Source organism: Triturus cristatus, chromosome 8 (assembly GCF_964204655.1).
Source record: "Triturus cristatus chromosome 8, aTriCri1.1, whole genome shotgun sequence".
In the NCBI taxonomy this organism is placed as follows: Eukaryota; Metazoa; Chordata; class Amphibia; order Caudata; family Salamandridae; genus Triturus; species Triturus cristatus.
In genome coordinates, this window is record NC_140591.1 from 1,644,735,407 (window position 1) to 1,644,807,495 (window position 72,089).

The 72,089-nt window shown below is 46.7% G+C and overlaps 1 long non-coding RNA gene across 1 annotated transcript; it reads left to right on the forward strand.

Moving 5' to 3' along the window:
* The first annotated feature begins 12,315 nt into the window (after nt 1-12,315).
* On the forward strand, nt 12,316-38,129 carry LOC146808483 (uncharacterized). The gene is made up of 3 exons (XR_014967584.1): nt 12,316-12,391; nt 13,371-13,396; nt 38,031-38,129. It is a non-coding gene; the product is annotated as an uncharacterized LOC146808483 (long non-coding RNA).
* The last annotated feature ends 33,960 nt before the right edge of the window (nt 38,130-72,089 follow it).

Genomic DNA, 72,089 nt, shown 5'->3' on the forward strand with positions numbered 1-72,089 from the left:
CCACCAGCCCCACCAAAAGTACTGGGTACTATGTGGAACTTGCCTCTGGCGTGGAATCTGGGGCATCTATCACACTTCTTGGGTCGCTGGAGTCGCAGCTGGCAGAGCAGAGTGGCTCTCCTCCGAAGTCCTTTGATTTGGTCTCTTTGGTACACTCCTGCACCCCCTTTGTTGTGGTCCCGATGTCGACAGAAAATCTCACAGTGCCTTCTGTGAATACCAAAATGGTAGTAAGTTTAGGATTTTGTCTTAAGTTAGTTCTGTGAATCGGGCCCTATATTTCTAGGGGCATTGAACCATTCAGTGGTGAAAAGGTAGAAGGAGGGCAACAGTCGGTGTATACACTCGTCTGAGTACATGGGTTATCCATAAAATTGGCATATACCCTAATTTTACGGAAAAACATGAATATGTCAGTCTGCAAGTCCAAGAAATCAGGGCGTACAGTGGGTATAAAAGATAAGCCTCGACTTAACAGTGATGTCTCTGTCTGTGATAGGTTATGTGTTGAGTGATTGAAAATAGGAATAGTCTGTGCAGCATTCCCATAGTTTGTTAGAGGTCTAGATTCTGTGTCATTAGAGTTGGCCATGTTTACTGTTGTCACCACTGGAAGTGTTTCTGGCATTTTGTCTCTTGCTTGGTGTGTTGAACCACCGTTGGCCTTGTCCTCTTCCTTGCCTTCGTCTGGGAAGCCTGAGTTGGCCTCCTTCTAAAACAAATAGGTTTTGGAGTCACAGTGGAGGAGCTCTTGTCTTCTCCTGGGAAGGAATTATCAGAAGATTCTTCTGAGAAATCAGTAAATGTTACGAGGTTCTTCTGTTTTTTTAATCTACCCCATGGGTGTTAAAAGCTAGGGTTCCTAATGTTCTTATTAATATAGATATCATCGTTATGGTATGGGTAAGTTCTCTTGACAATATTTACGTATATCTTTTTTTACCTTGTTAGATTTTTCTCTCTTGTTCTAATCTAGTGACTTCGGCAATAGATTTTTCAATCTTTTCAAGCAGGTTTTTGCATCAGTTATCAGGCCTGATTCCGTAATGTGCTTTTCCAAGTCTGAGATTTGCTCTAGTAAGTGCTTTATGGCTGTATCAATGCCAAGCACCATCCAGTGCCGTGAGCAGGTGGTGCTGATATGACTTAAACCTTACTCCTACCTCTTATCATCCGTGAATATCCCAGGAATATTCGTCACCTCTAAGCCTCGACGGATGGTATCAGCTTATAGTCATGAGTTGTAGTTTGGTATATTTTGTTTTACATTTCTCTAGCTGTTCTGTCAGGCTGGAACTAGCAGGTTGCGCTGCTTCAATTTCCTCAGAAAAAGGGAAGGACCTGCCAGTATTGTTTCAAAATATTCTTCAGTGTAAACTGGATTGTGTTCTGACATGCTAATGAAAAAGGGAAACTGTTAATTTGCAAAGGATCAAATCTAAAAAAAGAAGGGAGAAGGAGAACAAAGAACAACAGGTAAGGGGAAGGAAACCCACTATCAAATAGTGGGAGGATTTTTTAAATCTCTTGCAATCATTCGATTAGGCATGTAATATTTAAGAAAAACAAGGGAGAACCACGGATATCTAGGGGCCATGGGTAGTTTAAGCCTGAGGTCTTTAAACCTTTTGATGCCAAGATGCCCCTGTCAAACATTTTTAGGTGTAAGGACACCCTTGTGACAAAAATTCAAGAATCTGGTACTCCTCATCGACAACTATCAACAACCATAAACGCCCCAAATTCCCACAGCAAATTATTTTTATTTTAGGGAAATAATATTAAATAGTGTTTAGTAGACAAAAGGTCAGTGAGCGTGGGGCTGTGGTCAAAGGTGTGGCCAAAAACAAAGGGCCTCATTTATGAGTAATTGGCGTAGGGCAATGCTGCAAGTTTTCTTGCTGCTTTGCCGTATGTCAAAGTGAAAGGGCAGGAATGCACTGCATTTATGAAATACGGTGCATTCCTGTCCTTTCCCCCTGCGTTGGCGCACAAATTGCTGCCTTGCGCCAATGTAGGCAGGATTGTTTTTGTGCAGGAAGGGGCACCTTCCTGAACAAAAACAATCCAGAGAGGTGTTTTCCACTTTCTATGTGTACTATGTGGGGTGCCGGAGTGAGCTAAAGAATGATGATGGATTAAACCTGGATCAGTTGACTGGGTGTGAGTGCTTGCAATGTTCAACACTCCGTCCATCATCCCCTTTGGTTTTGCTTTGTTCGCTCTAAGTTGGCAGGGTATGCCCAGACGTGGGTCCCTTGCTCACTCTGCCACTGGATTCAAGCTAGCCTGGCTGATGACAGCTGATTAGCCAGAAACTGGTCCCAGGGTGCTTGTTTCTGGTCCAGAGAAGACATGGCTTGGCAGTTCGGGCTGGACTGTTCCCATGAGGCACAGGGTCAGACTGATTTGCATATGGCCATGTCTGAACTGGGGTGGCAGAGTGAGCTAAAGAATGATGATGGATTAAACCTAGATCAGTTGACTAGGGGTGAGTGCTTGCAATGTTCAACACTCCGTCCATTATCCCCTTTGGTTTTGCTTTGTTCGCCCTAAGTTGGCAGGGTATGCTCAGACATGAGTCCCTTGCTCACTTTGCCACTGGATTCAAGCTAGCCTGGCTGATGACGGCTGATTAGCCAGAAAACGGTTGAAGGATGCTTGTTTCCGGTCCAGGGAAGACATGGCTTGGCAGTTCAGGCTGGACTGTTCCCATGAAGCAGAGGTTCAGACTGATTTGCATATGGCCATGTCTGAACTTGGGTGGCAGAGTGAACTAAAGAATGATGATGTATTACACCCAGAACAGTTGACTGAGGGTGATTGCTTGCAATGTTCAACACTCTGTCCATCATCCTCTTTGGTTTTGCTTTGTTCGCCATAAGTTGGCAGGGTATGCTCAGACGTGGGTCCCTTGCTCACTTTGCCACTGAATTAAAGAAAGAATGGCTGATGACGGCTGATTAGCCAGAAACTGGTCCCAGGATTCTTGTTTCCGGTCCAGAGAAGACATGGTTTGGCAGTTCGGGCTGGACTGTTCCCATGAGGCGCAGGGTCAGACTGATTTGCATATGGCCATGTCTGAAATGGGGTGGCAGAGTGAACTAAAGAATGATGATGGATTAAACCTAGATCAGTTGACTGGGGGTGAGTTGCAATCAACACTCTGTCCATCATCCCCTTTGGTTTTGCTTAATTCTTAAATTATATCAACAGTTGAAGGGTGCATAGCATGTGCCAGTCACCATTCTGCATGGCACTCTACTTCATCAGCGGGATACCTCAGTTTTGGAGAGTACTACATTGTACTCCATGGTTGTGCAGCAGGTTTTATTTTTAATTTATAAATCCCACAGCTGAAATCTGCTTACCACCGCTCCGTTCAGACCACATCGCCTGCAGACTGTTGTATTGTTTGATAGTATTGCATGGAACTCCTGTTACATGCACTATCACTAAGCTTCCCACACAAATTCTTCACTATTTTCCATAAATTTCACAAAAAACTCTTTGATTTATATTATATATTAAATGATCAATGATTTCCCTTCTTTCTTTCTTTCTTTTTTTTTTATCTACTTGTTTCTTTATTGGTTTATGTTTCCAGGCGAACATTGTATTGTCCTGATGATGATCCCACATATATAGCGGATCGAAATATTATCAACTTGATCACTCTGACCCATATGATTATGCATAATTGAGTCTTGGGTGCAGTAGTGTTGTTTTTGATAAAAGTGTGATTTTGATCTTATGTAATTCCTGTTGTCACAAAATTCTCTTTGGCTGTATGTTCTTGCGATATGTGTCTAGGTGTTCCTCATAGGGGTCCCTATCCCTGCTAATTTAGTTCACTCTTATACAATAATTAACTATTATTATTTTTTTTCTGTTCGCGCCCTTGTGTTTTATTTTGCCACTCACTCATGAGTACTAAAAAATTCTTGTGCCACTTGCGACTTCTAGCATTGTTAGCAAGCTCCAGGGAGACTTCACTCTCATTCACATGGCTTCTGACCGCATCTGCACCAGTCTAGTGCCAATCGCAAATGGAGCGATTGAACAGCTGTTGTGCTTGAGATGCAGCGAAGAGGCTTTTGGAGTGGACTTTCTTTTCCAACTGGCTGTCGAAGTTGTTTTCTTTGTGCGAGAAGGCTTTTTGTTTTTACTTTTTTTTAAAAAAGGAAGTGCCACAGAGATTCCAACTTCCTGTTCCTGTCCAGAAGTCTTCTCCCAGTGCTTTGTCCTTCCCATGGTCACATTTAATTGGGATTTGGAGCTGGAAGGATCACTATCCTTGTCTGCTGCATATATACCATTGGGTGTAAGGTCTATTTGAGATTTCACAAGTTGAAAAACTGGTGGATAAGAGTGTTATTTGGTTGATTGAGGGCATGTACCTGGATTTGTTTGAGGTGGGTGGCCTGCAGTTTTAGTAGGTATCAAGTTTTTTTTGGATGTAACTTATCTTCTTTGTAAAGGAAAAATGTTGCACAGTTCAGTACATTTTCTTCTCCATGTTTTTTTATAAGTATGCAATGTTGAATTAATTCATTATGTGGACTAGTCTGCAATGAGCCTCCCAGACAGTAAGCCCAGTACTAGTCATTGGTGCACGAAACAACTGTTTCTGTAGAGTCTGTTGAATTGAAACATCATTTAGGCCATGGGTGTCATTGGATTAAACAGCAAAATTTGTTTTTTGGGGGTATTTCAAGTTTTTTCTGCAAACAGTGTATAGGTGGGGAATTTACATTTGATGCCTTTGGAGGATGTGTGCTGTTGTAAAATGTCTTAGCTCAGTTAATTTTCGTTTTTGTCATTTCTGAATTAATGCTCATTTTTCTGTGTTACCAATCCATGCCTCCTTTTTCTGGCCAGTGTGTGAGTGTATTTGCCATAGGCTACCATTTGTCTTTGTTCTCCATGCCATGTGGCCAGGGGTCATTTTGTATAGTCAGTGCCCATAGGCCTGCATATGTTCTTTGCTTGTGGCCATGCCTCCTTACTTGCTGTTTGACCATGTGGTCGGTGGCCATTTTGTGTAGGCAGCCAGTGTGCTTTTGCCATGGATCTGCATGGCTTCTTTGTTGTGGCCATGCCTCCTTGCTTGTTGTTTCACCATGTGGCTGGTGGATGATTTGTGTAGGCAGCCAGTGTACCTTTGCCATAGACCTGCATGTGTTCTTTGTTCCCCATGCCTTCTTGCTTGTTGATGTGACCATGTGGCTGGCTGCCATTTTGTGTAGGCAGCCAGTGTGCTTTTGCCATAGGCCTGCATGTGCTCTTTCTTTGTGGCCATGCCTCCTTGCTTGCTGTTTGACCATGTGATTGGTGACTATTTTGTGTAGGCAACCAGTGTGGTTTTGCCATAGACCTGCATGTGTTCTTTGTTCCCCATGCCTTCTTGCTTGCTGTTGTGACCATGTGGCTGGCGATCATTTTGTGTAGGCAGTCAGTGTGCTTTTGCCATAGGCATGCATGTTTTCTTTGTTTGTGGCCTTGCCTCTCCTTGCTTGCTGATTGACCATGTGGTCAGTGGCCATTTTGTGTAGGCAGCCAGTTTGCTTTTGCCATGGGCCTGCATGTCTTCTTTGTTGTGGCCATGCCTCCTGAAAAGGTAGAAGGAGGGCAACAGTCGGTGTATGCACTCGTCTGAGTACATGGGTTATCCATAAAATTGGCATATACCCTAATTTTACGGAAAAACATGAATATGTCAGTCTGCAAGTCCAAGAAATCAGGGCGTACAGTGGGTATAAAAGATAAGCCTCGACTTAACAGTGATGTCTCTGTCTGTGATAGGTTATGTGTTGAGTGATTGAAAATAGGAATAGTCTGTGCAGCATTCCCATAGTTTGTTAGAGGTCTAGATTCTGTGTCATTAGAGTTGGCCATGTTTACTGTTGTCACCACTGGAAGTGTTTCTGGCATTTTGTCTCTTGCTTGGTGTGTTGAACCACCGTTGGCCTTGTCCTCTTCCTCGCCTGGGAAGCCTGAGTTGGCCTCCTTCTAAAACAAATAGGTTTTGGAGTCACAGTGGAGGAGCTCTTGTCTTCTCCTGGGAAGGAATTATCAGAAGATTCTTCTGAGAAATCAGTAAATGTTACGAGGTTCTTTTGTTTTTTTAATCTACCCCATGGGTGTTAAAAGCTAGGGTTCCTAATGTTCTTATTAATATAGATATCATCGTTATGGTATGGGTAAGTTCTCTTGACAATATTTACGTATATCTTTTTTTACCTTGTTAGATTTTTCTCTCTTGTTCTAATCTAGTGACTTCGGCAATAGATTTTTCAATCTTTTCAAGCAGGTTTTTGCATCAGTTATCAGGCCTGATTCCGTAATGTGCTTTTCCAAGTCTGAGATTTGCTCTAGTAAGTGCTTTATGGCTGTATCAATGCCAAGCACCATCCAGTGCCGTGAGCAGGTGGTGCTGATATGACTTAAACCTTACTCCTACCTCTTATCATCCGTGAATATCCCAGGAATATTCGTCACCTCTAATCCTCGACGGATGGTATCAGCTTATAGTCATGAGTTGTAGTTTGGTATATTTTGTTTTACATTTCTCTAGCTGTTCTGTCAGGCTGGAACTAGCAGGTTGCGCTGCTTCAATTTCCTCAGAAAAAGGGAAGGACCTGCCAGTATTGTTTCAAAATATTCTTCAGTGTAAACTGGATTGTGTTCTGACATGCTAATGAAAAAGGGAAACTGTTAATTTGCAAAGGATCAAATCTAAAAAAAGAAGGGAGAAGGAGAACAAAGAACAACAGGTAAGGGGAAGGAAACCCACTATCAAATAGTGGGAGGATTTTTTAAATCTCTTGCAATCATTCGATTAGGCATGTAATATTTAAGAAAAACAAGGGAGAACCACGGATATCTAGGGGCCATGGGTAGTTTAAGCCTGAGGTCTTTAAACCTTTTGATGCCAAGATGCCCCTGTCAAACATTTTTAGGTGTAAGGACACCCTTGTGACAAAAATTCAAGAATCTGGTACTCCTCATCGACAACTATCAACAACCATAAACGCCCCAAATTCCCACAGCAAATTATTTTTATTTTAGGGAAATAATATTAAATAGTGTTTAGCAGACAAAAGGTCAGTGAGCGTGGGGCTGTGGTCAAAGGTGTGGCCAAAAACAAAGGGCCTCATTTATGAGTAATTGGCGTAGGGCAATGCTGCAAGTTTTCTTGCTGCTTTGCCATATGTCAAAGTGAAAGGGCAGGAATGCACTGCATTTATGAAATACGGTGCATTCCTGTCCTTTCCCCCTGCGTTGGCGCACAAATTGCTGCCTTGCGCCAATGTAGGCAGGATTGTTTTTGTGCAGGAAGGGGCACCTTCCTGAACAAAAACAATCCAGAGAGGTGTTTTCCACTTTCTATGTGTACTATGTGGGGTGCCGGAGTGAGCTAAAGAATGATGATGGATTAAACCTGGATCAGTTGACTGGGTGTGAGTGCTTGCAATGTTCAACACTCCGTCCATCATCCCCTTTGGTTTTGCTTTGTTCGCTCTAAGTTGGCAGGGTATGCCCAGACGTGGGTCCCTTGCTCACTCTGCCACTGGATTCAAGCTAGCCTGGCTGATGACAGCTGATTAGCCAGAAACTGGTCCCAGGGTGCTTGTTTCTGGTCCAGAGAAGACATGGCTTGGCAGTTCGGGCTGGACTGTTCCCATGAGGCACAGGGTCAGACTGATTTGCATATGGCCATGTCTGAACTGGGGTGGCAGAGTGAGCTAAAGAATGATGATGGATTAAACCTAGATCAGTTGACTAGGGGTGAGTGCTTGCAATGTTCAACACTCCGTCCATTATCCCCTTTGGTTTTGCTTTGTTCGCCCTAAGTTGGCAGGGTATGCTCAGACATGAGTCCCTTGCTCACTTTGCCACTGGATTCAAGCTAGCCTGGCTGATGACGGCTGATTAGCCAGAAAACGGTTGAAGGATGCTTGTTTCCGGTCCAGGGAAGACATGGCTTGGCAGTTCAGGCTGGACTGTTCCCATGAAGCAGAGGTTCAGACTGATTTGCATATGGCCATGTCTGAACTTGGGTGGCAGAGTGAACTAAAGAATGATGATGTATTACACCCAGAACAGTTGACTGAGGGTGATTGCTTGCAATGTTCAACACTCTGTCCATCATCCTCTTTGGTTTTGCTTTGTTCGCCATAAGTTGGCAGGGTATGCTCAGACGTGGGTCCCTTGCTCACTTTGCCACTGAATTAAAGAAAGAATGGCTGATGACGGCTGATTAGCCAGAAACTGGTCCCAGGATTCTTGTTTCCGGTCCAGAGAAGACATGGTTTGGCAGTTCGGGCTGGACTGTTCCCATGAGGCGCAGGGTCAGACTGATTTGCATATGGCCATGTCTGAAATGGGGTGGCAGAGTGAACTAAAGAATGATGATGGATTAAACCTAGATCAGTTGACTGGGGGTGAGTTGCAATCAACACTCTGTCCATCATCCCCTTTGGTTTTGCTTAATTCTTAAATTATATCAACAGTTGAAGGGTGCATAGCATGTGCCAGTCACCATTCTGCATGGCACTCTACTTCATCAGCGGGATACCTCAGTTTTGGAGAGTACTACATTGTACTCCATGGTTGTGCAGCAGGTTTTATTTTTAATTTATAAATCCCACAGCTGAAATCTGCTTACCACCGCTCCGTTCAGACCACATCGCCTGCAGACTGTTGTATTGTTTGATAGTGCATGTAACAGGAGTTCCATGCAATACTATCACTAAGCTTCCCACACAAATTCTTCACTATTTTCCATAAATTTCACAAAAAACTCTTTGATTTATATTATATATTAAATGATCAATGATTTCCCTTCTTTCTTTCTTTCTTTTTTTTTTATCTACTTGTTTCTTTATTGGTTTATGTTTCCAGGCGAACATTGTATTGTCCTGATGATGATCCCACATATATGGCGGATCGAAATATTATCAACTTGATCACTCTGACCCATATGATTATGCATAATTGAGTCTTGGGTGCAGTAGTGTTGTTTTTGATAAAAGTGTGATTTTGATCTTATGTAATTCCTGTTGTCACAAAATTCTCTTTGGCTGTATGTTCTTGCGATATGTGTCTAGGTGTTCCTCATAGGGGTCCCTATCCCTACTAATTTAGTTCACTCTTATACAATAATTAACTATTATTATTTTTTTTCTGTTCGCGCCCTTGTGTTTTATTTTGCCACTCACTCATGAGTACTAAAATATTCTTGTGCCACTTGCGACTTCTAGCATTGTTAGCAAGCTCCAGGGAGACTTCACTCTCATTCACATGGCTTCTGACCGCATCTGCACCAGTCTAGTGCCAATCGCAAATGGAGCGCTTGAACAGCTGTTGTGCTTGAGATGCAGCGAAGAGGCTTTTGGAGTGGACTTTCTTCTCAAACTGGCTGTCGAAGTTGTTTTCTTTGTGCGAGAAGGCTTTTTGTTTTTACTTTTTTTTTAAAAAGGAAGTGCCACAGAGATTCCAACTTCCTGTTCCTGTCCAGAAGTCTCCTCCCAGTGCTTTGTCCTTCCCATGGTCACATTTAATTGGGATTTAGAGCTGGAAGGATCACTATCCTTGTCTGCTGCATATATACCATTGGGTGTAAGGTCTATTTGAGATTTCACAAGTTGAAAAACTGGTGGATAAGAGTGTTATTTGGTTGATTGAGGGCATGTACCTGGATTTGTTTGAGGTGGGTGGCCTGCAGTTTTAGTAGGTATCAAGTTTTTTTTGGATGTAACTTATCTTCTTTGTAAAGGAAAAATGTTGCACAGTTTAGTACATTTTCTTCTCCATGTTTTTTTATAAGTATGCAATGTTGAATTAATTCATTATGTGGACTAGTCTGCAATGAGCCTCCCAGACAGTAAGCCCAGTACTAGTCATTGGTGCACGAAACAACTGTTTCTGTAGAGTCTGTTGAATTGAAACATCATTTAGGCCATGGGTGTCATTGGATTAAATAGAAAAATTTGTTTTTTGGGGGTATTTCAAGTTTTTTCTGCAAACAGTGTATAGGTGGGGAATTTACATTTGATGCCATTGGAGGATGTGTGCTGTTGTAAAATGTCTTAGCTCAGTTAATTTTCGTTTTTGTCATTTCTGAATTAATGCTCATTTTTCTGTGTTACCAATCCATGCCTCCTTTTTCTGGCCAGTGTGTGAGTGTATTTGCCATAGGCTACCATTTGTCTTTGTTCTCCATGCCATGTGGCCAGGGGTCATTTTGTATAGTCAGTGCCCATAGGCCTGCATATGTTCTTTGCTTGTGGCCATGCCTCCTTACTTGCTGTTTGACCATGTGGTCGGTGGCCATTTTGTGTAGGCAGCCAGTGTGCTTTTGCCATGGGTCTGCATGGCTTCTTTGTTGTGGCCATGCCTCCTTGCTTGTTGTTTCACCATGTGGCTGGTGGATGATTTGTGTAGGCAGCCAGTGTACCTTTGCCATAGACCTGCATGTGTTCTTTGTTCCCCATGCCTTCTTGCTTGTTGATGTGACCATGTGGCTGGCTGCCATTTTGTGTAGGCAGCCAGTGTGCTTTTGCCATAGGCCTGCATGTGCTCTTTCTTTGTGGCCATGCCTCCTTGCTTGCTGTTTGACCATGTGATTGGTGACTATTTTGTGTAGGCAGCCAGTGTGGTTTTGCCATAGACCTGCATGTGTTCTTTGTTCCCCATGCCTTCTTACTTGCTGTTGTGACCATGTGGCTGGCGATCATTTTGTGTAGGCAGTCAGTGTGCTTTTGCCATAGGCATGCATGTTTATTTGTTTGTGGCCTTGCCTCTCCTTGCTTGCTGATTGACCATGTGGTCAGTGGCCATTTTGTGTAGGCAGACAGTTTGCTTTTGCCATGGGCCTGCATGTGTTCTTTGTTCCCCATGCTTTCTTGCTTGTTGTTGTGACCATGTGGCTGGCAGCCATATTGTGTAGGCAGCCAGTGTGCTTTTGCCCTAGGCCTGCATGTCTTCTTTGTTGTGGCCATGCCTCCTTGCTTGCTGTTTCACCATGTGGTTGGTGTCCATTTTGTGTAGGCAGCCAGTGTGCTTTTGTCATAAGCCTACATGTCTTCGCTTTGTTCCTTATGCCTTCTTGCTCAGTGTTGTTGTTGTTGATCATGTGGCACTGGCTGGCAGACATTTTGTGCATCTAGCCAGTGTGCCCTTTAACAGAGGCTTGAATGGATGGTTGAGATAGCAGTTTAATAAATGATATGCTTGAGGATAATTTCACTTATTTGTAAAAATATTAGGTTTATTTTTTATTGTTTTTTTTTATAAAAATGATTACTTTTTTTATTTTATTATTTATTAAATGTTTTTTTTATTTTTTTGTTTACATTTTTTTATTTTAATTTTTCTAAATTATAGCTAAAGGTGCACAACAGCATTGATTGCCTAAGGATTATTCCATTGTCACCTGCACCTCCCTGAGTGCCATATCCCAACTTGATGCACATAAAGCAAACAGTTACGTCTGTATGTTGTTGTTGTTGCTCTTTCTTATCCTTCTTGAGTGTAAACTAGGCCTGGGACGAAAATTCCACTCCGCTCGCGGAAATTGCGATAATTTGACATTTTCGCGTTCCGCGGAGAGCGCGAAAATGTCAAAATTTCCGCAATCCGCATCTTACCGGAATTTTTTGCTTGCTCGCGCTGTAAAAAATACATTCTCGCGTGCGCGCGATCGCCTTACCTGAATCCCCACTTTCGGCGACAAGTTTTCCCGATCCGGTCGCGTTCGCCACGAGTTGTTGGATTGTTGGTAGCCATTTGCTCGCGACAGTTCGCGCCCGCAGTAACGTCATTCATCGCGCAATCACGTCATTCGTTGCGCCATCACGTCTTTCTTCTCACGATCATGCACCGCGAGACAAGTGAAAACAAGATGGGCACGCCCGTGAGCAACCGCATGGGTAAGTTGGTGAGCCGCTACCACGCAGAAAATACCGCGAACGGGCGGGAAAAAAATGTCTGCGTCTTTGCGATATTTCCGCGTGTTTGCAGAGATTTTTAACAAAAAAGTGAATTTCGCAAATTACGCCCACCCCTAGTGCAAACCATGAAAGTTTATACTGTTGTGGTTTTACAAATGGATAGTTACACAGTATTGCTAATTATTTATAATAACTTAAATAACCACACTAAATGATATTGTTTGTTTGTACTACAAATTGAACTGCAACAATGCCAAGTTTCACTTAAGTTCTTCTTGATTGTTTGCTTTTAGGTGCACAAGAGAAGAGACGTCACCCACAGTACTGCCAGACAGAAGGCCTGTGCACGACGTGACCTGTAACTGACTACGCAATTCGGACATCTCTTCAGCTTGTGAAGCTCAGTGCCGCTGCCAACTGACAGCTTCAAGATGGTACTGTCAGGATTCCTACCTCAGAGCTTGCACAGTAGGCCTGGGCGAAAATTTCGTTCCGTTCGCGGAAATTGCGATAATTTGACATTTTTGCGTTCCGCGGAGAGCGCGAAAATGTCAAAAATTCCGGTTTCCGCAGCTTGGCGATAATTTGTTTCTTGCTCGCGCTGTAAAATAATACATTCTCGCGCGCGCGCGATCGCCTTACCTGAATCCCTGCGTTCGCCGACAAGTTTTCTTGATCCGGTCGCGTTCTCCATGAGATGTTGTATTGTTTTTAGCCATTTGCGCTGTCTCGCGACAGTTCGCGCCCGCAGTGACGTCATGCGTCGCGCGATCACGTCTTTCTTCTCGCGATCATGCACCGCGAGAACAACTCAAAACAAGATGGCCGCGCCCGCAAGCAACCACATGGGTAAGTTGGCGACCCGCAACCATGCAGAAAATCTCGCGAACATGCCGGAAAAAAACTTCCGCATCTTCGCGATATTTCTGCTTGTTTGCGATAATTTTAAACATTTTCGCGATAATTTGCGAAGGTTAATTCCGCAAATTCCGCCCACCCCTATTGCACAGGAACAGAACGATGAACTTTCCCAATGCCCCTCTCAAAATTACCCTGCAACCAATATGTGCTGGTTACTGAGAAAATTCGAAGGGGGGGGAGGAGATTTGGATAAAATAATAAAGAACAAGAAGAGACTGCCACGGGTTCTCTGGTTCTTCCTTCCTCTGGTCTAGTTTTTTCTATGCTGCCGTGTGACTGGAAGATTCTAGGTACTAAACAGATAAGACTATTCGTTTTCTTTTACTATTATTATATTGACGTTATTCTTCTATAATCTCAACTTGTTTTTAACACACCCTATTCTACCCAGGCTCGTGCCCCTCTTCTGAATTAGTCTAGCTGTCTTTTCATTTATTTGTAGACTTGTGCTTGCAATTAATTTTATCTCTCTTTCTTGTTTTATGCTTGCAGGTACCTTTTGAAACTCCAAGCACTCAGTGAGTATTACTTCTTTCTTGTCTTTAAATTGCCTAGTGGAAATTAGTGATTTCTTTGTCTTTGGTTGAACAGACAGATTAACTCTATAATTTGTTTCAACTCTCAATAACAGTAAGCTTTGATATCAGAAATAACTTTAAAGTACTTAGCTCAGTGACTTCTGCGTGAATTGAACTACGAAGTGAAAAAATGCTGCAGTCTTTGTCAGAAAACTGACACGAGTAGAGTTTTCTTTTGTCTCGGAGGATCGCTGTATTCTTCAATGGGTTTTTCAGATAATCCCCTTTTGCACACACGGACGGTGGAACACACCCCACTGATGATGTGCGAAAGGCATGCTTAAAGGGAGGAACAGCTCTGCATACTCTAAGTAGGAACAACTCCTTCTGATGACGTACAGAAGGAGATTCTGAGGGGAAAAACAAATGTGGAAACTCGGAAAGGAATTATTGGACTAGGAGCAAGGAGGAAGTGTTGCCTTGTGAACGTAGAGAAGCTAATACGGCAATATCAGCACTCACCACCCTAACTTACTAATTCTGATGGAACCGCCATTAGATAGGTGCGCCTTCAGGGTTTACTTCAGGTGAAGTGCGTGGGTTCTAGAAGCTGTGCACTTCAAATAGAACTTAAGTTGGCAGATCAGAAATAGTCTAGACTGCTCAGCATTCAGAAATGTCAGCCATCTTGGAGATATTTTCTCTCCATAATTTACTCCAAGAGCAACCTTTTCACTTTTTAAACAAGGCACGGGGGCTTCCATGAATAATTGTGCAGATCGAGCATGTTGGACTTGGCCCTTTTTCCTGAATTTTTTCGTTTTTTTATTTCTCCCAAGATGGCTGCTACAGACCCCTGCTACTGCAGAGTGGTCTCTTATTAGTAGCACTCTAGCTGCCAGGAGCTGGCTGGAACCCCACAACAATGTTGCGACACCAGCCCGCCTTTTTTGTCCCATAGGTAGAATGGGGAAGCTCCTGGAATGTGCTGGAACCTTCTAGAAGGGAGGTGTGGTTTTTACTTTTGCCGCCTTGGCTAGAGGTCACCTGACCTACAGCTACTTAAGTGAGGGAGGGAACTTTTTGTAGTTAGTTGGCCAGTGGGGAAAAGCAGAGTTGGAGAATCGACGCAGGAGTGTAGGCGGTAGGGCCTAGCCAGGGACTTATGCCTCTGAGAGTGACAGGATTTAGGTGCTGCCTCTTAAGTGAGTGAGGGACCCTGTGAAACCCACTGATCTTGCCCAGCAGTAGGAGGACCCAGGACACCTCTGCCCAGCCTGACTAGGAAGGACCTAGTCGCCAACTCACTCCCTACCCCCCTGTAACAGAACCCCTTAAGGGCGCCAGATACATCTGCACCATCAAGACTTTCTAGAGCAACTGATTGCAGGAACTGAATGCAGAGACTGCGTGTCCAGACTGAACATTGACCCTAAGTGCCAAGCTGATTGTGGAATCGCTGAGAATCAACCAGGTCTTAGCGCTGTGACCCCTGCGCTCCCTGACCTGGCCTGGGATCCCCGGCAGCGTGCTCCGTTGAGCGCGGAGCTCCCCTGCTTAATTTGAGCCCCCCCTGCGTTGTGGAGGCTGAAGCGCGCTCACCGCTGCGGCCCGGAGGCCGGAAGAGTGCCCCCCGTCATCGCGAGGCCCGAGGAGAAGCCCGGGGCCCCGCCGCTGTCGTCGCAGCTGTGGTGAAGGCGTGCGAGGCTGTGACCAGCCCCTCCGTCGCAACAGGATCGCCTGCGGACTGCGGAGCCAGTGAGGACGCCTTCCCGACGTCGAGGAAGGTAAGCCCAGAGGCTTGGGACTGATCCCGGTGCGCCCCCTGTTGGCTGGGACCCACATCGCGCACTGAGCCCGGGTTCCCTCTCCGTGGGAGTCCCCCGGTCACCGCGACTGAGAGACCTCGCCGAGGGATCCGCCCCCTTGTTCCCCTGTGACTGTTAAGGAGCGTGGTGCCCCACGAACTGCACCGGAGTACGAGAGACTCGCTCCGTAAGACCCGATGTGCTCTGTGAAATGCTCCATTGTGAAGTGTTCAGTGCTATTGATTACAAGTAGCGCTTTATTCCAAATGCTCCGTTGTGAAGTGTTCAGTGCTATTGATTACGAGTAGCGCTTTATTCTAGATGTTCCGTTCTGAGGTATTCACCGCTTAGCGCGTATAACGCGGTAATCGCCACTGAGGCACTACAGGTAAAGCGGCAGGCCCGCGAGGTCTGCCCTGGGTCCCTGCACGCCCCCAGGAGTGGCGCTACGTTCCCCCGAGCCCTACTAAGGGGAGTCAGACACACGAGGGTGGCCTAGAGCCTTCAGGAAACATCCTGGTAAATAACGTGTTGGTGAATAGGGCGCTGGCTAATCCAACGCCAGAATAAGTGAAGCGTGCATGTACCTATCATTGATTTGCAGTTATATCTCCTGTAGTGCATTGACATCTCATGAATTGCATTTATAGTCCATGAATTGCATGTATATCTCTTGACGTGCAGGTACATCTCAATGAATTGCATTTATAGCTCATGAATTGCACCTATGTTTCATGAACTGCATCTATCTTGAACTGCTTGGATAAACTTGAATTATTTGCATAAAATATACAGTGTGGCGTCCCTTATTGCAAATGTAAATGTCCTTATAGAGCGCACTGTCACCAGACAGCCACCTTGCGGTGATGCCTTTGCGGTTTCCTGGCGCTGATACTCATACCGCTGTGGAACCCCTCCTGGCTTTCCCTCTGAAGTATCCACTCCTGGGCACCCCCAGGGTGAAGCCAGGCATCCTTAGCGCTGTTGGGGCCAGTGTGGAGGCTAAGCAAGCTATTGCCCAGAGTTGCAGCGTGGGTCCCGTGATTAGAATAGGCACCGAGGCGAGAATAGACAGGTCCGAGGAAATTGAGCCCGAGCCCCACAGAGGCGGGAATCGAACCCTGGTCCCTGGCCAGAACTCTGCTTCAGGGTCTGCCGCTCTAACCATTGAGCCACACTCCTCCACTTATTGTGTGTGTACCCCGTTCCATGAGAGGTGCGTGTTGTATGGTTGCTTTACACACAGGCCTTTGGGTGCCCAGCCGCTCGTGTCACGTTACCGCCATAGGGACTGGTGACCCCGGTTTCCTACATTGGTGGCAGCGGTGGGATTTTAGGACCTGTGACCATACAGCACCCTTCCGTGAAGCGGAGGGAGCCACAATTAAACGCCTATTTGTTCCAAATCTCTGAAACCAGTAATTGCTGCATTTATTAATTCCACTGTCCAGGCTGAGAGTGCAAGAATCCTGGCTAGCTGGTACCTGTCACCCATATCCTAGGAATTTTCTCCTTAGTAGCTAGGTCCCCACCTGTCAAGATGGAATTCCGGTTAGCTGACCTCGAGGGGTACTTGGTGAAGCAACTGAGAGAGTTCGGGCAGGGGATGGGGGTGCCTGGGGTGCGGAAGGCCAAAGGACCGGAACTCCGCACCGCCATTAGGGCATGGGCAGAGGCCCACCCAGAAGGGAGAGAGGATGAGGGACAGGAGGCGCCAGATGCACCTCAGGAGGAGAGCGCCCAGGAAGTGCTAGACATCTGAAATGTAGATGGGTCTGAAAATGTGCCCCCAGGGATACGTTCTGGGGCCAGTAGTAGGAAAGGGTCTAGGAGGAGCGCGTCTCCAGAAGAGTACGAGGACAGGAGGGAAGAGAGGCAATTAAAATGGGAGCTAGCGAAATTGGAACAGGAAAGAGAAAATAAGAGATGGGCAATGGAGGAAAAGAAGCTGGCGCACAAGCTTCAGCTAAAAGAGTTGGAGCTACGCGCCCTCCAATTGAATGCGTCCAATAAGGACAATGGTGGCAGCATACCGAGAGATCCCCAAGACCCAACATTCTATTTACCCAGGGTGTTTGAGGAGGCATTGGGGTGTGACCCTGAAGGGGGTGGTGCAGGGATCTTCCAACCCAGCGAGGTGGGAGAGCTTGCAGATAGCCCAGCTAGGTCCCAGGAAAGTGAGAGGGTTGTAGGGCCTCACGACCTATCCATAGGAAGGAGTGAGACGGGGAGGTGTCCCGAGGTGCACCAACCGCAGTCTCAGGGCCTGGAGAGTTCCGCAAGGGAGCCCCAGGTTGGGAGCCTAGGCTGTCCCGATGTGCCGCCCGGGGAAGGGGAGCCCCTAGTGTCAGGAGGACCCGGAGCATCTGTCATCAGATCTCCCGTGGTTCTGGGGACGGCCCAGTCGCAGGGTTCAGATCCTGGGCTGGGGTGCCAGGCTCAGGGGTTGCCTGACCTGGCGGGTGGGACGTCTGTTAACAGTGTCCCCCCAGGATTGACTTCCAGGGGTACTTTTCCCGTTGGGAGGGTGCGGAACTCTGGAAGGGGGTGCAGAGGGAGGAAGGTCTCACCTCGGGCACCGACTCAGCCTAAGGGTTTAGACCATAGGTTGGGGAACCAGTTGAAGGGTCAAGGCCCTGGACTGGGGAGAGAGTGGTGGTCTGAGGGTGCCTCGCATGGTAGGGTGAGGAACCCCAGAAGGAGAGGTAGGGGGAGGAGAGCCTCGCCCCTGAAGGCTGGTCAGCCTGAGGGTGCGGACCCCAGGTGGAAGGACCAGTGGCAGTTTGGAACTGCAAGGAGGAGGACAGGAGTGGTCAACGGGCACTACAAGCCTGGGGCTACTGCCCCCCACTCTGCGAGACCACGAGGGCCAGAGACATGTGGATGGCCCAGGGGCCAGTCCTGGCCACAACTAGCTAGGGAGCCCCAGTAGGGTGGTTTCGTTGGTCCAGGGAGGTTTGAAAGGGAACCATCGGGTTCCAGAGCGGAGGAGAACCTGCGGGTGCTCCTGCCGTTGCGGGCCTGCGTCCACCTTTTCTCGCCCCAAGCAGGGAAGCCCATCAAGGCATTGATCGGTCTACCCTGGCTTTTGGCTGGAAGGGGGTTATGTTGGACTTGGCCCTTTTTCCTGAATTTTTTCGTTTTTTTATTTCTCCCAAGATGGCTGCTACAGACCCCTGCTACTGCAGAGTGGTCTTTTATTAGTAGCACCCTAGCTGCCAGGAGCTGGCTAGAACCCCACAACAATGTTGCGACACCAGCCCGCCTTTTTTGTCCCATAGGTAGAATGGGGAAGCTCCTGGAATGTGCTGGAACCTTATAGAAGGGAGGTGTGGTTTTTACTTTTGCCGCCTTGGCTAGAGGTCACCTGACCTAGGGCTACTTAAGTGTAATGAATACCAGTAGGTTCTGCAGGAGCGCCAGGAATCCGGAGAAAATACCACAGTCCTCCCCGGCGACCCTCCGACCCTATCAGACTCTAGAGAAACGGAGGGCACACCCGGGGAAAACAGGGAAACAAAACAAGGGAAGGCGGGAATACTTCAGGAAGACCAAGGGCTCCACGTCTGGTACAGGTGAGGCTGAATATTGCTGCAGAGAAGGAAGGGTTAATGCAGTTTTGCAATCATGAGACTTCTCCACTGTTTAATTCCAACCCCGTGTCTCACATACCCTTCTACTGCTAAGTCGGTAAGAACACTACAGTATCCTACTGCCGATTCCAGATGAGCAGTACATCCGTAGAACAACTTCAAAGAGGATCCTGTACAAAAGAAAGACTTGTATTCAGACTGACGTTACTGTTCTTCACTATAACCCCTGTATGTGTAAGATTCACCACTTACCCCCACTATGATATGGTGAAACTGGAATCGTATAAGGTTTACATCAGCTGCAGGTGAAGATATTACACCTAATTTAGAGGTAAGTCACATAGGTCAGTGAACCACAATTACTCTCACACTGTTCTTTGACTACACACATAGATAAGGGTTTTAGTAAAGTAGAAACAAAAAGCAGCGCAAAAGCGCTGTTACCGTGGTTCAGTAGCTGTAATCTGCTATCACCAAGTGGTTCACGCAAGTCTTCCCACGTACTTCTCACTAAATAACTACAAAGGAGGAAACCCCCACAAGTATCAGCGGGGCTGAGGAAAGACCAACAAAAGAGGAATGAGTACTATAAGGGAACGAAACAATAAAGGGGAATGGATGTGAGGCTAAGAATGTAATGCCTCTTGCATTTGTTGAATCAGAGCGTGGACACGAAGCTCTGTTCGGCGAGGTGGTGGCGCCGAGAGTCCGGGTGAAACACCCGGTGGGCGGAGTTGCTAAAGCGACTCCGCGTTCGGTGTACCTGTAATCTTCCCTTTGGAAAGGGAGCAAAGCTGGAGGGATTATCCGCTACAAGTCCTAACGAAGGCACCAGCAATCAAAGGCTCTAAGGAAACTGACTCATTCTCTGGGGAAAGGAACGCCAGCAAAGCGCACACACTGCGGAAACAGGAAGCAACGAAAACCGGAAGTCAGGCATGTGTATGCGGACGGAAATGGGGCCCAGAACTAGAACGTTAAGCGCGTTCGGGAGCGTTTATGCTCCTTTTATACACTCTCATGCACTCGACGGGCAGGACTCTGGGGCGTGACAGTATACTCCCCCCACAACGGTCCCCCACACGTTTGGGTTTTTCAGGGTGTCGCAAGTGAAATTGACGAACCAGACGAGGAGCGTGCAAATTACAAGCTGGTTCCCACATGCGGTCTTCCACCCCATACCCTTTCCAGTGAATGAGGTACTGAAGGGATTTCCCTACCATGCGGGAATCCATTATGGCCTCCACCTCGTATTCCTCCGTATCCTGAACGGTAATGGAAGCAGGTTTGGGGGGTAAACGAGTACCCGGTACAACAGGTTTGATCAAAGACACATGGAACACGGGGTGAATCTTGAAGGTGGCAGGAAGTTCCAATTTGAGAGCCACCGGATTGATCACCTTCAGCACCTTGTAGGGACCAACGTATTTAGGGTTAAACTTGCGAGAACCACTCAGTTTCATGTATTTGGTGGAAAGCCACACCTTATCCCCCGGTGTATAAATAGGTCCCAAGCTTCTGTGCAGGTCCGCCCCCTCGTTATACCTCACTTTAGCCTGTTCTAAGTTCTCGCCAGCCTCTCTGTGTATATTCTGTAATTGTTGAACCAAATCAGTAGCTGCTGGAGTAGGACTGGTAAGGGGAACTCCGGATGGTAGGAGCTTGGGGTGAAAGCCTGAAGCACAGAAGAAAGGCGTGTGAGAGATGGAAGAATGTGGACTGTTGTTGTAAGCTATTTCTGCCAACCATACCCACTCATCCCAATCGGTAGGGGAATGGAGAACCTGAGTGCGAATGTATTGTTCAAAACATTGGTTGACTCGCTCAGTCTGACCATCTGACTGAGCATGGTGACTTGAAGACAACCGAACGTCTAGAGTAGCATGGCACATAGATTTCTCCAGAATCGAGACACAAATTGGGTCCCTCTGTCCGAAATCAGGACAGATGGGAAACCATGGAGGCGAACTACTTGTCGTAGAAACACTGAAGCCATCTCAGCAGCCGTAGGTAACCCCCCCAAAGGGATGAAGTGAGCTGTTTTAGTAAATAGATCTACAACCACTAACAAGGTATTGTTCCCTTTCACCGTGACCGGTAAGTCCACAATAAAATCAAGTGACACCGTGTGCCAAGGACTAGGAGGCGTGGGCAGCGGCAAAAGCAGACCCACCGGATTTTGTCGGGATACCTTAGTTTGGGCGCATACATGACAGGTCTTCACATATATTTCTATGTCTTCCAGCATTGTGGGCCACCAAAAGCGTTCCCTAATTGCCTTGGCAGTCTTCTTGATGCCTGGATGGCCTGCCAGGGGATGTGCATGATACCACTTCAAAACCTGGTCTTGTAATTCCAAAGGTTGGTAACACCACTCCGCCTTGGACACAAACATATCCATTCTCAATTGTTGTTTCATGCAAGTCTACTAGTTCTTTCATGTTCACCGAGGACTGGCCCTGTCTGATTAGGTTCTGAAATCCTGTTTCAGAGAGCACTCCTCCTATGATGACTTCCTTAGCGAGAATGTTGGGCGACTCAGAAGGCTCATCTGGCTGGAAGAAACCCAAGGCATCAGCCTTGCCATTCCGTCGTCCAGGCCTGTATTGTATAGTGAACTCATACTCACTAAAGAATTGAGACCATCGCAGTTGACGCATAGACAAGGCTTTGGCCGACTTCAAGTACTGGAGATTACGATGGTCGGTGTAAACTACAGTAGGATAACGAGCACCCAATAGTTATTGCCTCCATTCTTCAAAGGCCTTTTTGACTGCAAGTAACTCCTTGTCCCCTACTGCATAGTTGTATTCCGCAGGCGTGAACTTATGTGAATAATAGGCCACCGGGTGGCATTGACCTGTGCTAGGATCCACTTGACTCAATACACCTCCCACTGCCACTTGAGAGGCGTCCACCTCCACCACAAAGGGCAAGGCGGGATCCGGATGATGCAAGACAGGGGCCTGCGTGAAGGCACGTTTCATGAACTCAAAGGAGTCACCGGCCTCCTTAGACCATACGTAAGGAACACCCTTTTTCAGAAGTGCGGTGAGGGGACTGGCCAAATCCGAAAAGTTGCGTATAAAACGCCTGTAAAAATTGGCAAACCCCAAAAAACTCTGCAAGCCTTTCACAGTTACGGGAGCCGGCCAGGCAAGAACAGCGGAGATCTTGATGGGGTCCATAGCGAGACCCCAGGGAGACACTACAAACCCTAAAAAGGGAACTTCCTGGGAATGAAAGGTACACTTATCCAGTTTACAATATAAGTGGTTGTCACTGAGGCGTTCTAACACTCTACGAACATGGCGGGTATGATCAGCCATAGAAGGGGAGAAGATGAGAAGATCGTCAATATAGGCGATCACAAACTCATCCAGCATGTCTCTGAGCACCTCATTGATGAAAAATTGAAATGCCGCAGGAGCATTACAAAGCCCAAAGGGCATTACAAGGTACTCGAACAATCCATACTTGGTACAAAAAGCGGTCTTCCATTCGTCTCCCTCCTTGACACGCACCAGATGATAAGCGCCCCGCAAGTCCAGCTTAGTAAAGTACTGGGCTCCGCGTACTCTGTCAAGGAGGGAGGCTATGAGGGGTAAAGGGTACCGGTTTTTGATGGTAACAAGGTTGAGTTTTCAGTAGTCTATACAACAGCGAAGACCCCCCTCATGCTTAGGTATGAAAAACAATGCAGAGGAGGCAGGAGAGCGTGGCGGACAGATGAAACCTTTGTCCAACATCATGTCCAGGTACTCCCTCAAGTACACATTCTCCTTTTCTGTCAACGCATAGACCCGGCTACAAGGGATTCTGGCTCCTGTCTCTAAATCTATACAACAGTCATACACCCTATGCGGGGGAAGAACATCAGCTTCTTTAGGATCAAAAACTGCCTTCAAATCTTTATAGCAGGAGGGTAACTCTGTTAGAGGCTCCTCTTGCTCTAAGTCATGAGTCACCTGTGCATGAGCAATCAAAGACGTTGAACCAACATTATCCCGAAATGTCAGAGTAGAATTCTGCCAATCTATGACCGGATTATGCACTTTCAACCATGGGATGCCCAAAAGCACAGGAATTTGAGGGGACTGGATTAAGTCAAAAGCGATTTCTTCGTGATGATCCGGATCTATACTCATCTTAAGCGTTACCGTTCCATGTGTTATGGGCCCTGAAACAAGGGGACTACCGTCTATAGTGGTGACTCTACTCCTAATGGGTTTTTCTATGGTAGGTATGAAGTTCTCTCTAGCCCAATTCAAATCCATGTAATTCCCAGAAGCCCCAGAATCAATCATAACTGCTACATGAATACCCTGTTGGTGGAAGGATAAATATGCAGATACATACAAATGAGAGGTGGGTGTGATGTCGATCTCAGAGGTGGAGACGGTGCATCCAGAGCTACCCGGGATTCTTGTCTCACAGTACCCCGGGCATTCTAGTTTCCCGACTTCATGGTCGAAGTCGGCTTAATCGGACAGAGGCGCAGGAAATGCCCGGCCTTGCCACAATAAAGGCATAGCCTATTAGCTCGCCTTCTTTGTCTTTCTTCGGGAGATAAGGGACCCCTCACCACTCCGATCTGCATAGGCTCACCTTCCTCACTGCTCTTAGGGGACTCGGTCTTTTTCTCTCTGATAGATGTATACCGGGGTTCAAATTTTCCTTTCTCTTGTCTTCTTTCCTGTAATCTATGATCTATCTTAACCACTAGGTCAATCAATTCAGTCCAAGACTCGGGTAAGTCCACTATTTGGGAGAGGGCGTCTTTTAATTCATCCCGCAATCCCCTATAAAAAAGTGTACTACGCTTCTCTTCAGGCCAGTTTGCCTCTACCACTAGCCTGCGGAAGGAAGTGATATACACCACCAAGTCGTGGTTACCCTGCTTCAGCGCTAACAGCTCTGTATCTGCTGAATGCGTGTAAGTGTGTCTGTCGAATAACTTTCGAAATTCACTTTTGAAAGCAATATAACTATATAACAGGGGATCGTCACGATCTACTAAGGGTATAGCCCAATCAGCGGCCGACCCACTGAGATACGAAATCATAAATGCCACCCTAGACTGGTCAGACGGAAAACAAGTGGCTTTACATGAAAAATGCAACTGGCATTGGCTAAGAAACGCCGCACACCTAGCAGCGTCCCCTGAGAACCTCTCTGGTGGTGCTAGAGGAATAGAGGGCGGAGTGGTAACTTGGATCACAGGAGTGGGAATATCTGAACTACCTCCCGCTGCCGCTACCCCTTGTTGTCTCTGGAGTGCGTCTACTCTATTAGCTAAAGCCTGTGTCTCAACCTGTAGATTCCCAATCATCCCTGCAACATCCGCCAGGGATACCGCTCCCAGATCCATGACGCTCGGGGAGAACAAAGCACGAGGGCTTAGCGTTCTGTAATGAATACCAGTAGGTTCTGCAGGAGCGCCAGGAATCTGGAGAAAATACCACAGTCCTCCCCGGCGACCCTCCGACCCTATCAGACTCTAGAGAAACGGAAGGCACAGCCGGGGAAAACAGGGAAACAAAACAAGGGAAGGCGGGAATACTTCAGGAAGACCAAGGGCTCCACGTCTGGTACAGGTGAGGCTGAATATTGCTGCAGAGAAGGAAGGGTTAATGCAGTTTTGCAATCATGAGACTTCTCCACTGTTTAATTCCAACCCCGTGTCTCACATACCCTTCTACTGCTAAGTCGGTAAGAACACTACAGTATCCTACTGCCGATTCCAGATGACCAGTACATCCGTAGAACAACTTCAAAGAGGATCCTGTACAAAAGAAAGACTTGTATTCAGACTGACGTTACTTTTCTTCACTATAACCCCTGTATGTGTAAGATTCACCACTTACCCCCACTATGATATGGTGAAACTGGAATCGTATAAGGTTTACATCAGCTGCAGGTGGAGATATTACACCTAATTTAGAGGTAAGTCACATAGGTCAGTGAACCACAATTACTCTCACACTGTTCTTTGACTACACACATAGATAAGGGTTTTAGTAAAGTAGAAACAAAAAGCAGCGCAAAAGCGCTGTTACCGTGGTTCAGTAGCTGCAATCCGCTATCACCAAGTGGTTCACGCAAGTCTTCCCACGTACTTCTCACTAAATAACTACAAAGGAGGAAACCCCCACAAGTATCAGCGGGGCTGAGGAAAGACCAACAAAAGAGGAATGAGTACTATAAGGGAACGAAACAATAAAGGGGAATGGATGCGAGGCTAAGAATTTAATGCCTCTTGCATTTGTTGAATCAGAGCGTGGACACGAATCCCTGTTCGGCGAGGTGGTGGCGCCGAGAGTCCGGGTGAAACACCCGGTGGGCGGAGTTGCTGAAGCGACTCCGCTTTCGGTGTACCTGTAATCTTCCCTTTGGAAAGGGAGCAAAGCTGGAGGGAATATCCGCTACAAGTCCTAACGAAGGCACCAGCAATCAAAGGCTCTAAGGAAACTGACTCATTCTCCGGGGAAAGGAACGCCAGCAAAGCGCACACACTGAGGAAACAGGAAGCAACGAAAACCGGAAGTCAGGCGTGTGTATGCAGGCGGAAATGGGGCCCAGAGCTAGAACGCTAAGCGCGTTCGGGAGCGTTTACGCTCCTTTTATACACTCTCATGCACTCGACGGGCAGGACTCCGGGGCGTGACATTAAGTGAGGGAGGGAACTTTTTGTAGTTAGTTGGCCAGTGGGGTAAAGCAGAGTTGGAGAATCCACGCAGGAGTGTAGACGGTAGGGCCTAGCCAGGGACTTATGCCTCTGAGAGTGACAGGATTTAGGTGCTGCCTCTTAAGTGAGTGAGGGACCCTGTGAAACCCACTGATCTTGCCCAGCAGTAGGAGGACCCAGGACACCTCTGCCCAGCCTGACTAGGAAGGACCTAGTCGCCAACTCACTCCCTACCCCCCTGTAACAGAACCCCTTAAGGGCGCCAGATACATCTGCACCATCAATACTTTCTAGAGCAACTGATTGCAGGAACTGAATGCTGAGACTTCGTGTCCAGACTGAACATTGACCCTAAGTGCCAAGCTGATTGTGGAATCACTGAGGATCAACCAGGTCTTAGCGATGTGACCCCTGCGCTCCCTGACCTGGCCTGGGATCCCCGGCAGCGTGCTCCGTTGAGCGCGGAGCTCCCCTGCTTAATTTGAGCCCCCCCTGCGTTGTGGAGGCTGAAGCGCGCTCACCGCTGCGGCCCGGAGGCCGGAAAAGTGCCCCCCGTTGTCACGAGGCCCGAGGAGAAGCCCGGGGCCCCGCCGCTAACGTCGCAGCTGTGGTAAAGGCGTGCGAGGCTGTGACCGGCCCCTCCGTCGCAACAGGATCACCTGCGGACTGCGGAGCCGGTGAGGACGCCTTCCCGACGTCAAGCAAGGTAAGCCCGGAAGCTTGGGACTGATCCCGGTGCGCCCCCTGTTGGCTGGGAGCCACACCGCGCCCTGAGCCCGGGTTCCCTCTCCGTGGGAGTCCCACGGTCACCGCGACTGAGAGACCCCGCCGAGGGATCTGCCCCCTTGTTCCCCCGTGACTGTTAAGGAGCGTGGTGCCCCACGAACTGCACCAGAGTACGAGAGACTCGCTCCGTAAGACCCGATGTGCTCCGTGAAATGCTCCGTTGTGAAGTGTTCAGTGCTATTGATTACGAGTAGCACTTTATTCCAAATGCTCCGTTGTGAAGTGTTCAGTGCTATTGATTACGAGTAGCGCTTTATTCCAAATGCTCCGTTGTGAAGTGTTCAGTGCTATTGATTACGAGTAGCGCTTTATTCTAGATGTTCCGTTCTGAGGTATTCACCGCTTAGCGCGTATAACGCGGTAATCGCCACTGAGGCGCTACAGGTAAAGCGGCAGGCCCGCGAGGTTTGCCCTGGGTCCCTGCATGCCCCCAGGAGTGGCGCTACGTTCCCCCGAGCCCTACCAAGGGGAGTCAGACACACGAGGGTGGCCTAGAGCCTTCAGGAAACATCCTGGTAAATAACGTGTTGGTGAATAGGACGCTGGCTAATCCAACGCCAGAATAAGTGAAGCTTGCATGTACCTATCATTGATTTGCAGTTATATCTCCTGTAGTGCATTGATATCTGATGAATTGCATTTATAGTCCATGAATTGCATGTATATCTCTTGACTTGCAGGTACATTTCAATGAATTGCATTTATAGCTCATGAATTGCACCTATGTCTCATGAACTGCATCTATCTTGAACTGCTTGGATAAACTTGAATTATTTGCATAAAATATACAGTGTGGCGTCCCTTATTGTGTGTGTTCCCCGTTCCATGAGAGGTGCGTGTTGTATGGTTGCTTTACACACAGGCCTTTGGGTGCCCAGCCACTCGTGTCACGTTACCGCCATAGGGACTGGTGACCCCGGTTTCCTACAGAGCATCTCTTGCTTCTGTGGATCCTGACAGGCACCAAATAAAGGTGCTGCCAAGAATGTGGCCAGTAGGGAGGCGAAGAAGCACATTTCCACCACTGGCATGCCAACCAGAACCTTTTTCGGCGGACTTGCGCCTGCCGCACCAGCCTCCGGTGAGCAAGCTGAGAGCAGCACTCCTGCATCAAGAGCACCAACCCCCCCAACCTAAGCCCAGGGCCATGTCTGTCAGTGAGGCAGCAACTGCAATCATGTTGACACCGACAAGTAGTGAAGTTGAATTGGATTTGTCCCTTTTGTAAAGTAGTTAACAATCGTTTCAGGAAACAGAGCAAAGTGGACAGCAGCCGTAGCCAGCAATAGTACATGTGCCTGATATTGGAACCGAACAGAAGGTTAAGCTTCCTTCCGAGCATGAACCTCCTCTTTTAGAATTATTGCTCCCAGATCTCCAGCAAAGAAAAGGAAGGGCACTACTCCACCACATTCTCCAGGCGCCACTTCTGATGATGATGATGATGATAGGGACATGGAGTGGACCCCGGCAGAGTCCAGGAGACAACAGGAGAGGCAAAGGAAAAGAAAAGTTCCTGAAAGACTTGGACTTAAGGAAGGGGCTGATGAGGTGGATGATGACGACGAGGCAGTCATGGTGGAAGGTGACACAGAGAAGTCAGACATTGCTATTCAACCTGCTCCGAGGGATGTGGCACAGGTAGCACCACCACCACCTCCCATATATGCAAAGCCCCGGTTGAGATCTGCACCAACCCCTACCTCAGACGAAGCAGAGAGGCAATCAAAGACAAGCCCATCCACCTCCAATTCTTCAGACAGTGGCACAGTAAATTATTACTCCTCTCCTGTTTGGGACTTTTTTACAGTTAGCAAAGGGGGGGGGCACATTGCAGTATGCACCATTTGCCACACAAATGTTGATTGAGGTAAGCCTGGTACACATTTTGGTACTGGAGGCCAAACGACCCATACGAAACAACACCACACTATCAAAATGGAGGAGCACCTTAAAAAAATTGCTGAACCTGTTCGTAGTGATGAGGAGAGACAGGGAACATCAGCTACAAGTCCAATTATGGTGGAAGGTGATGATTAGGAAGAGGGTGACTTCTTCACGCAAAGCAGCTTTGTTCCCAGCAGTGCTCCATCAGATTCCCCCACCTCTGCGACTTCACAATGGCACAGGATTCGGAATGAGATGAAGACACCATGGAGTACAGTGATTACCCCACCATGATGCACGTTGATTCTATCACTACCATCTACTTCTCAAAACAAACCTGTGTCAGTGGCCCCAGAAAAGAAGGAAATCCAGGCTACTATCACTGGCATGTTTAGGCAGGAGGGGCCCTATGAGCAGAACCACCCAACTGCACGTTTGTACAATGCGAAGCTTGCAAAAATGTTAGCGCTTGCCCTCCTCCCTTTTTCTTTTGTGGAAGGAGTGGGATTCTTAGAATTTGTGGCAGCCATCTGCTTGAAATGGAAGGTACAAAGTTGGACCTATTTTGCCAGAGTTGCTGTTTCAGAGCTGTATCCCAATGTGCTGCAGTTGGTTGGACAAGCTTTTCATCAAAGTGTTGTTCACACCATTCACCTGATGACAAACATGTGGACCAGTTGTCAGGCGACTGATTATATGTGCATTACTGCACACTAGATCTCTTTTGTGGGGATAAAGCAAAAGATATCTGCAGGTCTTGACACTGTTTGGTGGCATGCAACAGTAGCCATGTTCGCCATGGAGAAATCACATACAGTTGTAAACATCTTGGAAGAATCTTACAGCAAAGTGTATGAATGGCTTTGACCCAGAGGTCTGAGAATTGGATTTGTTGCAATGTCAGACGGAGGCTATTTCAGGATCCTGTGTTCGGCCCATTGCATCAACATGATGGTGCAAGATACTGACCACCTACAGAACAATCTGCACTCATTTCAGCCATTCTTTTAATGCCCGGAAGCAGTTGCAGATAATTCAGTGTAATAATAAAGCACCAGTTAAAGCCCTGACTTGACCTTTTACATGTTAGAATGTCTGTTTGAGCAGTACAAACAGATAAATTACTATGTCATTCAAAGAGGAGGAGATGCAGTTGGGAAAGCTATGACCATGGATGCAAACAAATGGGGCAGAGTCAAATGCCTGACACAGATGCTACTCCCTTTTGAGGTTTTCACGCAGGAAGTTAGCAAGGAGGACAGTACGAGGGGCCAAGCTATCCCGCTGTTGCATCTCATACAGGACCAGGTAAAGAAGGTGTCTGAAAGGTTCGCCCCCGCAGGGGTGAATGAAAACACAGAAGCGCATGCCTTGGTTGAGAAAATAGCCCTTCACTTGGCTTGTAGTACAAGACTGCAACATGACATCATCACGTCCAAAGAGTACATCTGTACCACACTACTTGATCCATGGTACAAACAAATCCTTCCCACTTTCATTCCATTTTCTGAAGGGGATGTTTTAAAATACAAGAGGTTGACTGTAGAGCAAGCTGGAGACTTGAAAGAAGAATGACTAGAACTTTAAGTCCCACCCCGCAGTTCTGGGGTGCCGCCTTCAACTTCCGGAAAGGGAAGTCTTGTCTCACAGCAACCAACAACATCATTAACCAGAACACCGGCAACAACAGCAACAGAAAGACCGGACCCAACCTCTGCATTGGATTGGTTTTAATTGGCAGGGCTCAAGTCCAGTGTAGAGGTGATGGCAAAACAGGTTGAGCAAGTGTCAGAACCAATTATCTTCCACAGGATGTTCCAGGAGTATCTGGATGATCCAAAAGAGGTCTATGTGGATCAAAATCCATTCATGTATTGGTATGGGAAAATACAGCAATGGCCAGAGGTCAGCATGCTAGCATTAAAGTATCTTTCTTGTCCTGTCGCCAGTGTGTCTGCTGAGTGTGGGTTCAGTGCAGCTAGTGTGGTTGTTACAGTGAGAAGGACCAATCTCTCACCTCAAAATATGGAGAGATTGACTATGATCAAAATAAACCAACATTTTATACCACACAATTACACCGTTCCTCAAACAGCACAGGAGGAGGAGGAGGGTGATTGGTCAAAAACTGATTCAAATGTGTTAGCTGATCAACTTCTGGGTGAACCACCTGAGTTTGAGGACAAACTCTACTTCCAGGACTATTTATGCCAGTGCCCCTATAGAAGTTTTTAATTGTTTCTCATTGAACTAATCGCAAAAGAAACCAAAATAGCTCGTAGAACATTATTATTTTTGTGTCACATTTATTCTGCCCCTCTATTTTTTTGTACATTGCAAAAAGTGGTCTCAATAAACAACTCATCAACAACAAAAATTTCAATAATCAAGAACAGATACTCGAAGTAACATAAAGTATATTTAGTAAGCAGTGTTATTTAATCACACTGAATGTACATTTTGTATTTTTTATTTTTTTATTTTATTAAATCATTGACAATTGAAAAATTGTCATGGCACATTGAAAATATACAGTAATACATAAGTAAAATAGCAAAATCAGAAAGCGCAAATCTCTCGGCTTGCTGTACCACTGATAGTAAGACAACAAAAGAAAAAGAAGAAGGGAAAAAGAAGAGGAAATAATACAGGGGCCAGAAAGATACAGACATTGAACAAGAGAAACCTAAATAATATGCGAATATGCAAAGTGCCGTGGCCAGAGATGTTTACCCAATCCAACTGGTGATTGGCGACCAGATTTTCCTCCCCATTTTCCTTCTCCTACGCCCTTTCAATCTGTATACAGCTGATTCCATATTGTAAGTGACTAACAACTCAGCCTGCCAATTTATGAATGTAGGAGGATCAGGGCTAATCCACTGGGAAGTTAAACACGTTCTAGCAATAGCCATTGCAACAAATACAAATCCGCTTTCAGATCTAGACCGGGCCATTCTGCCCTGGCTCCCTTCTGCCCCCAAGATAATCAAATTGGATCTTAACAATACCGGTGTGACGAGTATCTGGTTCAAAATGAATTCAATTTCTTGAAGGAATTTGACAAGATTGGGTCAGGAAAAGAACATGTGAATCATGTTGGCAGCCCATGCCCCACACCTACTGCATGAATTACCCCGTGGGCCAGCCCATTTAGAGATCTGCCCCAGAGTGTAATATAAGTCAAAGACCGACATAAAATGTTGGGTTCTCAGGCTTCGGGTAATTAGAATCTGGTTTCAAGTTCCAGAGACAGCTCTAAGTCAATTCCTTGTTTACTGAACTTCCGTCACCATCTGTCAATCTGGATAGACAAGTCATCAGGGAGAATGGCCAGAAGGGTTTGATATATTGTCCCAATACGAGATCTATTCCATATTATGTCAACCAGTGGTATTTTTTTCGAAGTTTGCGTCTGTTTGTGCCATAGTTTTACCCAGGAAACTCCTGATCTGCAATAATTTGAAAAAATGCCTCATAGAGACACCAAACTTCTCTTGTAGATTAGAGAATGAGGCGATTTGTCCCCCACAGCAGACATCCCCCAGGACATTAATTCCTAAGTTTTCCCAACTAGATATGGTTAGATATTGGAAAATTGAAGGTAAGAGTCTATATGATAAAAACGGGGTGTAAGCATTATTATTCAAAATGCCAATCTTCCGTCTTATCTTTTTCTAGTTAGAATAGGCTGAATGAATGATTTTAAATTTGATCTTTTTGTAATAACTCAGCTCTAAGATTTTTACCAAACATTGACCAGCAGACTCGCCAAGTTCTACTTCATAAATAGTAGGTCTAGCAGCATCGGGAACTACTGCTTTACCCCCAACCAACAGTATCCCCATATGTTGTAATAGTGCAGCCCAGTGATAAAGGAGAAGGCTGGGCAACCCCTCCCTCCCTAAGTCCAGATAAAATCATCCATTTACCTGCTCTTCTGGCTCTATGATACCCCCATAGAAATCAAACACATGCCCTTTCGGCCTTAGTGATACAAGATGCCGGAATTCTAAAAATATGGTCCAAAATAAGTATAAAAATTTAGGGAAAACCATCATTTTGATGACATTGCATCAACCGTGCATTTATAGATGTAGATGGTCTAGTCTCTCGAGTGTCTTATTAATATTCATTAATATCGGCAGGATATTTAGCTCGGGTATCTGCTTCACTGATGCCATAATCTTCACTCCCAGATATGTTGCTATAGATACAGTTGGGATATGTTCCGGGAGCGAAGTAGCCGAGTGTAAAATCTGGGTGTTGTCGATATTTCATTTATATCCCAAGACGTAACCAAATATCTCTGCTGATTCCAGCGATGTCATCGGCATACGCTAATGTTTTATAAGCCATACCGTTGACCATGACAGCTTTAATCGATGTATTTGCATCCAGCTTATTCAGAAAAGGATCAATATAAATTGCAAATAATAACGGGGAGCAGGGACATCCCTGCCAGGTTCCTCTGCTTATGTTAAATGATTTAGATACCTGATCAGAAATACGGATACAAACCTCAGGAAGTATTTAAAGTGCCTGCACTGCTTGAATGAAATCCTTAGGTAGGCCTTTTGCATGCAGGATGGACCAAAGAAACCCCTAGGAGACCCTGTTGAACGCTTTCTCTGCGTCCAACAGGATCATCCCAAGAGGTGTCTTCGTAGCCTCAGCCCAATCAAACAGAGGTATGGTGCGCCTAACGTGGTCTGATGTATCTCAACCCGGGATAAACCTGTGTTGCCGGATGTTAACCAATGGAGCAATAACTTGCCCCACCTTAGGGCAATTATTTTAGAATTGATCATACTGTCAGCACATATTAGAGAGATGGGTCTGTATAATGATGGGCTGAGCTCAGGTTTATCCTTTTTTTTTTTAAACTACTATGGTGGTTTTACTCCAGGAGTGGGGAATCTGGGCCTTCTGGGCAAGGTGGAATAAAGATTGTAGCTCACCTCGAAGAGTTTGCCGGACCGTGCGGTAAAATTCTAGCGGTAAAGCTTCGGGACTGACAGCCTTACCATCTGCCAACGAAGTTCAAGCAAGCTCAACCTCGTCCTCCATGATTGAGGCAGACAACATCTCGCTTTGTTCCAGGGAAACCTTCGGAATTTCGTGGTCCCGCAGAAATTCCTCCCCAGACATCACTTCTACCTGCCTATCTGTGGTATATAGCTCCTGATAGAAATCCAGAAAAACCTTCAGGACCTCCACCAGTGAGTCCTGAATCTGGCCCGATTGATCCCAAATACAGCAGATTCAATTAAAAACTCCCCTTTGTTGCAAACGTTTAGCCAACAATCTGCCTCAATTCTCCCCAAATTCAGATATGTCCGCCCGATGCTGTGAGAATTTAATAGCCAATTCATCCCCATAAAATTGGTGTATTCTGTCCTTTACAACTGCTATCTGCTGCAGACATTCATCCGTTTTTTGCAAATCCCTGATTACCCGCATAAGCTCTTCCTCGGCCTCGCGCAGCTGTTCCACCCAGCCATTGATCTTTTCTTCTACCATCCTCTGTCTGTAAAGGGAGAAGCTGAAAGTCTCACCCCGGACAGCAGCTGTATAAGCATAACAAACTATTATTTCAGATGCAGAGCCCTTGTTTATGTTGAAAAACTCGGTAATCCATTTAGCCATATGTTGACAGTATACCTGATCTAACAATAACTTCCTGTCAAACATCCAAGTCATAGGAAGTTGTAAAGAGCAGCTCATTATAAGCTCGATCACTAATGGGTTGTGATCTGATATTATCTTAGGAAAAAGCTCAATGTTAGCCTTTTCTACGATGTGATCAGATATGATGAAATAGTCCAATCAGACAAATTCAAGATGAGGAACTGAAAAATAAGTGTACTCCGGATCCATCTGTCTGTGTCTATGCCAGACATCGACCAGTCTGTGTTCCCTGATAACTCCCTGCAGAGCCCTAAAAGTCTTGCCCTTTCTTCCCTGATATGGATTATTACTGAAAAGGTTGAAGCTGCCATTCAAATGAATATTAAAATCACCACAAAGGAATACCAGAGCAGGCCATAAAGCCAGTTCTATGCCCAAAAAAAATCAGGATTTCAGGATTATCCAGATTTGACCCATACAAAGAGCAGATAGTAAAAGAGATGCCCAGAATTACAACTTCAACAATTACCCACCGTCCAAGATTATCCTCCTTGATTCGTTTGCTGATTGAGATACCATGCCTAGCTAAAATAGCTACCCCCGTGTAGTTGTGGCTTGACAGGAGCATGCAAGGAGATCAAAGCCCAGATGCTTTAACCACCCATGATTGTTCCAGGGAATATGGGCTTCTTGTAGGCACAGTACATCTATGTTCATATGTCTTATGAGCTTGGCAAGCAAACCTATTTTTCTTCTATTATCAAGGCCACAACTGTTTAAGAAACAAATTCGGATTTTACTTTTCCCAGCCATCGTCCATATAAGATATAGGTATTTTCAAAATAGTAAAAATGCGAAGAATTTTTTTTTCTTTTAATGGAATTCCGCAACATATTATACTTATGAATGCTTTCCTTTCTCGATACAGTCTGTAGCCATGACTATTCATATACAATAGTGACTGTGCACCATTCCCACACTTCACCCCCCACACTCCACAATGCTTCTACCAGAAGCCCTCCCCCCTCCACTCACCCACCCTCCCACCACATGAGGCATGGGGACCAACGGCTCCTGGTGATGCAGAGCTAACACACCGCCCCTTCCACTAAGCCAGACCCCCTCCCGAAAGTGCATACCGTGCTGTGAGTAGAAAAGAAGAAGCTTAGAAAAAAACGAACCATACATAGAACAAAAAAGGACACCCCCAGGGTCAGACAAATACATCACAATACAGAACACATTCAAACCACAGATCCCTGTAGTGAAAGTGTGAATTCTCTTGCTTGAATTTCAGACTGGAAATAATGTGTTTGCCCCTGAAAGACCACCTTCAGTTTGGCCGGGTTAAGCAAAAAAAACCCTTTGCCTGGAATAGCGGGATTAATTGACTCAATAACCATCTCTTTTCAACAGTCAGCTGACAGAAGTCAGGCCTCACAAAGAAGTTGCACCCCTTACTAGCCCTTTTCTGATCTGGCCTGGCTAGATCATACAGAGCCTTCCTGGCCCAATATTTATTAAGACAGATCAGGATAGCACGTGGTCGGCTATCAACTTGGCCCCCTTTTTTCTGCTGATTAAAAGGGAAACGATGGGCCCTTTGCAGTTGCATTTTCCAGTCCCAGTGTCGAAGCTCGGGAAAAGCCTCCTCAAAAAGTTCAATCACAAACTGGTGGACATCTGCCCCCTCCTTGCCCTCCGGGATGCCCAGAATTTGCAGATTGTTCCTCCTTGATCGATTTTCTAAGTCCATCAATTTCAAAAGTGTATCATCCTTCTTGGCTTGCATGGACTCAGCCATAATCTTCTGTGCGGCCAACTCATCTTCCAACTGGGAAATTCTGGTCTCTGACTCTCCAATTCTTGCCGCAAAATCGGAACATGTCTTTGCAATGCTACATATAGCATTCTGAAGTTTCCAACACGCACCTTGACTCAGATAACTCTCAGCTCTTGTTTCCTCACAATGAGCCATGATAGACTGATAAATTGTAGAGAGAGTGATTTCTTCAGGTTCATTGGGGTTGAAGCTGGCCACTCCAGGTAATGTGGCTCCATTCGGTGTCTCTTTTCCTCCCAAATTTGATGAGAAAGAGTAATCCCAGGTCATTGAGCCTGTCACAGCCCCGGCCAGCAAAGATAAGGCAGGTTGATCTTTCAATTTTCTAACGGCCCTAGGATTAATCAGGGATTTGTCGCTCTCTTCCTCCCAGTGCAGGCTGCTGGTGTCACTTTCTTCCCCCACCCAGTCTTTGCCACAACTGTCATCACCAGAGGAGTTAGAATGGTCTGACAGGGAGTAGAATTTATCAGCTAGATCCTCCTCCCTACATGTTGGTAGATTATCAGACTTCCTGTCTGGGTGAGCCGGTCCAAAGCCCCTTTTGTGTGTCCATTGCTTAAAGAAACTCCATGTACCAGAATGCACTGGGCTTGTTGTTCAAGCGGTGTACCGGTTACCGGGTCCAGAGGGAGCACACCTGTCATGCTGCCAGCTTCCCTGCTCTCATCTGGGAGGCTGTCTGAACTAGTGCGATCAAGCCCTCGGTCCAATGTCCCCCCCCATCAGTTTCCCCTTCTGCGAACTTAACCCGGGTCAGCTCTGTCAGAGTAGATGTAGCATCTGGAAAATGAGGGTAGTTTCAGAGACGAGCGGAGGGGTGTTGACTTTTGTATTGGTTTTGGCTCCTACTGCCGGCTGTTTTTTTGAAGTTTGCACCTTGAACAGAGAAGCGACCGTCTGCTTTGCACGAATACCAGCGCCATTCTTCCCCTTGAGTTGTACACCAACGCCCGGCAAACCGACCGGCGTTTCCATAACAGAGCGGCGTCTTCCAGCATCAGGACTTCCTCTTTGGTCCGGAACAGGTTTCCCCGGACTACCAGAGCCCACCGGTGGCCCCCACGCCTTGAGGCTCCTAGAAGTTGACTTCGCCAGCATGGGTGGAGCTGCGGCGGTAACAAAAGCAGGAGAAGCTGTCGGAGCGTAGGTTTTACGAGTCAGCCTACAGGGCAGTGGGACCCACCACAGCCAAAGCCACAAATGCCAAATCATCAACAGCAGGCACAGGTAAGTTGTTCACTGCTATATCACCGCTACATCTGTCTCTTGCCCGAAAAATCTGATTGAATCCTGGATGGAGGGGGTATAGCAGGGAAGGAGTGTGTGGTCAGCTCACTCGGCTGCTAGTGAAGCCGCAATCTTGCCTCTCATTGTCAAACGTACATCAATTTGTAATGCTAATTCAACAATAACAAAGGTAGTGCCCCCAGGAGTGAGAGGGAGGAGATAAGGGTGATACGGTTAGTATTGTGTTTGAAGTGGGATAGAAGGGTAAATGGAGAAAATATAGTGCAAATCATATAATTTGTCACATAGATAACACAAGGCTCATGTTTTAAGCCACAAAATTTAAAATGATATCCAAAAGATAAATAGCCATGAACGAGAACAATGTCACAGTGATAAATCACTGTTGATCAAGCTGGCAATTGGTACAAATGTCGACATTTCGACCCCTAAAATACTGTAGGTTAATTATCCCTTATGACAGGGTCTTCCTCAGGACTGGAGTGAAAGGGAAGGGGGGTACCATGGAAACCCCTTCACTGGGGATTGGTTTGTCGGAGTGGGCGCGTGGGCTCTAAAATAATGAGAGCGAAAGGAGATCACTTGAATGGATAACAAATTCCTTATAAAGAAAGAAACCAAGCCGGACTACTCAGCTGGGCCTTGTATTTTTCAATTTCTGATGAATTCCCTTGCCAGGCAAAAAATGCTCCATGCACTTTACAATCGCTACTTGCAGAAAACGTCTCCATTCAATGGCCCCTTTATTGAACGGAGACATTTTCTGCAAGTAGCAGTGCAGGATCTTCCAAGCAATAGCCCACACTAGCCACATTTCCTCACCCGCACATGGAAACATATCCATATTGTAGATATAGAATGAAGAAAATCAGTCATCAGCATCATCATTCAGGCCTTGAGTTGCTTAGCCATAAACGCCTAACGTAAGCTTGTCCACTCCAGACTGTGAGTCAATTTTTACAACTCGAGGAATTTGTAAATATACTACTAGCTCCCCATTAGCCAAAACTTATTAGTTTTGCTATTGTTTGTATTTTAGCACTATCACCCATTCTTGTTGTGTCATCATGTAGTACTCAGGTGTCAATTCTTTGTAAAGCTTTGATAAAATATAACCCACTAACTCAGTCTTTTTATTTCCATATAGTTGCCTACAATGGACAATCAATCATTCAGATTAATCCTAAAGTTGGAGCTCACCTGGGTAGAACTGAAGGTGGGACCTCGCTTGTGAAGTTGTGATGCCTTCCCTGTTATTGCATCATCTATATTCAGGTAAGACAACTAGTATGGAGTGAAGTGAACTAGTTAACTTAGTAAGTAAGTAACTAACTGTTACTATTGTTTATCTAGGTTGTTGTAAACAATATAGGTCATGGCAGCATTCCCCCTAATGGTCAAGATCGTTAGAGAAGTATAACTCTGTAAATAAGCACTATATTCTCTCTTAGAAGCACATAAACAGGCTGCGTAAAAGCCGAGGGCAACGCTGAAAAGTAAAATTAAAACAAACTACTTCAGGCAACAAGTAAGATGAAATTAAATAATTTCCCCCTTTATTTGTTTTTTACAAAGAAACCTACCCACTCCACCCACAGAGTATGCCCACCCCTCTACCCAAACATAACTGACCCAAGCCCAAAAGTCAAAATGGCCAAAGAAAGTCACTCCCAACTCCCTTCCCACCCTCTCCACCCAGCCCCAACAACCAAGTCCATCCCACCCAAACAATTTTTTTTTAAAAGAGCTAGAAGAGGGCATTGTGGCTGTCGGTCCAGAGCTGGTCCTGGCCCTGCTCCATTGTGGTGAGCCAGCTCTTGGTGGAGTCCATCCACTGCAGGATGCAGTGCAGTAATTGCATAGTGGTGTCAGTGTAGGAAAGGGTGGCAGCAGTTGATGGAAGCTGGCAGCGGCACTGGCGATGGGATGGGATGGCCTGGAAGCTGGAGCCTTAGGGGGAATGGCTGCACTGGGCCCGGCTGAGAGGTGTTCGTTTCCTCCGCCTCTTCCAGGACCACCAGCCGCCAGTACTCTTGCTGGATATGCTCCAGCATCTGCTGCCGCAGATGGGCTGCTATCGCCTGCCTGGTGTGTGGTCCGGCTGGACCAGCTATTTTGAGAAAAACAAAAAGGCAAATTTTAAGTAATGCTCTATGCAAACAATTGTTTTAAATTACTGGTGTTTCTTCTTTTGAGTAAAGTTTCGTGGCTCCATTAAAAAAAAACACTTTCAATAAAACTACGTTTCCCATGAACACCGATTTACCCTGACACGTTCACATTGGTCATCAAGGAGCGCTTAGGGCTCCCTCTTATGACTGCTACGGAACCTCTGTAGTACAAATTGAAAATGCCACGCGTGCGCAGACTAGGCTTTAGTCCGCTTTCTGTCACGAGCAATACACGCGTAACACGATTGCAATAACAAATTGCGGAACTACAACCCCCCGGACTGAACTCCGGCGGTAGCGCCTGCATTTAAAGAGATGCCATTTCCTCCTGGCTTTTATTTCTATCATAATGGCGCCAGACGCTCAGACTGAGGACTCTTTCACTGCCCTGTAACGATCGTCTTGAGGTAAGAATTGCATGCCCTGTGCAGTCCCGCAATACGAGATAGAACACTATATTCACTAAGAAGCGCGACTAATTAAGGGCTCTCCCATCTTTTCAGAGAATATAAACAACTGCAAAAGTAATTCTTGCACAGAAGGCCTGTAGACTGCTGAACCGGCAACACAGCATTTCTAGAACCCAGATTCTGATGCCAGAGGACAGAAACGCCACTCTGACACCACATCAGCTTGACAAGTAAGACTGCCCCCATAGTTCGTTCACTTATGCCAAAGATAGTTTTTCTAAAGGGGACATCTTCTTGATTCTCACTGCCTTTTCTTTTAGGGCATCTGAAGGATTTATTATTTACTTTGAAAGCCTCTTCTGTGTGCGTCCAGCCGCAGGTAAGACGCTAGATTAAGGTGTGTGGTTTGGTTTTCAAGTGGTTTAGGGTAATTTGGTAAAACTCAGTTATTTTCTGCTTTGTTTCAGAGAGTGTTGGTCCTGATAAGAATCCCTATATACGAAGGGATTCGAAACGCGTAGACCTTTCTTCGCTTTCGGCCAATCATTTACAAAACAATTAAATGCAGTATATCATAACTGTGTCAAGTTATAACTGTTGATGGCTTGATGTTTTTTACATTCAACTAATATTTTTTGTGACAAATAGTGTTTAGTATGATAGATGAGTGTGTTTGTTTTCTTTTGTCTGAGTGACTGTGGTATGCTAGTGGTGGTGTCGCTTAAATTTGTATATGTAATGTGGATATCAATGTCGCAACGTTTTTTCTATTTTTGATATGTTATAAGTGTTATATTGAATTTGTGTAAATCAATAAGCAAATGTATTATATGCAAATAATGTGGATTAAATCCAACGGAAAAAGTGGTTGAGAGTGAAACAGTTTTATTCAGTTCATGGTCCAAATCTTTTCTTGAGTTAAGTGCAGCATTGGCGCTGTTTTGTTGATTAAATTACTGGGTGGCACAGTACATTGCTGATCACCTACGGCCATTGGAGTTTGATTTGATTATGATTAGGAGAGTCACAAGGTGCATTTTATGTTTTACCCACACATGCCTTGCATAAAATGCACTGACGTTGTGGCAGAAAAGTATTAAAAGGCAGAATAACACCAGAGTAAAAAAAAACAGTGATCTGATTATTTTTTTCTTCTAAAGGCTTTTCAAGTGACAATAAACAGACACTTTGAGTTGAAAAATAAATTACCTTTCATTAATGAGTACAGCATTATGCACTATGGAGTACAAGTTGTAAAAAAAATGAAGCTCTGCTCATAGCTAGCCAGCGCGTCGGGTAGTTTGCTACTGTCTGCAGCTGGGGCAGCTGTTGTTGCCAATTATGTAGTTTTTATTTCAATGGCCCTGCTCTTCTCCAAATACATTTCTCTTTCTACCATGACTCCAAAGAGGCAGATGAATTATAAATAAGATATTATGTCACATACCTCACGCATTAAATGCGGATATAAATATTATCGTGTCTGCCGTAAGTAGACGTTGAAGAAAATGATGGACTGCAATACAGGGAAAGGAACGTGCTTTATAGATTGTTTTTGGCACATTCGTCACTGTGTATTCCATATGCCAAACTCCCACTTTACTCTGTGGCCTCTCCCACCACCACATATTTCCAATAAATTCATTCGCTGGGCAGAAAGCAAGGAAAGGAAACTTGATTTAATCTACTGCAGGGGCTAAAGTGGAGGGATTAGACTGGAAGGGTAGAGCTTTTTGATATAGAATAGAGGGGCCACTACACTTATCATTGTTTCGTCATCTTCAGCTTATTCAGGCACTGTAAAAGTCAAAAGGGAAAAATCTAAACAGGTATAAAATAAATCTGTCATGGGAAACCATGAAATATATTGTTTGTTTTTCTGGAATCAGTTATGAAATGAAATGTAGAACATGCCAAGAATGGATTTTCCAATTTGGTAGGCTGAGAAGGAAGAACTTAGGAAAAAGTAAAGGAGTGAGGGTGAGAGTAAGGCAACATAGGGCTTTGCGCTGCATTGACCTACTTCAGATTTATGAAGCCATTCAAAGCCATGCAAAGTGGCTTTGTGTGACTTCATAAATCTGACTTAGAGGCTGGCATTACTCATGTACCACTTTGCGTGGTGCAAACGTGACGCAAACCTCTCAGCGAACCTCTCAGCAAACGTGGCACGAGCCTCTCATAAATATGCTCCTTGATTTCCCTGATTGAGACGTTCTCTGCCTATCTAATTAATTGGGGTAAAAATGTGTTCTTACCATTGACTAGAGGCATGACTAGGCCAAAATGTGACCAAATGGATTCAAATGTAAATCTTTTACACTGAAATGCCTAGAGGCTTTGATCAACAGTGGCCTGGAAAACATTCTACAACATAAGATCCCACCATCTGGGATTGAAGGAACAAGAGAAATTGTGGGCTGTCCTCATCATCGTCCTCCCAAACCATGGTGTAAACTATACAAAAAGCAGATGAGACAAGTCTATCAATTGTAAAAGGGGCATCCACTAGAGGGAACTTGATCTAATCGTGAGAGACCCCAATAGCCTATATGTCTGCCTGCATGTGATGATCAAGAATTCATATAAAATTGTAAGGCAGGGCCTCACTCCCCACCCTGGATGTCGTGCTTCATCACTGGCCTGTCTCTCTCCGTAGAGAATGGTCTAGTGGCAACTGTTCTTGTGTTAACCGGGAGTACTTATTTGGGGTAGTGGAGAATGGAATCAAACACGTGAGTTAAAAATCTCAATCATGTTGCCAAGGCATTCCCTTTATTTTTTGGGAGGTTTAGGAAATTGTTAAAAAATGTTAAAAAAAAGTAAGCTGTGATACCTAGGGTTGCCATTTAGCCCTGCATCTGCTTGATCCACATGTTCCAGCCTTGCGTGGTCCCCTGACTGACGTTCCTGGCTTTTTGTCAGTACCCAGATCCCTAGTGTCCTACCTCACTGGTTAATCACATTCACTCCAAACGTTTGAGCATGCATACAGTACCCAATTACATAAGTCAGCTGGGAAACGTTTGCCTGTTGTGTGACTTGTCAGTGGTCTCTAGTCTAAAATGAGAAGCTCCCCATGGATCAGCTCACATAGGGGAGCCTTATTGTCAAACCTTTGTTAAAGTTTCTTACCCTGCTGCGTACTTAAAGTCATGCACGAGCACTCCGAATGAACACGTTTTAGTCCAGAAAACATGGTCAGATTCAATTTACAACCATTAATATCTAAGACCGACAATGAATTTGAAGGTGCTCATTCCTACAATAGTTTTACTGGTGCAGAGTACAGGTTGTGAAAATGGTGGTTGCCTGCTAGCACACTTTGAATACCAAAGCCCACATTATATGAAATTAAAGGAGTGGAAACTGTTTTGTCTGGGAATGCAGGAAACCACTACTAAAATCTTCCACGCTACAGGCGGACACAACCTATCAGGGTGTTTGACAAGATCCTGCATCATTTATTCAACCAGCCTTTCCAGCTTGACTGAATCCCAAGTAGATCCATCACTCTGAGTGACCAAAGGGCACACACACCTACGCTGTCTACCTGACCTTCCTAGCCTCTCCCGCTCGAAGGAAGTGACCCGTTAGGGCCACTCGGGTCACTACTGACCACCTCTTAGCCTTCCTTACCAAATGAAGAGTCTGAGAGACAGTGGAGGATATATGCCAATAATTGTTTATTTCATATACGCTCAGAGCGGGGCCCTGTCTGTACAGTCTCAAGTGTTACAGAGGGAACTGAAGAATCACAAGTAAGGATACATTATGCATGGCATGGTTAGTCAAGAACACGCACACAATGGAATTTTCCAGACAGCTGCAGCTGAACAGTGGAAGACATACAAAAAAAAGGGTTTTGATCCCATATCTTGCACAAATCAGCCTAGGCCAAGGTAATTTCACTCTGTGCTACGATCAAAGTACCAGACAGGTGGGAGAGGGCCTCTGTCTAGTGGGAAAGCTATGTGCTGGCACTAACTGTTCATTATTACAGAAACAAAACTTAGCGAAGGGCATTTCTCGGAACAAGCAAAAGGACTAGTTTCGATCACCATACAAAATGGAGGAGAACAGAAAATGGTGTAGCGAATGCTAACTTATACATGGCCTCATATGCGTAGCAATGGTCCTAATCTAACTGACCCTCCTTTTAGCATGAGCTAAAACCATTGTCTAACAAGCAAAGAGGAAACGATATACATATATATGATGGGTATATGCAAGATTACTATAATGACATTAGGTCAATAGAACATCAGAAACATAAAGGTAGGTGCACCGAAGTTATGGACATTCTTTACGGTCTACATCAGATAAAGATACAGCGATGACTCTTCGAATATACCTTCATCTATATTCATAAGATCATCAATTTCTTCCTGAAGCATCATGGCAGCATTGGTATCATGGACTGAAATTTTCTGTTTTGGTGTGAAAATGGTGGCACAATACGGACAGCATAGAGGAAGGCACTGAATCAGATTCACAACACAACAAAGCACCAACACCACTATAGGATAAATTGCTTTCTCAAGAATACAATCCCATCCGCCGAAAAGAGACCAATTCCAATTCCCACTTTCCATTCCTTTAACATTTTCAATGATATCCATAATGTGTTGTGTTATATTCTTCTCCAAATGTTTAATTCCGACCACACACTGGTCGACAACCACAGCGCATACACCACCAGTTTTGGCCCAAATAAAATCCACTGCATATCTAGTCTGTTCCGAATACACCTGCATGCTTTCTAATTGAGTAGTGATATCACGCAAAGCTGCTACTGTAGTGTTGGATAAGATTTGCAGTTTGCATTCTAAATATTCTCTAGCTTTCTCACCCCTGACCATAGCTGTGCCTCCCAGTGTGAAAACAGAGGAAACACGATGTATCCAAATTACAGTAATTCCATTACTGTAATTATTGACTTCTATATCAGTCACTCCCTCACAGAATTCATTTGTTGATGTCCTTTTTACCCATCTTGTTTTTGGTTTAGCATACTTACGTGGAACACCCAAGGGTAGTACCATTCCAAGGGCCACATATCTGTACCATTGTAGACATTGGAATAAGTCCCATTAGACAAAAAGAAAATCCCTCGGTGTGCATATATCGGCCCCTCATAGTTCACTGCAGTATACCTAGAGTTCATTCCAAAGGTACTCGAATCTTCCTTGTTCACTAAGCGAATTGTATTTTTGAATAGTATTATCCCTGAACAATTAATATATAGATAAGTGTCTGTACTATTCACTATGGGCCAGCAAGCAGGGTAATACCCTGCATCTCGAGATACCATCAGTTTCTTATAATGCCAACCCACAAATGTTACATTCTGCTCTTGCATGTAGAAGTTATTGCAATATGTATTGTTATCACAGCCCGGATAACCCACTCCCAGTGGTTTCTTATGATACAGACATGGCCCAGGATAACCAAATCCAAACACTCCCTTCACTTCTGCAAATTGAGGGGACTGAGTATACGTGTAATTTACCAATGACAATGGTTCTGCAGTCCAAAGACTAGTAACCGATCGGTTAGGGTAACAGGCAATTCCTTTTCCAAAGAATCTCCTATGTGTTTCCAAGAATATATTACTCAGGGCAGCTCTTTTACTACGCCTCAAAGACTGTGTGCATCCTCCAAGAACCACGACACCCCACATTGTATTATTATCATAATTATCAAAAGAATGACACTTGACATTTTTTTACGGGTTGACCAAGGCACACTATATTGTAAATCAACAACAGGCAGCTCCTCCTCATCAACTTTCCTGCCAAAAGGATGCATAGTGAATACCAAAGGAGGAAAATGCAAGGAGAAATATAAATGTTCCCAGTGTCCGCCAGAGCATCACTGGCACAGACTCCTATTGTTCATTAATTATTTGGCTCTCTTGAGCACCGGTGGTGGAGCTTGCTCTGTCCTAAGCTCTATCCTAATCTAACCCACATCGCTAAAGGTGGTATACTCTCGGAGTATACTTTCCTAACTAATGTTCAAACAACAAAAGCGAAACAAATACAGAATTTCACTGATTCCAATTCCTCGTTGGTACTGCTACTCAGTACTTTCCTACCTTGTACAGTCCATCCCTAATCTTTTTTCTCCTTAGGCTCGGTGGTCCTCGTCCGAGGACACACATTGTACATGGCGGCCCCAGACACTGTGTCATCACTGAAAAAAGGCTCCAGGATAGCTTGTATTTCTGGTGGGACAGCCTCGTTCAGAACATCATCATTATCCTTTTCTGTTTGTGTCCATGTTAACTTGGCATCACTGAAGGGCACAAACCTGGGCACCTGTTCACATTCACTGTCTCCTAACCCCTCCTTGACTCACTGATCATAAGGCAACGGCAAAGGTATCCTCTTACAGTGTACACCATGTACTCAGTCCTTTCGACCAGCAACTTTAACAGCCGTTCGCGTAACCAGCAAAACCTATTCAGGACCTTTTCACCTGGGCTCTAAACTTTTCTTTATCTGAAAATTCTAGATCAAAATGAAATCCCCAGGCTGGATGTTGTGACCAGGTCTCTCTGGTTTAGAAGGTAAGGGGTGGGGCACCTGTTGGTGAATAGAACGCAAACTTTTCATTAACTGCCCAAGATAATCAAGCAATACAGGATATTCAATACCAGAATACTTCGTGGCGTGCCCCAAACATTTGCTGGCCGTCCGAAGACAACCTCATACGGAGACAAAATAGTACTGGAGTGTGCTGTTGTTCTGGTTGACAAAAGAGCTAATGTAAGAGCGTCTGGCCACTTCAACCCTGTTGTTTCTTGGATTTTTGCCAATTTTAGTTTGAGCGTACCATTGTACTTCTCCACTAAACCCGTTGACTGCGGGTGATTGGCAGCATGAAATTTCTTTTTAATGTACGAGCCTTCGCACACTAATTTAATCACTTCCCCATTAAAATGACTTCTGTTGTCACTCCAGATAATTCGTGGCATTCAGAATCAAGGAAAGAACTCTTTAAGGAGTACTTTCGCAGTTGTGGTGGCCGTATTGTCCTTAGTGGGGTAAGCCTCAACACATTTACTGAAAGTACACACAACCACTAAAACTTACTTAAGGTTATTACAGCATTCCAATTCAATGAAATCCATTTGATGGACTTCAAACGCGATTGTAGGTGATGCAAAGTTACCGGATGGTGTGGGGGTACCTTTTCCTGGATTGTGTCTCATACAAATTATACAACTTTTCACCAGATGTGCAGCAGTCTTAGAAATATTTTCATTACACCAAACCAGAGCCAATAATTTAGAAAAACCTTTTGCACTGATATGAGCTGGACCGTGAGTCATAGTCACCACAGGGAGGACGTATGCAATCAGGTAACATCCATCTCTGTTCCCCAGACTTGTCAATACAACATTCTTCCTCATGCAACTGTGTGGTACTTTCCTGAAATGTTGTTAATTCTTCTATTGTGTCCTCAATTTGTATTTCCTTCACACACTCAATGGTATTTTCAAACATGGCATTCTCAGGAACCCATCTAGCTGGACCTGCAACAAACATTCTTTTTATCTTACTTCAAGCAGTTTCTTTGGCTGTCTGATCTGCAAACGCATTTTCTCTGCTTACATCATCAGTCACTTTTCTATGGGAGCTGCACTTGACAATTGCCATTTTCTTAGGGAGCATTAATACCAATAGTCTCAAAATTAGATGTTCATGCTGTTTCTTAGTGCTATGGGACGTAAGAAATCCTCTCTAGGCCCACAATCGGCCAAAATTATGTGCGACCCCAAACGCGTACTGGCTATCTGTATAGATGTTGACAATTAATTCTTCACTTAATTCACAAGCTCGTATAAGGGCGACAAGCTCTGCAGCCTGTGCTGCCTGATAGGGGACTTATGAGGTTTCCACCACCGTGTGCAAAGTAGTAATAGCATAAGCTGCACTAGTAGTGCCATCTGATAACTAAAAACAGGAGCCATCAACATATAGTTCACTTTGGGGGTCAGATAAGGAAACATTAGTCAATTCTACCCATCCTTTTGTTTCCTCCTCTGTCAGGAAAATGCAGTCATGTTTTTCAACCGCATCTTTCTCAGAAGGGAGGGGTAGTAATGTGGCTGAATTCAAAGTGGCACAATGTTTAATCGTAATATGTTTAGCAAATAATGTTAATTCATAGCCGGTAAGACGCGCACTGGTGAGGTTCTGTATCCTTGTCTTGTTCAAAAGTGTATCCACAGTATGGGATACCATGACTGTAAGGTCAGTATCGAGTTCAGACGATTGTCTAATTGAAGTAGCCACAGCCGCGACCGCTCGCAGACAGTCCGGGAGGGCCCTTGCAACAGGATCAAGCACAGCAGAGAAATAAGCGCAAGGTCTCTGTCTATCACCAGATTTTTGGGTTAAGACAGAGAGAGCACAACCAGCCATCTCGTGAACATACAGAACAAACGGCATTCTATAGTCAGGTGTGCCAAGCACAGGAGCAGAGAAAAGCGCAGTTTTTAATTGTTCAAAAGATTGCTGACACTCTGGCGTCCAAGCCAAAGGCTCATGCACTGTTTTCGTTGTTAGCACAAGCAAGGGTTTAATTAGTAACGAGTAGTTAGGTATCCACTGACGACAGTACGAAGTGATACCTATAAAAGCACGCACATCCTTTTAAGTACAGGGAAGGGGCATTTTTGTAATAGTACTAATTCTCTCCGGAGTCAACTTTCTGCCCTCCTTCGACTGCAGGTGGCCTAATTAGGTAACCTCCTGTCGACAGTACCAAAATTTGGAAAGAGAAACCTTGTGACCATGATCCGCCAAGTACAGCAATAATTTCACCGTACTATCCTTGCAACCGTGTTCCATATCAGAAGCAATCAACAAATCGCAACATATTGTACCAATACATTACCTCGAGAAAGCGAAAGTGAGTCCAACTGACCTTTCAATGCTTGGCTATAGATGCTAGGACTTTCAGGATAGCCTTGAGTAGCGTGGCAAAAACGAAGCTTTTGCCAGCTAGTGTAAATCCAAACAAATACCTACTATCTGGATGTATAGGAATACTAAAGAATGCATTTTTCAAATCAATGACAGAGAAAAACTGAGCTGTAGATGGGATCATCGTCAAGAGTGTAGTGATATCAGGAAATATTGGGAATTGCGGAACCACTATTTTGTTAACCTCCCACAAATCAATGACAAAACGATATACATCTGCAGTGTTATTGGAAGGTCCTGACAATAACCTCTTAAGGGTCGGGAGAATAGGACTATTACATACATTACCTGTAGTCTCTTCGACAACTCCCTTACATATTAAATCCTGCACAATTTGAAGAAGGGCCCGTTCACCTGCCTGTGGTATTTTATATTGGGGAATGAAAGACAAGACAGCATTATTCTTAACCTGTACAGTAACTGGAGATATATGCAACAAGCCCACATCAGTATGACCAGTGGCCCATAACGTGGGCTGTACTTGATCAAATTCAGGTGGAAGGGTGGCATCTTTAGATAGACATTGTATGGTACCCACTTCCGGGCCCAAGGTAATATAAACACCATCTGGAGTACAATAGATAGTAGCATGCAATTTCTTTAGTAAATCCAAACCCATCAAATTCTCACCGCAGTTGGACGTTAAAATAAATGGAGAATCTACAGTAAAATCAAGGGGGCGCGACGTGAGGCTCACAACCGGGACCCCCTGAAAAACCCACCAAAACAATATTGTGGCCAGACAGGGCTGCCCCGGGGACCATGTGACGGGAAACAGAACTCTTTGTAGCACCTGTATCCACCAGAAATTACTTAGGCAATCCTTGCAAATCTGCCTTGACATAAGGGCAATGCTGATTTACAGGTATGTGAACTTGTTCCTCACCCTATCCCTGGCTGTTCTATGTAATACATGTCTGCCGCTTCATCCTTGTCATAATCAACATTATAATACTGCCCATCTCTAGGATCATCAAAAAAATTAGTAGAGCTGCCAGTTGAGGCTGTCAATCAATCACTTATTAGTAGAGTGCATCTCCTGAAGGTCAGCAGGTCCTGGGTCTGTCTCAGCTGTGTGGGGAGGGTGTTCCATTGCAGCGAAGTTGGAGAAGGAACTGCTGTGGATGCATGGGACAGTGGCTAGGACGAGGTCGGCAGGGTGGAGCTGGCGGTGTAGAAGGTGGGACGCTTGTTGAGGTATGCTGGTCCGGCGTTGTGTAGTGCTTTTTGGGCGTGGGTGAGGAGCTTGAAGGTGATCCTCTTCTTGACTGGGAGCCAGTGCAGGTCTTTCAGGTGAGCAGTGATGTGGGTGTGGCGAGGATGAGGCATGCAGAGGCATTTTCCATGCGTTGGAGCCTCTTCTGGAGTGTGATCATATTCCCTGCGTAGAGGGCGTTGGCCTAGTCTAGTCTGCTGCTGACCAGGGCCTGTGTAACCGTCTTTCTGGTTCCGGTGGGGATCCATCTGTAGATCTTATGGAGCATGCGGAGGGTGTTGAAGCAGGAGGAGGAGACGGCGTTGACTTACTGGGTCATTGAGAGCAAAGAGTCCAGGATGAACCCCAGGTTGCGTGCATGGTCAGTGGGTATGGGTGCGGCTCCCAGGGCGGCCGGGCACCAAGAGTCTGTACTGTTTTACTCCCTGTATGTCCCATGACCCCTATTTCCAGTACCCCTTTCTCGCATAGATGAAACCTTTTGCAAAAGGGCAGGGCACTCGCTGCACCAATGACCCTCTTCCTTGCGATAAGCACACGGATTCTGTCACAAATGTGTCGGGGCTGTCTAGTATGTGGGAGTTATCGCTGGGATCCTGGTCCTCTAGTATTACCCCCAATATGCCTATTGCAATAGCACCTTTGTCTTAAAATCCTTATGTTTTTTTGATCTCTTTTGTCTTTTTCTTCATTATCTCTGTGTTCGTAATATTGGGCCATGTTTAAAATCACTGAAGGAGAGGACGTGGACCACATGGTCTTAGACGCCTGAAGTCTAGACAATATTTTGGGAAGGAGGTTAATGACAAAACTATCAACAAATAAACAAACTCCCCCTTCTGCAGACATTTCCTGCCCACTATAATCCAAAAAGGTTTCTTCAAACCTAGTGAAAAAATCGGACACACTTTCATCTTTCTTCTGCTTACAAGCAGTTAATCTGTCCCAACTAACTTTCTTAGGCAGGATAAGTGTATGCATGTATGCTATGATAGGACCAGGCAAGGCAAGCAATTCAGCACGTGGTTTATCACCTGGCTTCCTATCCCGATCCCAATCCCAACCCCGAATCACATCCCAAGTTCCTCCAAGCTCTGCAACATGGTCTTGAGTGTGCACCTATCTCCAAATATAAACTGAAACCAAAACACCAAAAACATTTCAATATCAGCAAGGGTCATCACAGTTGAAGATGCCGCCTCCTTCAATTCTTTGTAATAAGCAATAGGATTTTTTCTAGGATCGGTCAAAGTAGCCTTAAGGGATTTAAACTTCACTCCTCTTCCACAGAGAATAGATCCATTGATCCTGAATGCGGGCAACCACGGCCGCTCTGGTAACTACACCATCCCAATCGTCACTTCAGGTATCTCCGGATGATAAATGGGGTGCATTTCTCATATTGGGAACTGAATTATCTTGGTGGGGCTCTTATCGTGCAATCTGAATCTATAAGAAATCAAAGTCGTAACATTCCCTAACACTTGGCCGGGCTCCAAATTTGTTACATAAACACGATCTCTAACATCAAATAATATCTGAGCGGCCTCCATCTCAATGTGTGTGTGCCAAAGATCAATCAGTGCGGCAGACATGTAATTAAGGGCATGCTGCTGTACGAAGGGTTCAAGATCTCGCATTACCTGCCAAATATCCTCAAGACCATAAATCGTATTATGAGCCCACCGTATGGCTTGGGCCGTTATTGCTTTCTTCTCCTTCTCTCCTACCTCAGATCTCTTTAACGGGCCTAATCATTCTTTAAATTTGGTTAAATCTCTATCCTCCGAACCACGCACCGGTGTATCAGTAATTGCAGACAATAGAGAATGAATGACTAGAATCAGAGTAACAGGTATTGTGGTAATCAACAAATGCGACGAAGGGGAAGGAGTGAAGGGTACATGAACTGGAGCAGTAGGTGTAACAGCTGTAGAAACAGAGGCACTTTGGGCAGGTTGTTGTTGCTGATGGGGAACAGCAGGATATATCCGCTCCGGAACATATGGTGGTGGGGGTCGGGCATCTAACAGTGCCTCCATAAAGGTATCACCATCCTCTTGAAAAATATAGAACTTCTCAATGTGCAACTGAAATCTCTAATCTTCGCGTTCTATTACTGCCTCCTATTTGTCTTTATCGTAGGCAACTGTCTTTTGTGTAAGGATCTGCATTTTCCCTTTTCTGGCATCCCTCTCTGATTTCAAACGCCGCTGCCTAGCTTCCTTCTGCCAGGTATGAACGGAGTCAAACATAGACTGTCTACTATGCCTTTTGAACAACTGATCCTGAAGGAATCCGATCTTTTGTTCATCAAAAGAGCCTGTCATAGGCCACTGTAACTCTGCATTGTCTCTTGTATATTTCTGCCATAACGTACTAAACATAATAAGGCCAAAACCATGTTTTATATACATATCATATTTAGGGGTACCCTCAGGAGGCACAGGCTGGGATTCTGCTAACCGTGCATCTGTAGAACAGCAACCACAACACAAACTCCAAATCTTAGTAAAACCAGGCATTGCAAAGGAAAGGAAACAAACTCATTATTTCACAGGCCAAAGTATTTGCAAACACTTTTCATCAAAACAGCCCTCTGACTTGAAACAAAACCAAATCACAGTGGTACCACATTCACATAGAACCAAAACAGACTCATCTGATATCGAAGACACAGATAACCCAGTTCTCCACCGCCGACTCTTCGGACCAAACAGTCAGATCAAGGGTTCGCCGTTCAGGATGACCACTGGGCGAGGCACCCTCCGGTGGGACAGAGGTAGCAGCTGAGAGTACCAGAGCTCTTCGTGCAGGGATACCTGAGCCTTCAGTCCGACCTGATGTCCTAGTCCTCCCCTCTGCTTATGGAAAAGGGATGGGTCTTAACCCGAAGGAGTCCCTGTTCGGGCGCCAACTGAAGGAAGAGACCAGTTTGGGCCACTCAGGTCACTACTGACCACCTCTTCGGAGAGACAGTGGAGAAAATATATACCAATAAATGTTTATTTCATAAATGCTCAGAGCGGGGCCCTGTCCGTACAGTCTCGAAAGAGTGTTACAGAGGGAACTGAAGAATCACAAGTAAGAATACATTATACATGGCATGGTTAGTCAAGAACAAGCCCACAATGGAATTTTCCAGACAGCTGCAGCGGAACAGTGAAAGGCATGCAAAAAACGGCTTCTTCTTCCATATCTTGCACAACTCGGCCCAGTCCAAGGCCGTTTCAGTCTGTGCTACGATCAAAGTACCAGACAGGTGGAAGAGGGCCTCTATCTAGTGGGAAAGCTATGTGCTGGCACTAACTGTTCATTATTACGGAAACAACACTTAGCGAAGGGCATTTCTTGGAACAAGCAAAGGGATTAGTTTCGATCACCATACAAAATGGAGAACAGAAAATGGTACAGTGGATGCTAACTTATACATGGCGTTATATGTGCAGCAATGGGCCTAACCTAAACGCTGATAGAATACCCCACCATCCACTGTGATGGCCATGCTTGAACCATGGTCCTTGGTGCAAAAGATGCTGAAAATAAATGGCCATATCCATACTGGAGCACCCATCTGGCACACCTCATCCACATCAATTGAAGGGTAGATGATCTGATGTCATAGATGAGAAATATGGAGGATCTATAAACTGGACGGTGTGATCTAAAATGGATCACTACATTAGGAACGTCATTTGACATATTACAGATCAAATATGGGTCTAAGAGGTAGATTTTACCATGTTGCCATAACATTACAGTGTAGCTCATCAACTATTGATTGCATAGTAAAGTGGAGAGTGAGTAAAAGTACAATATCAGACATCTGCCAGGTCTTTACAATCAATCAATCAATCAATCAATCAAGACATTTGTAAAGCGCGCTACTCACCCGGAGGGTCTCAAGGCGCTGGGGGGAGGGGGGTCCTCTACTGCTCGAACAGCCAGGTCTTGAGTTGCTTCCTGAAGGAGAGGTGGTCTTGTGTCAGGTGGATGGGGAGGGAGTTCCAGGTCTTGGCTGCCAGGTAGGAGAAGGATCTTCCTCCCAAGGTGGCTCTTCGGATGCGTGGAACGGCGGCGAGGGCGTGGCTGGTCGAACGTAGCTGGCGGGTGGGAGTGTAGAAGGTCAGGCGGTTGTTGAGGTACTTGGGGCCCAGGTCGTGGAGGGCCTTGTGTGCGTGGGTGAGTAGTCAGAACGTGATTCTCTTGCTGACGGGGAGCCAGTGTAGGTCTCTCAGGTGTCCGGAGATGTGGCTGTGTCGGGGGATGTCAAGAATGAGTCGTGCGGAGGCGTTCTGGATGCGTTGGAGTCTTTTCTGTAGTTTGGCCGTGGTTCCGGTGTAGAAGGTGTTTCTGTAGTCCAGTCGGCTGGTGACGAGAGCCTGGGTGACCGTCTTTCTGGTTTCGGTGGGGATCCATCGGAAGATCTTTCGGAGCATGCGTAGGATATAGAAACATGATGATGAGACGGCGTTGACTTGTCTGGTCATCGAGAGGGAGGAGTCCAGGATGAAGCCCAGGTTGCGTGCGTGGTCCGTAGGTTTGGGGGCGCTGCCCAGGGCGGGGGGCCACCAGGAGTCGTCCCAGGCAGAGGGTGATGATCCAAGGATGAGGACTTCCGTCTTGTCTGAGTTCAGTTTCAGGCGGCTGTCCATCATCCACTCGGCTACGTCTTTCATCCCTTCGTGTAGGTTGGTTCTGGCGGTGGCTGGGTCGTTGGTGAGGGAGAGGATCAGCTGGGTGTCGTCGGCGTAGGAGATGATGTTGAGGTTGTGTTGGCGTGCGATGGCTGCGAGGGGGCTCATGTAGATGTTGAAGAGGGTGGGGCTGTGTGATGATCCTTGTGGTACGCCGCAGATGACTTCGGTGGCCTCAGATCTGAATGGGGGGAGGCGTACTCTCTGGGTTCTTCCAGCGAGGAACGAGATGATCCAATCTAGTGCCTTCTCTTGGATTCCGATGTTGCTGAGGCGCTGCACGAGGGTGCGGTGGCAGACAGTGTCGAACGCTGCGGAGAGGTCCAGGAGGATGAGGGCCGCTGTTTCTCCGTTGTCGAGCAGGGCTCGGATGTCGTCAGTGGCTGCGATGAGGGCGGTCTCGGTGCTGTGGTTGGCTCGGAAGCCGGACTGCGAGTGGTCGAGGGATCCGTTCATCTCGAGGAAGGCGGCGAGTTGTCTGTTGACGGTCTTCTCGATGACTTTGGCAGGAAAAGGGAGGAGCGAGATGGGGCGGTAGTTCTTGAGGTCGGAGGGGTCTGCTGATGGTTTCTTCAGGAGGGCGCTGAGTTCGGCATGCTTCCAGCTCTCCGGGAAGGTGGCGGTGTTGAAGGAGCAGTTGATGATGTCTCGGAGTTGGGGTGCGATGATGGAGTCGGCCTTATTGAAGACGTGGTGGGGGCATGGGTCGGTTGGTGATCCGGAGTGGATGGTGTTCATCGTGTGGATGGTGTCTTCGGTGCTGACCGGGGTCCAGGCGCGGAGGGTGGTGGTGGGGGGCGTCGGTTCGGTGGTTGGGTGCGTGGTCTCTGCGCCGAAGCTGTTGTGTATCTCGGCGATCTTGCGGTGAAAGAACGAGGCGAGTGAGTCGCAGAGGTCTTGTGAGGGAGTGATGTCGTTGTTTCCAGCGCTGGGGTTGGAGAGCTCTTTGACTATGCTGAAGAGTTCCTTGCTGTTGTGTGCATTGTTGTCTAGTCGTTCCTTGAATGCTGTCCTCTTGGTGGTGTGGATCAGCTGGTGGTGTTTGTGGGAGGCGTGCTTGAGGGCGGTCATGTTGTCTGTAGTCGGGTTTTTTCGCCAGGCTTTCTCGGAGGTACGGCAGTTCTTCTTGGATTTCTTGAGGTCGTCGTTGAACCAGGAGGCTTTCTTGCTGCCGGGCCTGCTGGGATGGTTTTTCAGGGGTGCGAGGTCGTCAGCGCAGTTGGTAATCCACTGTGTGAGGTTGTTGGCTGCTTGGTTGGGGTCCGTTGAGCTGGCGGGAGGGTTCTGGCTCAGTGATGTGGTGAGCTGGTCTGTGGTGATCTTGTTCCAGCTCCTGCGGGGAGCCTGTTGCAGATGGTGGTGAGCCGTGGTTCTTCTGAAGCTGAAGTGGACGCAGCTGTGGTCTGTCCAGTGGAGTCCGGTGGCATGGCTGAAGGAGATGTACTTGCTGGAGGAGAAGACTGGGTCAAGCGTGTGTCCGGCGTAGTGGGTGGGGGTGTTCACCAGTTGCTTGAGTCCGAGGTTGGCGAGGTTCTCCAGCAGGGTGGTGGTGTTGTTGTCATTGTTGTTCTCCAGGTGGAAGTTGAGGTCCCCTAGGAGGTTGTAGTCAGCGGAGGGGAGGGCGTGTGGGCTGATGAAGTCTGCGATGTCTTCGCTGAATTGAGTGCGGGGTCCTGGGGGGTCTGCTGTAGATGAGGGTGCCTCTGAGTGTGGTCTTGGGGTCGGTGTGTATCTGGAAGTGAAGATGTTCGGCGGCTGTGAGGGTGTTGACGGAGTTGGTTGTGATGCGGATGGTGTTCTTGTGGACGATGGCGATGCCTCCTCCTGTCTGGTTGACGCGGTCCCTCCTGGTGATCTTGTATCCGTCCGGGATGGCGATGGCGATGTCGGGTGCTGAGGAGGCGTTCATCCATGTTTCTGTGAGGAAGGCGACGTCTGGGGATGTGGTGTCGAGCAGGTTCCAGAGTTCCACGGCGTGTCTGTGGACGGAGCGGGTGTTGAGCAGGATGCACTTCAGGTGGTTGCTGCTGGTGCTCGGCTTGGCGGGTGCGGTACAGGTCCGGATGCAGGGGAACTTGCATGATTGGCAGGTGAATGGTCCGTGGGTGCGTCTTGGGGTGGCTCGGTAGCAGCCGGGGATCCGGCCGGTGTTGAGTGCGATGAGGGTGGTGGCGTCGTAGGTCCGTCGTGTCGGCTGGCGTTCTCGGGGGGCAGGGGGTCTGGCACTGGGCACGGTCCAGGCGCGGACGGGCGCAGACGGGCTCCACTGCGCGGCCTCCATATGAGGGGGAGGGGGAGAGGGAGGGAGGAGCAGCTGGGAGGTGGGAGCGGGGCGGCCAATGGGAAACAAAGGGGCGGGGCCGCAGGGACGCAGCGGCGGGAATGGAACGGCGGGGGCCACGGGGAAGAGAAGGGTACAAAGAGAGTAAAAACGGGCTCGGGGGTACAGAAATGCAAAAAGGTGGCACAGGCAGAGGGGACAGAAGGCAAAGGGGTACAATGAGAGGACCCAAATCTACTTAACTCGACTGAACAGAGAAACAAAGGCTGTATCAAACACTATCGGCAAGTGAAATCACTGATGAAGACTGTAAAAATGTACTTGCTGCCCATGATGGAGACTTGGGAAGCAATTGTTAAATACACATAGTTTAACGATGGGTATTGGTACCCACACAAACTAAAGTGTGTGAACAGGCTGGGGACGTGGAGAATCTGCATATGAATAAGTCAATTGGGGGATCTCTTCTGGGTGTTTTTCGCTGACTGATACTCTGGGTTTCATCCTCCTGGACTCAGACCACCTACTAAAGACTAACCCTGGGTGTAGGACTATGCTACGCTCACGTAGTTTGCATAGTTTTTGCAACTACACGCTACACGAATTGCACATAGCACAGTGCAGAAACACGTAGCGTAGCGGGCATTTTTTGCTTGCTCGCGGTCCTCAACGTCAAGTTGGCGACCACGAGCGAGCAAAATAACATCCCGGCGAGACTTTTTCCTCGTTCGCGATCAGCAACATCAAGTTGTCGATCGAAAGCATGGAAAATAAACCTCCCAGCGAGATTCTCAACGGGGGGAGGTCAGGTTTCTCATTGCGAGTGGTCACGTATGCTCGCGACTGCTCACGATGAGAAACTACCAGTCCGTGTTGAGAAAACTGCCGCTCGAGTACAAATCTACTCGAGTGGCAGAAAACATCCGCTTGCACTGTGCAAGATGCAAGATGCCGTTTGCAATGATTGCACAGTGCGGACAAGCATCCGGCTCTGTGCAATCAGTGTGAACAGCATTTTCCCTACTGCACTACGTGGCTTGCTTAGCCACGCGTAGCTTGCGTAGTGCGAAGTGCACTTCGCAGAGCGTACCGTAGCGCTTCTGTGCAAACTACGCCCATGGTTACTAAAGACCCTGTGGGTAGGGAGAGCCTGGGGAGAGACAGCCTGAGAAGAGAGAGCATAGGAAGAAAGAGCCTGGGGATAGAGAGCCTGGGGAGAGAAAGAGCCTGGAGACAGAGAAAGCCAGGGGAGAGAAAGAGCCAGGGGACAGAGAGAGCCCAGAGAGAGAGAGCCTGGGTAGAGAAAGAGCCTGGGGACAGAGAAAGCCAGGGGAGAGAAAGAGCCAGGGGACAGAGAGAGCCCAGAGAGAGAGAGCCTGGTTAGGGAGAGACGAGTGAGAGCCCCAGTAGAGAGAGTCCAGGGACAGAGAGAGCCTGGGGAAAGAGCACCTGGAGAAAGAAAGCCTGGGTAGAGAGGGCCTGGGGAGAGGGAGCCTGAGGGAGAGAGAGGGCTTGGAGAGAGAGCCTGGGTAGAGAGAGCCTGGGGAGAGGGAGCCTGAGAAAAGAGAGCCTGAGAAGAGAGAGAGCCTGGGGAGAGAGAAAGCTGGGGCGAGAGAGAGAGTGCCTGAGGAGAGAGAGGGCTTGGGAGAGAGATCCAGGGGAGAGAGAGAGCCTGAGGAGAGAGAGCCTGGGGTGAGGGAGCCTGAAGAGAGAGAGCCTGGGGAGCGAGACCCTGTGGGGAGACAACCCGGGACAGAGACCCCGAGGAGAGAGAGCCTGTGGAGAGAGCGCCTTGGGAGACAGCCTGGGAGAGAGAGTCTGGGAGGGAGAGCCTGGGGAAAAAGCACCTGGGGAGAGAGAGTCTGGGAAGGGGAGAGCCTGGGGAGAGAGAGCCTGAGGAGAGAGAGCCTGAGAAAGAGAGGCTGAAGAGAGAGACCCTGGGGGAGACAGCCCGGGGAAAGAGACCCAGCGGCGAGAGCACCTGGGGAGAGGAAAGCCTGGGGAGAGAGAGAGAGCCTGAGTAGAGAAAGCCTGGGGAGAGAGAGGCTGAGGGGAGGGAGCCTGGGAAGAGAGACCATGGGGGGAGACAGCCCGGGGACAGAGACCCTGAGGGGAGAACCTAGGAAGTGAGCAACTGGAGAGAGAGAGCCTGTGAGGGAGAGCCTGTGAGAGAGAGCCTGGGAAGAGACAGCCTAGGAGGAGAGAGCCCGGGGACTAAGAGCCTGAGGAGAGGCAGCCTGGGGAGAGAGAGCATGGGGAGAGAGAGCCTGGGAAGAGAGGGACTTGGAGGAGAGAGAGCCTGGGAAGAGTGAGCCTGGGGAGAGAGAGAGCCTGAGGAGAGAGAGTCTAGGGAGAGAGTGCCCAGAGAGAGAGAGCCTTGGAAGAGAGAGCCTCAGAAGAGACAGCACCTAAGGAGAGAAAGAACCTGTGGAGAGAAAGAGAGCCTGGGGAGAGAGAGAGGGCCTGGGGAGAGAGCCTGTGAGAGAGAGAGCCTGATGAGAGAAAGCCTGAGAAAAGAGAACCATGAGGAGAGAGACCCTGGGGGGAGACAGCCCAGGGAAAGAGACACGGAAGCGAGAGCACCTGGGGAGAGGAGAGCCTGGAGAGAAAGAGCCTGAGGAGAGAGCACCTGAGGAGAGAGAGTCTGGGAAGAGGGAGTCGTGGGAGAGCGAGCCCGGGTACAGAGACCCTGAGGAGAGAGCCTGGGGAGAGAGCGCCTGGGGAGAGAAAGCATACGAGAGGGAGCCTGGGAAAAGAAAGAGCCTGGGGAGAGAGAGCCTGGGGAGAGAGAACATAGGAAGAGGAGAGTCTAGGGAGAGACAGCCTGGGGAGAGACAGCCTGGGGAGAGAGAGCCTGGGAATAGAGAGCCTGGGAATAGAGAGCCTGGGGATAGAGAGCCAGGGGAGAGAGAGACTTGGAAGAGAGAGAGCCTGGGAACAGTGAGCCTGGGGAGAGAGAGAGCCTGAGGAGGGAGAGTCTAGGGAGAGAGTGCCCAGAGAGAGTGAGCCTTGGAAGAGAGAGCCACAGAAGAGACAGAACCTAGGGATAGAGAGAGCCTGGAGAGAGAGAGAGAGAGAGAGCCTGGGAAGAGAGAGCTAGGGAAGACAGAACTGGGGGAGAGATAGCCTGGGAAGAGAGAGCCTGGGAAGAGAGAGCCTGGGAAGAGCGAGCCAGGGGAGAGAGAGCCTGAGGATAGAGAGACTGGGAAGAGAGAGCCTTGGGAGAGAGAGCCCGGGGAGAGAGAGCCTATGGAGAGAGAGACTGGGAAAAGAGAACCCCACAGAGAGCCTCAAAAATACCATCATCTCCATAGTGGAAACAGCAGAAGCAAGGAACCACACATCCAAACAGGAGGCAGAGTATTTGTGTACTGAGAAAGCAAGGACACTGTACTTTGATACAGTATCGAAGATCCACAAGGACACCAGACCACCTCCAGGACGCCCCATTGTGTCGGGAATAAACTCCCTTTTGGAGCCATTGTCACTTTTCTGTGATTTTTACATTAATCCCCTGGTGCAAAAATCCTCAACATAGATCAAGGACACCAAACATCTACTGAACTTTATCAAGGACACACAATACAATCCTAACACGCAGCTCCTGGTAGGTCTAGACATAGGGAGTCTTTATACTAACCTACCACAGGACGAGACCCTGTGGGTCATTGAACAGACGTTAGAAGGAACCCCATGGGAGTTCATCACCCCTAGAGAATTTATCCTACAGTGTGCCACACTTGCCCTCAAAGAAAATTACTTTGAGTTTGAGGGCAGATGAATGGGACATCAATGGGCAGTACTTTCGCCCCCAGTGTGGCAGAACTGTATGTGTACCACTTTGAGACAACCCACATCCTGCCCCCCCACAATCCATTCAGTTCTAAGATCAAGTTCTGGCGTCGTTACTGTAGGATAGTAGGATCTGCTTCACATGCGTACCCCCACTTCTTGCTGGTGTTTCACTGTTTTTCTACCTTAGTCTGGCTGTGGCCCTGCTAATCAGAACCACAGGCTAGCTGCTTCCTCTCTAAAATGGTTTCCATGTACGTTAGGTACATATCTAATTGGATTCTGGAGTGCCTTATAAGCCCCTAGTATATGGTATACTATGTACCTAGGGCATAGGTACCTCAGAGGCCTACCAGGGGCTGCAGTATGTATTAGGCCACCCCTGGGAAGCACTCCAAAATGACACCACAGGTCTGCTACTGCTGCCTGGGTAAGGGTGTGCTTGCACCCCTTACTGTGGTATAGGCTACCTATATCACTACCCTATACATACACATATAAACCTATAAGCCACTCCTATGGCAGGCCTTGACAATCCTGAAGGCAGAGTGCTTGGTTTTATGTGAGAGGGTGCCCAATCATGAGCTGAGCCCCTCTGCAGCTTTCGGAAATACTTCCTTATGGCTGTTCTGCGATACAGCCATACCATATACTCTTAAGTGCATTATAACCTTGCGGTGAATGCTAACTTTGGAATGGCTGCATCAAAAAATGTTGTGTTTGGTGTCAAACGCTTTGGAATACTACCCCACCTGCCAATTCTGGCGGCGGGGGTAGCATTCCACACTTCTAGAGGGATAGACATGTTCACACTGGCTAAACCCGGTGGGACTTTCCTGAGCCCTGGCATCACAAAATGGATGCCTCTGCCACAGACACGGGTCTGGCCTCCTGCTGCTGACCAAAACTGTGGCAGGGGAGGCCTGTACAATAGGTTTCCTGTTGAAGGGAGGTGTGACCACCTCCCCAGACAGGCTGATGTGTATTGGGACTGGGCGGGAGCACTCTCTGGTGCTTTGAAGACGTGCACTGGGGGCACGTTTGCTGTCCCTGTGCATAGCCCAGTTCAAACCGGTTGCAAGGGCTACCTGCCCCTGCTCTGGCACGAAACTGGACAAAGGAAATGGGTGTAACCACCCCTCTTTCCAAGCCCACCCATAGGTGGGGCCTTAGAGTTAGTCCATCCCCTAAAATTACTATAAGTATAGGAATCCAGTTCCTAGGACTTTAGATTACCCTGGACGAAACTCTGCAACATATATCCTGGACCTTCGATGTTCTACTTTAACTAGAAGACTGATGAAATCTCCCTTGGGGTCAAGGAGTGACTCCCCTGCTTAGCAGGCACCAAAGAAGCAACTGACCGGTCTGCATCGCTGAAGCTCCTGCCGGACCCCAAAGTCTTTGCATCACCAGAGGTGGATTTCCAGACTTTTCCGACGCTACCCTGAATCCACAGCAAAGCTGAGGCCCTTGGCTATCGTTGATGGCGTGAAACCGTGACCCTGGCCACAGTGAACTTTTGCAGCAAAACTATCTTCCTGGACCTCCTCGAAGTTGTGATTTGGGCTCCGAGTAGCCCCAGCCTTGAGCCTCTTCTGCACCAAAGATTGTTGGCCTCCACTCCACAAGTGACCCGTGGGCCAGCTTCAAGTGTGATCGTTCGAGGCTCCTTCAGGATCACTAGCCCGTTGGCTAGCAGGTCCCCACAAAGGCAACTCCTTTTCTGCTTGGGCTTTCCTGGTTGCTCCAGACGTGCCCTAACATACCCTTGCTGTGTGAGTCCCTCAGGCCTTGCTGGTCTGCACTGCAGTCCTTTCTCTGAATTCCAGTGACTTGCCATTGCCAAGGCTTGTTGGATCTATTCTGGTCGCCAACACCGAAGCACTCACCAGACTTTGTGGGACAGTTTGAATCCGGCTCATGGACTTTGCCGCAGCTTCCTGGACCTCGTGGCTGAAGAGTCAAGACCCACATCAGCTCACCTGAAGCACTCGACATCTGTGGGCATTGGTCCATCCTGCCCTAGGTCACTGGCAAGTGACCCAGACTCTGTCCCCTCTGCTTTCAGGTTCCTTACATCCTAGATCCAGGCTTGGATCTCTGCGGACACATCTCCTCTTCACGGCAGCAGCAGTTCTCTGCAGGCTCCTATTGAAATCGACGACGCGACCCGACACCAAAAGAAACCTATGCACCCGGCTTCCCTGGGTGAGGTAACTCGAGTACTCCGGTGCTCATGTAGAACTTCTTAAATCCAAAAGGGTTTGGTCCTTTCTCGATTAGATGTGTCTCTAATCTTTAAATTTTCAACTGCGACATTGCCCATAGAAGATAACGGGAACCCGCGGTTGTGTTTACACACTGCAAACAGTCCTCGTGGGTCCCCTGTGTCACTACCATGGGTGGTTCCTTGGGGTCCCAGCGGTTCTAGAGGCTATTGGCCTAGTGAGGTTCTGGACTTTTAAGAGTCCAGAGGTGCCAGGGAAACAACACCCGAAGACCCCTGAGTTCCTCCTGTCCCGGTGCACAAATAAACAGAGACACGGGCTTCTCGATGGTGGCGTCAAAGACCAAGGTTTATTTACTGCAGGGACACAGAAATCATAGGAACCACACAGAGGCAGAATCTACGAGACTGTTCAAATTGCATTAAGTGGGTTACTCTTTAAATACACGCAAAATGTCTTTAGGCAACATTACTCGAATACTTCTCATGCCCAACCCGGTATCCCAAACAAACAGTAAATTTGACATCAAACAATAATTAGTCGTAGGTTTTCGGTATTCGATCAGGTCCTCTCGACAGTTTTCCATTCTTTGCCCGATCCTCCCCATCATAAAAATCGTAACCTCCCCATTGTAAAAGCCCAGAAGGAAAGGAGCAGAGCCAGGTGCAAAGGATTGAAACGTAGGATAAGAGGTGTTTATGGATCATAAACGGGCATGGCTACCGTCTTCGGCCTTTCAGTCAGGACAACGGACATGAGAACCAGTATAGCAGGCCTGGCCTCAGGCAAGGGAGGCAGCTTGATTCTGCCTAATCATGCAGCGTCAGCCTTTTTCGGGCTCGAGCTTACTCTGCCGGGGTCATCGTCCGTTCATTGACTATGTGAGGGCAAGAAACAAGATGGATGCCGTAACTAAAATGGATGCCATGACTTTACAACAGAATGCCCTATTTTTCAGTGAATTCATGCTAGTTGCGCAGCGAAAACACTGTCATGCATATAATGGATCATTTGCGGTTCGTTGGTACCGAAATCGTGTCAGTACTACGATACCGAATTCACGGGTTCGGATCGCTACAGAACCTCAGACCGTCCTTTTGCCCTTACATAGGCAATAACTCATTCTATGTCAGAGTCCATTTCTATGTTCATCAGGTCACTGATATGTTGTTGAAGCATTACTCTATCTCGTGGCGTATCTCTAAAAACAGGTGGTCTTCTTACGCATGTAGAAATGCAGAGATTACATAAGGCAGGACCACACTGAACAATGAGACAGCACGAAAATAAAAATACTAACGCAACACCAGTGACTATCAGAACCTTCCATCCCCACGCAGACAACAGGCTCCAGAACCATCCCATTAATGACCAGTCACCTTCCTCTACATGAATAGAGTCAGAAATCCTATGTAACTTAGAGATGGCCTTGTATACTGTTGGCGCATTATCTGGAATAAAAACGCAGCAACTTGATTGGATCATCTTACATACTCCACCTCGATCTGCAAGTAACACATCAAGAACCATACGGTTCTGTAAAGTCATGAGGCGATCCGCTTGAAGCTCAGCTGTCAGATGACTTAGGGCACCCGCAGTTTCGGTGATAGTGGATTCAACTACCCGTGTTAGTTGACGTAAGTTTCTACTGTTGGCCATAGGCCCCCAGAATGGGAGGAAACCCTTGAAAAAGTCTCCTGCCTCTTGGCCAGCAGTATCTTCTTTACTGAAAACACCTCTCACAACTCTAGTTTTGTGATAGTCCGGTGCAGCAGTGTATGTCGGAGGTAACAGTTGAGCGATGTAACATGAGCCTGAGAAGTCAGCAGGCAGCCATGTGTATGCTCTGTCTTGGCACACAAAATAGGTACCCTTAGCAGCTAAGAATGCAGGGGAAGACTGTGATGGGAAAACATATGTTTCGATACAGTCACTTTTCCCTAGTCGAGCTTTCGGATTCCTCCCATTTCCTTGCAAACAGACTTGACCTTGGTGGGGTACGACCCAGATCGGAGTTGAGCTCTTACGTTTGTTCTCACCCAGAGTAATGCCATATTCCGTAACATTCCAACCCATGTAAACTCGCAATTCATCCTTGGGAATGAACGGAGTATTATTGATATCTCTCACCATGTCAGTGATTCCTTTTACCAAGGCTCTATTAGCAGAGTTATACCGAGTGGAACGCGGAGGTCGTGGAGGATAGGTCTCTAGGGCATAAGCGAACATGGTCTGAAATGCCCAGAATGATCCATTATAACTAAAAGGCAGAACCAGATAAGGGATGCCCTTGTCCATGGTATGTGGTATCAAACCACACACCCAGCAGTTTGTTGTGTTAACCACTAGTTGATTCTGGTGCAAGAGCTGAATGAAAGTGTTATTTATAAACTCAGAGCGTCGAGCTTGCTCGTGGGCAGGAAAAGGATGGAAAGAATGAAGAGAAACAACAGTCGGAGAAACAGGAGCATGGGGAGATACTGTAGATGTAACAGGTGTAAAGATCAACTGAATACCAAGAAAAATGCCGCCTACCAAAGTTATTAAAACAATTAGAAGTGTCAGAGTACATTGCATTAGGAAACATTTACTGTATAATATGTCATATAGTTTTGTCTTGTGCACATTTATGACATTAACCCGTCGTAGTTCAGGAAGCTCCATCTTCTATAACCGTTCGCAACGGATGGTTTGTACCTGTTAAAAAACTTGCCTCTGTTTACCCTGGGAGTTCCCAGGATAGACAGAAGAAACCGACCTTGTGTCTGATTCCCTGCAAATTAAAACAAGGCACACGTTACGACCCTACTGTAACCCAGATGGTAAGGTGTGAGAAACAAAAAATAAAAAGATAAAAATTTGAGCAAACTTCCTGACTGAATAGAATGCAATAAAATCAAAACAGTTTTCAAACAGAGAAGTAATTATGCAATGTCATTAGTTCATAACATGTGAACGTAGATTATATCTGTACTTTCCGGGTCTTGTCTGGTCTTGAAATAGCTGGTCTATAGGTGCGGAAATGTTCGACTCCACAGATGACAAATGTTCACTTTGTACAACACTCTGTCCAGAGTTCAAAGGAGCGGTTCCTGCTGAGGCGTCAGAGTTCTGCGTTTCAGTTCGTTGGTGGTCCGTTATGTACTCTGCATCACTGAAAGGGATGTGCCTAGGAACAGGTTCTGTCTCGGATACACCAATTCCCTGTCTAACCCAGTTGTCATAGGGGAGTGGGAGAGGGACACGCTTCGTATGGCTAGCGTGCACCCAATTTTTTCTTCCAGCTAGGCGTACAGCAGTTCTTGTTGTGAGGAGCACCTGGAACGGACCTACGAATCTTGGTTGGAGATTCCGAGTACGTTCAAAGTTCCGAACTACAACTTGGTCGCCGGGTTTCAACGTGTGGCCTGGACTCTCCGGTAGTTTAGGCAAGGATTCGAATACCTGTTGATGAATAAGGCTCAATTTAGCAGTCAGATCATGAAGGTAATCAATCAACATTGGGTATTCAATCTGTTTGAATTCCTTTGGCCTAGGGACTCCCCAAACATTAGCAGGGCAGCCGAACACAATCTCATATGGGCTAAGCCCTACTCGAGAGTGTACAGTCGCTCTGGTGGACAGTAAAGCTAAAGGCAGTGCGTCTGGCCAAGAGAGACCAGTGGAAGCTTGAATTTTAGCAAGTTTCAGCTTCAGGGTGCCATTGTAGCCTTCAACCAAACCCGCTGACTGTGGGTGATTCGCACTATGAAATTTTTGGGAAATACCCAAACCCGCACACACACTCTTCATAACTTTCCCTACAAACTCACTTCCATTGTCCGACCAAACAATCCGTGGCATACCATACCTGGGGAAGTATTCTTTGAGGAGGATTTTGGCAGTGGACATAGCAGTGTTATCCTTTAACGGATATGCCTCAATCCATCTTGAGAAGGCACAGACTACCACTAGGACGTATTTGAGATTGTTACACCTGTCCATGTGGATAAAATCCAACTGAATCACTTCAAAGGGACAAGAAGGGGGAGCAAAATGGCCAGTTGGGGTTGGGGTTCCCTTACCACGATTATGCATCAGGCATATCATGCAGTTTTTCACCACTCTTTCCGCACACTTAGTAATTCCATCGTTCTTCCATACTGGAGCTAACATTTTACAGATCCCTTTCGAACTGATGTGCGCCGCTCCATGCGCCATCGTGACTACCGCAAGTACATACGCATCAGGTAACATCCAACGTTGCTGCTCAGACAAATCAACCCAACATCCACTTGAATCCATTTTAGCCGTTTTCTCCTTCCATTCATTCTTCTCGTTTTCAGTTGCTTCATTCTGGATTGCCTTCACACTTTTAATCGTATTCTCACACATTCCTGATTCAGCAATCCATCTTGCAGACGTTGCAACGTACATTCGGCTCGTCATGTTCTTGGCCGTTTCTTTAGCGACCTCATCAGCAAACGCATTTCCACGGCCAACATCATCCGTAATCTTTCGATGTGCACTGCACTTCACAATTGCAACTTCATTCGGTAGAGTCAGGGATTCCAATAGATCACTGACTAATTGTCCATGTTGGATCTTAGTCCCATGGGACGTGAGAAAACCTCTTTCTCTCCAGAGACGCCCAAAGTTGTGTGCAACGCCGAAGGCGTATTGGCTGTCAGTAAACACATTCACTCTCTTTCCCTCAGCTAAAACACACGCTCTTGTTAATGCAATTAATTCTGCAGCTTGGGCAGAATTCTGACTTACTCTTGCAGTCTCAACAATCGTACTCAAAGTCGTAACTGCATACGCGGCCGTCACATCACCATTCTGTAACTTAAAACAAGACCCATCGACATATAAAGTGCCGTCTGGATCTGGCAACGGAGTGTCTTTTAAATCAATCCGACCTTTTGTCTCTTCCTCAGTTCTGAAACAACAATCATGGGGCTCTGAATCACTCGACTCCTGAGTAGTCGGCAACAGCGTTGCTGGATTCAAGATGTTGCATCGCTTAATCTGAATGTGATTTGCCAAAAGCGTCAGCTCATAGCCTGATAGTCTAGCACTGGTGAGATGCTGAGTTTTCGTTCGATTCATGAGTGTATCCACAGCATGTGGGACCATGACTACTAACATGTTGTTCATGACTAGTCCAGCAGACTGTCGTATCGACACCGCAGCTGCTGCTGTAGCTCTCAAACAACTTGGCAATGCTCTTGCTACTGGATCTAATGTGGATGAGAAATATGCACAAGGCCGCTGTTTGTCACCAAATTGTTGCGTTAAAACACTCAAAGCACAACCTTCTCTTTCATGGACATATAGTGTAAACGGCTTACTGTAGTCAGGAGTACCCAACACAAGAGCTGAACACAGCGCATCACGTAAGTCGGAGAAGCTCTGTTGACATTCGTCAGACCATGGCAAAGGGCTCGGAACACCTTTTCCAGTCAGGGCTACCAATGGTTTCGCCATGAGAGAAAAATTTGGGATCCATTGCCTGCAGTATGACGTAATACCCAAAAACGCACGCACTTCTCTCTGTGTGCTTGGTACAGTCATCTGTGAAATTGCTTTGATTCTCTCTGGGGTCAACCTTCTTCCCTCCTTTGACAAAAGATGACCTAAGTAGGTCACTTCTTGGCAACAATATTGCAGTTTAGAAGGTGACACCTTGTGATGTAAGTCTGACAAATGATGTAATAAAGAAATTGTAGCTGCTTTGCAAGTTTCCTTGTCATCAGCAGCCAGTAAAAGATCGTCTACGTATTGGATCAGAGCAACACCATGAGGAAGTACAAGGGCATCTAATTGACTCTTCAATGCTTGGTTGTAAATTGAAGGGCTCTCACAATAACCTTGTGGAGCGCGTTTGAATCTGAAACTGCGACCTCCTAAGGAGAAGCCAAAAATGTCTCTACTTTCCTCGGCTATGGGAATGCTGAAAAATGCATTCTTCAAATCGATCACTGTAAACCATGAGGCTGAGGCAGGAATCAACGTCAATAATGCAGTGATATCTGGTACCACAGGAAACTGTGGAATCACTATTTTGTTAACCTCTCTGAGGTCAATCACAAATCTGTAGATTGGAGGTTTGGAAGGGTCAGTACGTTTCAAAATCGGCAGAACAGGTCTATTGCAGACATTTCCTCTAGTTTCCTCAATCACATCTTTCTGTATTAAGTCTTTTACAATCAGCAAGAGTGCACGTTCACCTTCATTCGAAATCCGATACTGTGGAATTCGTGGGAATTTAACATTAGCTTTCAGACTTACTACATAAGGCGGCATTTCCAAAAGACCTACATCGTTAGGACCAGTTGCCCAAAGAGTATCAGGGAGAGAACGCAGCTCCGGTGGGAGCTTATCCATCGACATATACATTGGAGAGATGACTCTTTTGCCTAATGTGAGCTGTACTCCCGAAGGAGAACAGTACAATGTCGCATGCAGGCGTTTCAACAGATCTAAACCAAGCAGATTCTCATTACAACCGGTTGTTAGAATAAGGGGCGCTTCCAGTTCGCATGGCCCAACAGATATTGTCAAAGGACTAGAAATAGGATTGTGAACAGGGGCGCCTGAAAAACCTACTGAAGTGTTCGTTAAGCCAGACAAAGGTGCGCCAGGGAGTTTCGCATGCATAATTGAACTTTTTGCCGCACCAGTATCCAACAGAAACGGTTCGACCACGCCTGAGGTAACTACTGCGACATAAGGTCCACTCTGATCAACTGGAACTGATACTACTCCCTCTCTTTGCCTGTGGCTGTCCTAGTGCTCGCTTCTTTGAATGTCTTCATTATGATCATAGTAATCTTCAACATGATACTGTGGAGATCTACCTGGTTGCGTAGGTTGTCCATTTCGCTCATCAAAATAATTTGATTGGCGATCAGTCTGTGGTGTCATCGTACCACGCCCTCTACCTCTAGGAGCTTGCATAAACCCAACAGTACCTCTCTGAGCTGGGACACCACTAGTTTGTGGGTGCAGTACTGGACACTCATTCTTATAATGACCCTCCTTTTTACAATAAGCACACTGATTCCATGCTAACTGTTGTCGGGGAAAACCATAATTAAATCTTTGGGGCGTCCCTTGCTGGAATTGTGGCTGTTGCTGATACTGTGGTCGCTGTTGTGAATCTGACTGATTGGAACGAGGCGGATACGCCTGTTGCAAAAGAACTTTGGTCTTTAAATCTTTCGTTTTCTTTTCTGACTTTTCCTTCTCTTCTTTCTCTCTATTCTCGTAATACTGAGCAGTTGCAAGTATCTGTGCTGTTGTCGACACTGCCCAAGCACTTTCAAAATCCTTTAACTTGTTACTAAGCTCAGGTAGTAAATTAAACACAAACTTGTCGACAAACAATCTCTGGCCTCCCTCAGTACTCATATCTTGCCCACTGTGGTCTACGAAGGTCTCTTCAAATCTAGTGAAGAAGTCAGAGACGCTTTCGTCCTTCTTTTGCTTGCATGCCGATAGTTTATCCCAATTGACTCGTAACGCTGGCATCAGCGTTTTCATCAGATTAATTATTCTGCCAGGTAAGGCAGCAATCAGAGGTTCAGGTTTAGCACCGCCAACTTGTTGCCCATCTGCCGCTACAATAGCTGCCCAATCACCTCCTAAGGCGACTGGGTGGTTCTCTTGCCGAATCTTGGCCCATATAGGCTGTGGCACTACATTACCAAATAACATTTCAATGTCTGCCAAATTCATGACGCACGCTTGAACTGTCTGTGTTAACTCTTTGTAATAACCGGCAGGATTTTTACGTGGGTCGGGTAACGCTTGTTTTACTGCTAATACTTCGGCCCGTTTCCAAGGGATGTGTATCCACACTCTCTGGAATTGTGCCGGGGCAGCTGCAATGCCCTGAGCTGTATTAGCTTGAACTGCATCACGCCATATCGGTGGAACTTCCCTCATCGGGTATTGACCTCGTCTTTTCCTAGTAGTAATCGGTGAACCATCAGGGTCTCTTGTCGGTCGAAGAGGGGAATCATCCCTATAAGCTAAAATCAGTTCTATCGCTCCCCTTACTTCTGAACCTATCACCATTCCGGTGGCGAATTTCTGCTGAATATTTATTAGATCAGGGGGGACGGAATCTAAGTCATCATCTTCCCATTCTTCACGCACAAGAGAACACATCACGTCAAAAACATAACGTTGAGTAGGTTCATTCCATTGCATAAAGGTGTCTAACACTCTTCGTGCATCATACTTCGCAGCTTTTTACATCCACCTAAGAGCTGTCGAATCTAACGTGTCTCGGTCCTGGGGACCAGGAAGCTGGCTACGTCTCTGTATAGAGTCAGAAACGGGGGTCCCAATTAAAGACCTGTAGAGAGGAGTTAAGATATTAGTTACAGGGTCGGTTATTTTCCGACGAACGGAAAGCGGAGTCAGAATGTTCACAGGATTCGGGGACAGGACAGCTGAAGCAGATGAAATAGTAAAGGTGGGAGTAGCAGGTAATGCAGTTTGTGAAACGACAGGCAAAGACGGAACAGGCGACCCAGGAAGAGGGGGTGCCGAAGGAACATTAACCACAGGAAAGACAGGAGCTGCAATCAAAGGAAGTGGAGCAACTATTCCAGGCTGGCCAGCAGCTGGCTGTACAACAGGTAGTAACTGTGGTACTGTAATACCCTGTGCATACGGTGGAGGTGAATTCAACAGGTAAGACAACAGAGGATCCTTCTCATGATCCTCCATTGGCTTAGCAGGACATGATGGCAATGCAGGGTAACATTTGTCAATTGCCAAATTATATTTTCTATTCGCCATCTCCATTGCTTTCTCAGTCTCGTTGACATGCAGCTGCCTAGCAGACTCCATTAAAGTCAACCCTTTCTCTTTCTGTTCTTTCTTCGTTTTCCTAATTTCTCTCTGTTTGGCTTCTTTGCGCCATACGCGAAAAGAATCAAACATTGCCGGCCGGGCTTTTCTCTTGAACAACTTCATCTCTAGATTGTCTAGTATTTCCGTTTCGAAACTACCATGCGGTGGCCAACTAAGGACACCATCTTTTTTGGTATAACGGACCCATACTTCATTATACGTAATAGGACCCACACCATGTTTACAATAGAGCTCATATGTAGGAGTTCCAATCGGAGGAACCGAACACGAATCCTCCAACCGGGAATCCCCGTTGCAACGTAACCAGGACAAGAAACAATTACTACTGGTAGTCATGACAAACAAAGACAAATTCCAACCAAAATGCGCAGAGAACTTAGGCCTACCAAATGAACTAATACCAAAACAAAGATTATCTAAACAAGAGCAACCAATGATAATCTACGAATCAAATAAGAGCAACAAGGAACAACCAAACTGAGCGTAACCCACTAAATACTTAACTGAAATGGGGAAGACGTCACCAAGGAGAACCCGT